At 35.7% G+C, this 71,106-nt stretch overlaps 6 protein-coding genes across 9 annotated transcripts in view; 4 read left to right on the top strand and 2 right to left on the bottom strand.

Moving 5' to 3' along the window:
- Positions 1–1,498, top strand: part of LOC120069360 (Metallopeptidase M24 family protein) — a 6,604-nt gene extending 5,106 nt beyond the window's left edge. For both annotated transcript variants that reach the window (XM_039021106.2, XM_090314653.1), the window contains exons 10-13: positions 1–15; positions 250–342; positions 906–986; positions 1,267–1,498. The exon at positions 1–15 is cut by the window's left edge and continues 140 nt beyond it. In XM_039021106.2, the coding sequence (XP_038877034.1) occupies positions 1–15; positions 250–342; positions 906–986; positions 1,267–1,338 (261 nt within the window). In that variant the 3' untranslated portion in view covers positions 1,339–1,498. The remainder of the gene's footprint in view (positions 16–249; positions 343–905; positions 987–1,266) is intronic.
- Positions 1,499–24,632: 23,134 nt separating this feature from the next.
- On the top strand, positions 24,633–30,643 carry LOC120069355 (Tetratricopeptide repeat (TPR)-like superfamily protein). The gene is made up of 9 exons (XM_039021100.2): positions 24,633–26,749; positions 26,990–26,991; positions 28,130–28,337; positions 28,543–28,623; positions 29,324–29,361; positions 29,691–29,770; positions 29,866–29,949; positions 30,062–30,170; positions 30,332–30,643. The coding sequence occupies exons 1-9, from the start codon at positions 24,776–24,778 to the stop codon at positions 30,471–30,473; spliced, it is 2,718 nt and encodes a 905-aa protein (XP_038877028.1). The 5' UTR covers positions 24,633–24,775; the 3' UTR covers positions 30,474–30,643.
- A 677-nt stretch (positions 30,644–31,320) lies between these two features.
- On the bottom strand, positions 31,321–36,593 carry LOC120069353 (DUF1995 domain protein, putative (DUF1995)). The gene is made up of 9 exons (XM_039021099.2): positions 36,120–36,593; positions 34,486–34,573; positions 33,896–34,009; positions 33,550–33,632; positions 33,109–33,223; positions 32,718–32,809; positions 32,346–32,411; positions 31,802–31,895; positions 31,321–31,572 (listed from the first exon to the last, which is right to left on the bottom strand). Exons 1-9 carry the CDS (start codon positions 36,386–36,388, stop codon positions 31,465–31,467), a joined length of 1,029 nt encoding a protein of 342 aa, XP_038877027.1. The 5' UTR covers positions 36,389–36,593; the 3' UTR covers positions 31,321–31,464.
- A 2,561-nt stretch (positions 36,594–39,154) lies between these two features.
- Positions 39,155–43,923, top strand: LOC120069350 (P-loop containing nucleoside triphosphate hydrolases superfamily protein). The gene is made up of 12 exons (XM_039021096.2): positions 39,155–39,295; positions 39,409–39,492; positions 39,898–40,037; positions 40,217–40,313; positions 40,406–40,669; positions 40,754–41,033; positions 41,336–41,497; positions 41,705–41,920; positions 42,005–42,042; positions 42,178–42,341; positions 42,436–42,549; positions 42,742–43,923. Exons 1-12 carry the CDS (start codon positions 39,289–39,291, stop codon positions 43,552–43,554), a joined length of 2,379 nt encoding a protein of 792 aa, XP_038877024.1. The 5' UTR covers positions 39,155–39,288; the 3' UTR covers positions 43,555–43,923.
- A 1,900-nt stretch (positions 43,924–45,823) lies between these two features.
- On the top strand, positions 45,824–49,064 carry ATN (cyclin family). The gene is made up of 4 exons (XM_039021094.2): positions 45,824–46,150; positions 46,851–46,993; positions 47,104–47,162; positions 47,996–49,064. The coding sequence occupies exons 1-4, from the start codon at positions 46,055–46,057 to the stop codon at positions 48,904–48,906; spliced, it is 1,209 nt and encodes a 402-aa protein (XP_038877022.1). The 5' UTR covers positions 45,824–46,054; the 3' UTR covers positions 48,907–49,064.
- Positions 49,065–49,159: 95 nt separating this feature from the next.
- NP2 (NPK1-related protein kinase 2) lies at positions 49,160–54,758 on the bottom strand. Of its 3 annotated transcripts, none has more exons than XM_039021092.2 (18): positions 54,231–54,758; positions 54,066–54,107; positions 53,104–53,169; positions 52,914–53,024; positions 52,752–52,832; positions 52,583–52,660; positions 52,427–52,509; positions 51,994–52,075; positions 51,811–51,911; positions 51,613–51,652; positions 51,371–51,430; positions 51,205–51,254; positions 50,912–51,113; positions 50,531–50,755; positions 50,109–50,410; positions 49,943–50,010; positions 49,736–49,835; positions 49,160–49,648 (listed from the first exon to the last, which is right to left on the bottom strand). In XM_039021092.2, the coding sequence occupies exons 1-18, from the start codon at positions 54,528–54,530 to the stop codon at positions 49,591–49,593; spliced, it is 2,049 nt and encodes a 682-aa protein (XP_038877020.1). In that variant the 5' UTR covers positions 54,531–54,758; the 3' UTR covers positions 49,160–49,590. The 3 variants fall into 3 exon arrangements, with proteins under 3 accessions (XP_038877020.1, XP_038877018.1, XP_090170642.1); XM_039021090.2 differs by having other exon boundaries at positions 49,244–49,648; positions 49,943–50,013; positions 54,231–54,696; XM_090314516.1 differs by lacking the exon at positions 49,160–49,648 and having other exon boundaries at positions 49,732–49,835; positions 54,231–54,696.
- Between the last annotated feature and the right edge of the window lie 16,348 nt (positions 54,759–71,106).

Below are 71,106 nucleotides of genomic sequence, written 5' to 3'. Positions count from 1 at the left end.
GGTATTAGGATTGAGGTAAAACCAATCAAGCGATAATGTTTAGGTGTGTAGACTTGACTAGTTAATAGGAATTAATGCCTAGACTAAATAAAAGAGTATGCATCTACATGTAGTGAAATAATTTTTTTAAGGGTTTGGCACAAAACTTATCGTTCCTTCTACATATTTTGAATGTGAAAGAGCTTAAACTTTTCTGGTTACGTTTTTATTCATTGTTTTACCAGTAATTTTGATGGTCTTCTCATGCAGAATCTCCTTATTGTGAGGGACGCTGACACTCCAAACCATTTTGGAGGCATTGGATATTTAGGATTTGAAAAACTCACATTTGTGCCCATTCAGGTAAACAATATGAAAGTTATACAGATGAGTAATAGAAAAGAAAAATCATTAGAGAATATGACAATGTTGTTTAAGTTTCTTTTTGGAATATATTATCGGAAAAGAAAGTCAATGTTTTAGAGATCATAATACTAGCATAGCATCTACATTGGCGTGCAAGGTATAAAGCATTTAAGAGGATATAACAAAAACTCAAGGACATGGACTGCCTGAGCTATCCCATATGGATTTATGGTCTTATTTTGCCTCGAACTAGATTGTTAAAATTATCATGCATTATGATCGCCCATATCCACTTAAGGTTGCTCGAGGGCCATGAAAAGAAGCTTCATTGTTCTCTTATTATTTTTAGTCATACGATTTATCAACTTGTTTGTTGGGGAAAAAAACTCTTGCATCATTGTTGTCTATAATGATTGAAGCCTTTTATGTGGCCTACCTCGTGTCTACTGTTTAAAATTTTTTTACTTCAAAATACTGTTCAGATAAAAGTCCACATCCTGCGACTATTTTTCTATCAGGCTCTTTTTTTAACACTTTTTTCTGCCGGTTTTCTTATGCAGACCAAACTGGTTGATATCACTTTGCTCTCTGTTGCGGAGGTCAATTGGCTAAATGATTACCATTCACAAGTCTGGGAAAAGGTTTGACATTCATACTCCGATTCTTATCCAGGTTCTAATTTGGCATCATTGTTATATTTGGAGCTTACCAAAACAGTCATCTGTTATTCTAAATTAAGGGCATGCTTTTAAGAATTAGAATTGAAGTAGTTTATATGAAGGGACCAGAAATTTGCAACTAATGACAGTATTTTTAATGGTATGAAGTAGTTTGTGCATGCTACTAGAGAATGAGAAGGAGAAAGAGGGAGTGTTTGTGATTGCCTTGTTTTCTCTTGTTTATTGACACATAGTTGTACAGGTTTCTCCATTGCTTGAAGGTTCGGCTCGCCAATGGCTGTGGAACAACACTCGACCACTTGCGAAAACCTGATTTGATTTTTCATTTACATTCTCTAGGTTATTTGGCATGTTGTGATTTGTGACCATTGAATCAAATGTAGATGAATAGCGAAATGATATGAATGGGTTTGAAACTGAACTTGGAAATTTACTGCGATAAGAAATGGGTTGTTCCATGTTTACTTTTAAAACTAATGTCTGCTTGTTTTTTAAGCTCGTTGATTAAGTCCAAACCTTACCATAATCAGTTAAGACATTACTCTTTTCCTTTGAATTAGAAGTTTAAATATCCACTTCACATTTGTTACACTAAAAAAACAGCGGACACGTCTGTTGCAAGTTGCAATCATTTCATTTATAATTTGCACACTTGTTTAAAAAAAATGTCTTAGGGTTGTATTTTATGTTTAATAGAGCTTCAATTGATTAATTTTGTATATGTTATGTTGTAGATTCTGAAAAATGTCTAGTAAGTCTGATTTAAATAGATATAAAATTAAAAGTTTAAATTCTGTTAGGCACAAAAGCAAAAGAACTTTTAAGCTTTATGAGCCAAAATTATAATATTACCTTAATTTTATTTAGAAAATCATATGAGACACTATAAGAAGTTTGGTTAAATGACATATATATATATATATATATATATATATATATATATAATATTCTTGAAGTTTGGTTTATTTTAATTCTTAAATTTTAAATTTGCTTTAAATCAACCTCTGACCAACTTTTCTGTTGACATAAAGACGGATAACTGGTAAATTAGTGACACATGTGGCAAATGTACTAAGTTTCAATCATGTTTTTGAACTTTAGAGAATGTTTCCATTATGCCATTGTCATTTTAGAAGTTTTACTTTAACCCTCAGCTTTTGACATTGTTTCAAGAAAAAAAAATCATTAGCTTTTAAAGGTTTATAGTTGGAAGAAGAAGAATAGGAAAGGATAAGGTTATCTCGTGGATGAGATGATACTTTCGCTTTATGTGTTGGCCCCTATGACTCCTGGGCTATTTGGACTTTGCCACAGTACCACTATTGTCACAATAGAAGGTGATGGGCTTAGACATATCTGAAACAACTTCCAGCTCTGTCAAGAACTTCCTGAGCTAGATGACCTCCTTAGCAGCTTCACATACCGCTACGTACTCAACCTCCATCGTGGAGTGGGCAATACACCCCTGCTTAGTGCTCCGCCACATTACAGCTCCTTCGTAGACTTCTGAGAGTCCTTATCAGTCTGAAAGTCAGAATCCGTGTATCCAGTAAGGATTAAATCCCTAGACCCATACACAAGCATGTAATCCCTCGTTCAACGAAGATACTTGAGGATGTTCTTAACTGCGGTCCAATGACCTTGGCCTGGGTTAGACTGATACCTACTGATTATTCCCATAGCATAGTAGATGTCTGGCCTAGTATAGAGCATCAAATACATCAAACTGCCAACGACAGATGCATATAAGACCCGTTTCATCTCCTCAACCTCTTGAAGCGTCTTAGGACACATGTCCTTAGACAAAGTGACTCCATGCCTGAATGACAATATTCCCCTTTTGGAGTCCTGCATCGAGTACTTGAGCAATATCTTATCAATATACGATGCCTAAGCAGCACTAGCACTTTATTCTTATGATCCCAAAAGATCTGTATACCCAGAAGAAATTGAGCCTCTTCCAAATCTTTCATTTGGAATTGTGTCGCTAGCCAGTTCTTAACTGCAGTCAGTAGACCTACATCATTCCAATGAGTAGTATATCGTCTACATACAACACTAAGAAAACTACTGAACTGTTGACAATCTTCTTGTAAACACAAGGTTCATCAACATTTTGGTCAAATTCATACGATTTGATCGTAGTATCAAATCGAATATTCCAAGATCGAGACGCCTGTTTCAGCCTATAAATGGACCGATTCAGCTTGCAAACTTTTTGCTCTTGACCCTGGGCAATGAATCCTTCGGGTTGCACCATGTAAATGGTATCCTCAAGATTGCCATCCAGAAAAGCTGTCTTGACGTCCATTTGCCAGATCTCATAATTATAATAATTGGCAATGGACAGGAGGATGCGGATTGACTTTAACATGGCAATAGGTGAGAAAGCCTCCTCATAGTCGACTCCCTCCACTAAGGTATAACTTTTTTCCACAAGTCAAGCCTTGAACGTTTGCACATTCCCATCAGCACCCAGTTTGTGCTTGTAGATCCATTTACAACCTATAGGTCTTACCTCATCAGGCTAACCTACAAGATCCCATACTGAGTTGAAGTACATTGACTCCATCTTGAGATTCATGGCTTTGACCCATTCATCCCGGTCAATATCCTCCATTGCCTTTTGATAAGACAACGGATTCTCAACGTCGCCATCTGTCACCATAGCTAGGATTTCCGTGAAACCTAGATAGCGATCAGGCGGGTTCGTAACCCTCCCACTGTGTCGAGGTTCCCTCAACTCTTGAGGTGGAACCGACCTACCAGATGAACTATCATCATTAACTCTTGCTGATGAAGTAGGCCTTCAAAACTCTTGTTGAAGTTTCAGTAGTTTCGTTGGAAAGCTCATGTAACACGACTTTACTACGTGGACTGTGCTCCCTGATATGATCCTCCTCCAAGAAAGTAGCGTTCGTGGAAACAAACACCCTGTTTTTGGACAGATCATAAAAGTAACCCCCTCGTGTACCTTTGGGGTAGCCTACAAAGAAGCACAACCTCAACCGTAATTCCAACTTCTTGGGATTTGCCTCAAACACATGTGCTGCGCAACCTCATATGCGAAAGTGACGTAAACTAGCTTTACACCCGTTCCACAACTCCAGAGGTGTTTTGGCAACACTCTTGGAAGGAACACAGTTGAGTATGTATACTGCAGTCTCCACTACGAAACCCCAAAAGGAGTCCGGTGAGGAAGCATAACTCAGCATCGAACGAACCATGCCCAACAAGGTTCTATTTCTCCTCTTCACTACACCATTCTGCTAAGGTGTACCCGACACTGAGAGTTGGGAAACAATTCCATGTGCTAATAAATAGTCCTGGAACCCTAAATCTAAAAACTCTCCACCTCGATCTGAAGATGTGTTTCAAAGCCTTGTGTTTGAGCTGTCCAAACAGTTGTCCGAATATTCCCCGCAGGGGCTCTATGATCTCACGTGCTGAGACCATGGACTCATGTTTCTTGGTCAACACGTCACTAAGACTGGCCAAGATATAGGCTCGGGCCTTCTCGTTTTCTCGTGTTTATCGCTCGTACACCCTCCGAACATTTCGAGTAACGTCTTGAGCTAGAATAGAAGGGCAGTCCTTCGTAAGGACAAACTTCAAATCCCCGATGATGAGTATCATCGTGATCATATGTTTCCAACTTGAATAGTTGTGGCCATTCAGTTTTTCCTTGCTAAGTAAAACTGTTGCTAAAAAATGAATAAACTTTTATAAGACTTTGCAAAACCACGTTTTAACCAATTAGTTTTAGCAAAAAAGTTTCCATGTGCCCTAAGTGATAAGACTTTTATTTTACAATGATGCCCCAGCGAGGCAGGACAAACGTCATCGGTGGGGTGATCAGATGTCCCTTCACTGGGATGAGATATTCTCAACCATTAGGCACAACCAACTCTTGGAACTAAACCTAACAGCTACCATTTGTTTAGTCCAGAACTGTTAACGCTTAACAATTCCACGTAAGTGTAATCCCTTATTTTCGAACCCAAAGTCCCGCCCTAATGCGCTCACTGTAGGGAAAAAGCAGATTAGGACAAGAGACTAAGTAACCTTATCCTCTTACAGGAGATCAAATAAAGAAACGCGCAAAACAACCATCCTATAGGGGGACACTCCTAGGGTGCCACGAGGCCGAGGGTAGATCTCAAAGTGTGGTCTATGAGGGAGAAACGTGAAAGGTTTAAATGAAGCATCATATGCCCCAAATGTTGGGGTTGATGCCTTAAAGTCTCGTGTCCTGTAGTTTGTAAAAAGTACATACGAACACCTGTGATTGTTAATATATGATATTTACTTCACATCATGCATTTTTCTCGGTTATTTGTTTTTATTTGCTTTACCACAAACCAATAAACATAAAATCCCTAGTTATCTGTATGTGACTCAAGTATGTGTGTGATGAGTGGATCATATCTTGAGTGATAGCCCAAATGGTCTATAGTATATGGATATAGAAGGGAAACCTTAACCTGGTAACGCTACGAACGCGGCCCGCTTTATGGAATGGTCACAAGTGTTGTGACTTACCATAGATGATCTAATCCTGATCATTCATGTTGGGAACATGCGAGCGGGGGCGTCCTATATAAAGAGTTTGTATAAAACCTGACCACGAAGTGTTAATGTCTCGTTATATAACACCGTTCATGACAAAGACTTCACTTCACTAGGATGACCATAGGTAACATGACCTCAATCTTGAGTGAGTTAAGAACTCCTGCCATTGAGGACGATCCTTTGATTTGCATGGGTGCGAGTGGCCAACTCGCCGATTCAAACCTACCATTTTGGGGATACGTCTGATTTGGGAGCTGGGAACTCAACTACACAAGAAGGAATTCACTCCTTTCCCGACGTAAGGGTAAGTAGATAGATGGCTCCCTTAAGGGATGATTCCAAGGCTTGAACGATGTGGCGCCACACACCTTCTCTTGGCTCGAGAGGTGTTCACACATAGTTGGACTATGTTGTATTGTTCATTAGAGGAATCAGTGGTACTTAAGGAGTGAGATGTAACTACGGGGGCAAAACGGTAAATTGGCCCAATTGTACTTACGAGCATCTGTGAAGGGTCATCGTCTCATGATTGGTTATATCCAATGGACACAGAAATATATCTGTGGTAAGAAGAGTTCAACTATTGGTCTTTAGTGGAATCACTGACAGTTAACAGATGGTTAATCTCGTGGACAAAGAGTTTAGTCAGCTATTCACGTACCGTTAGAGCTTCGAGCCACAGGTCCATTAGGTCACCCAGGTAGCTTGGATCAAGTCGAAAACCAGTGTTTGGGTTAATTTGAAATGTTCAAATTGACAAGAGAAAGTACAATTATATATGATATAATTGGCTAAATGTATGAGATACATTATTTTGGAAGAAATTAGATATAAATATGATTTATATCAAATATAGGAAAAATACTATAGTAGATATATGACATCAAACTATAGGATATAAATATAATATGATTATATTTATTAAATAAATTAATGCTTAATTATTTTTAATTAACCAATTTTTCACGTTTAGGAAATGGGATCGTGGGCATCGAAGGTTATGTAACCGATGGGATACAAGTTGAAAATGGTTTTCAATTTGTGAGGGGGATTGAGTTGTGCAAAAAGAATCTCGTGCCCAAAAGAAAACGTGAAAAACTGATCGTCAAGAGCCTATACGATAGCTTCTCAATTGTCTAAACGTTCGTCTAACTCACGCGTCCCTTAGACAATCATACATCAGTTTCCTAAATGATCGTCCAGTTTTTCCTAAACGATCGTGTAGTTTTACTATGTGATAAGCATCCCTGCTATACGATAGCGAAGTTCTTCTCGTGCACGCTTGTCGTCTACACGATTTCTTTTCCTTCGTCTTCTACCAAACTCACCAGAGCCCACTCTCTGGGTTTTTCACACCGAGGATACCCAGATCTCTCTATTGGTGGTGTTGTCCCCGTCTTCTATATCGTGTACATTCGGATCGTGCAGTTTCAGACGAGAGATTTGCCAGGGTGCTGGTAGATTGGTGGAATTCTTCCGCTGCCGTGGGTTCATACATTCGAAGATTGTCTTCCTCTGGTAATGAACCTCTTCTCTATGCTTTATTGTATACGGAGCATGCTGTTGTTAAATTGTATTATGCATAACTGTTATTTATAATGTATATCGTTTATATTCCGATCACTATGAAAAACGGAGCGATCTGAACCCGTTCATGGAATTCTCGGTTTTGAGTTCCTTCAAATGGTATCAGAGCCAGGTTTTCTGATACTCCGATTTCATGTGTTGCAACCAAATAACCTATACATTCGTGATGAGTGCATTTCTACGCTGTTTAAATGTTAATTATGATGTGGATGTACTGGATTAATAGATGTTTTTGGGATGAAATGCCTCGGTTTTTTAAATTCGTTTTACATTTGCGGTTGTATGTAAAGGCCCCTGCGTTTTTGGGCATATATAATCGTCATCGAGTATGTATTCAAAGTGTTTAAGTCTTGAGTCGTTCGTCGAAGTTCTAGGCAAAGGTTGCGGCCCTTCGAGGAAGGAAACGATCAAGGGTTGATCGCATCGTGTAGAAGCAGTTATACGTGATCGTTGTCCATCGCATCGTGAAGATGATGGTATAAGCAATCGTGGTTGAACGCATCGGTTGAATGATGGTGTATACGATCAAACGTTGGTCGTATCAGGAAGACGATCGGGTACGCGATCGCTGAGCATCATTTAGAGCGCGCGCAAGCTAGACAATCGTTTAGGTCAGCAAGCTTCATCGCTTAGTAACTGACTAAACGATCGCTTAGCAACGCAAGGTAAATCGTTCACCAAGTTGCACGCTAAGTTAAACGATCAGGCGCTCGCATATCGTTTAAGCGCGCTAAACGATCGTTTAGGTCAGCAAGCTTCATCGCTTAGTAACTAAAGGTAAATCGTTTACCTATCGTCACGCTATACGGTCGCATGGACGATCAGGCTTCGCAGCCTCGTCGTCGTCTACGCGATCGTATGCTAAAGTTCCTATCATCTAGTGTGTGTTGAACGATCGTCTACCTAATAAAGATTGCTACACGATGGAGAGTTCGCCTGTGAACCGATTTGCTCGATGGTAAATATAATAGATAGGTTTATTCATTCTGGTTCATTTCGGTTTAAAGGCTTATCCTAGTCCATTAATCTATTTGTTTAATACATGCGATGTATGTCTTATATGTCATGTGATATGTATATATAGTAAATCCCACCTTAGGTTATGCATTGATCATGCATCATCTCTTTATTGTAATTATTATAATTTAGAGAAGCATGTTTAATTTTATTAGAGCATGCTCATGCATCATATAATATAAGAGTTATATTTATGCATGCATAAAAAACATAGACATGCATCATCTTTATATTATAATTGTTATAGTATAAGGGTGAATGATAGCATGTTTCCTTGGTTATTACAAGTTATATAAAATTTATATAGTAATGACTGGAAATTGCATGAAACATGACGCATAGGTCATTTTATAAATGTTATAAACGCCTAGTTGTACGTAATTTTTTTTTAGTTGTTTCTTTTTAAAAACGTTAAAGAGAAATTAGAACTAAAGAAATAAGATAGACATGCATGCTAACTTAGGTTTAATTCATGTTTTAAAAATGTTTAAAACTTGGATCACATAAACCTAAGATCACGGTTCTATGATTAGCAACTCTAAGACTTTAATCTTTTAATCAGTTTAATAGGATTAAATTGGCTAATAAAAGGTTAAAGTGTAGCAAATCTATCTATAAGGACTTTTTGTCTAAGGCGGGTTCTGTCTAGGCTGGGGTATTTAAGTTGACGGAAACGTAACACCCCTACCTGGGAACTTACCTGGAAAGGTGAATTAGATAGATTTGATGCATGCATGCAAGTTAAGGACAGTCCATTAAAGTGTTTAAATGTGACTACTTGAACTTGTTTATATTTCATAAACAAACGCTGTTTATGAGCGGACTTTAAAAAGACCACTTAAACTAAAATCAGTAGCCGGATTGTCTAGGTTAATGAATCCCTAGGTACAACATTCAGTGGGAGGTACTTGGGGCATGAGATGCTTCACTTAAACCTTTCACTTTTCTCCTTAAGTCTACACCGTAAGATCTATCATCGGCCTCGTGGCACCTTTGGCATGTCCCCCCAACGGATGGTGTTTGGGTAGGTCAATATTAAGGTGGATGGAGAGAATGTTCATAGTAAGTGGGAGCGGAAAGTGCGACAGCATATCCCTCGGTCTCCCTTGTTAGGTTGAATAAAGTTTCTGCCCAACGCCTCGAGGCACCCTGGGAGTGTCCCCTTAAAAGATGGCAGTTTTGTGCGTTTCTTTATTTAACCTCCTGTAAGAGGATAAGGTAACTTAGTCTCTTGTCCTAATCTGTCTTTTTCCTACGGTAAGCGCATTAGAGCGGGACTCTGGCACCGAAAACGAGGGGTTACACTTACATGGAATAGTTAAATGTTAACGATTCTGTACCAAAAAATGGTGGCTATTAGGTTCAGTTCCAAGAATTGGTTCTGCCTAATGGTTGAGAATGTCTTATCCCAGTGAAGGGGCAATTGATCACCCCACCGGTGGCGTTTGTCCTGACTTATTGGGGCATCATTGCAAAAAAAGAAGTCTATTACTTAGGGTACTTGAAACTGTTTTGTAAAAACAAATTGGTTTAAAAGTGGTTTAGCAAAAATAATCAAGATTCGTTCGTATTTTTAGCAATTTTTTCCAAATGGAAACAACTATATTATCGTTGTTAAGCGCCGAAAAATTGACTGGCGATAATTTTTCAACATGGAAACATATGATCACGATGATCCTAATCATCGAGGATCTCATGTTCGCTTTCACGGAGGCTTGTCCTCCTATTCCAACACCAAATGCCGCTCGAAATGTTCGGGAGGCATACCAGCGATGGACAAGGGCGAATGAGAAGGCCTGAGCCTATATCTTGGCAAGTCTTTCTGACGTCTTGGCCAAGAAGCATGAGCCTATGGTCTCAACTCGTGAGATCATGAGTCTCTGCAAGGAATGTTTGGACAATCGTCTGAATAGCTTATGCATGAGGCTAAAAAATATATATTCAACTCTAAAATGCAAGAAGACACCTCTGTTCGTGAACATGTGCTAAACATGATGGTCCAATTCAATGTGGCGGAGCTGAATGGGTCTACCATCGATGAGGGCAGCCAGTTTAGCATAATCTTGCATTCTTTACCGGAAAGCTTCCTACACTTTGTTAGTAATGTGATTCTTAACAAAGATAAATATAACCTTACAACTCTCCTCAACGAGTTGCAGAGATACCAATCTTTACTGAAAAGTAAGGAGAGGCAGAAGGGTGAGGCAAATGTTTCTTCATCTTCCAGGAAGTTCCATAGAGGTTCGACCTCAGGAACAAAGTCTGCACCTTCCTCTTCTAACTCTGCAAAGGGGAAGAAGAAGAAGGGTGGTAAGGGAAAAGGGTAGGAACCTGCTAACCCACCGCCTGTCACCCCGAAGAGGCATCCACTAGTTGCTAAAGAAAAGTGTTTCCATTGCAATCAAAATGGACATTAGAAGAGGAACTGTCCTCGGTATCTAAAGGAGAAGAAAGCAGCCAAGGCTAAGGTCAAGGCAAATAAAGGTAAATATGATTTACTTGTACTCGAAACTTGCTTAGTGGAGAATGATGATTCTGCCTGGATAATTGATTCAGGCACCACTAACCATGTTTGTTCTTCTTTTCAGGGGATTAGATCCTGGCGACAGTTGGAGGCTGGTGAGATGACGATACGAGTATGCACCAAGCACGTCGTCTCAGCTGTGGCAGTGGGAGGAATCCAGTTAACTTTATAGAATAGGTTTCTAAATTTGACTGATGTATATATTGTTCTTGAATTAAAAAGGAACCTTATTTCTGTAAAGTGTTTATTGCAATGTAAATACACTATTTCTTTTAAATTAAGTAAAGCATTTATTCATAAAGATGGTGTCTTTATTTGTACTGCTAATCTGGAATCAAATTTATATGTGTTAAGGTCGTTAGCCATTAATTCCCTTCATAATACTGAAATGTTCAGAACTGTCGTAACTCAACCAAAATGTCAATGAATTTCTCCAAAAAAAAAGGCCCAACTTTGGCATCTACGTTTAGGGCACATCAATCTTAATAGAATTGAGATATTGGTGAAGAATGGACTTCTAAGTGAGTTAGAAGAAAATTCTTTACCTGTGTGCGAATCTTGCCTTGAAGGTAAGATGACTAAACAACCTTTTATTGGAAAAGGTTTTAAAGCCAAAGAGCCTCTTGAGTTAGTACATTCTGACCTTTATGGTCCTATGAATGTGCGAGCCCGGGGTGGCTATGAGTATTTTATCAGTTTTACTGATGATTACTTCAGGTATGGGTATGTTTATCTTTTGCAACGAAAGTCTGAATCTTTTGAAAAGTTCAAAGAGTTCAAGGCTGAAGTTGAAAACGCATTGGATAGACGAATTAAAACACTTTGATTAGATCGAGGTGGAGAGTTTTTGGACTCCACATTTCAGGACTATTTGATAGAATATGGAATCGTTTCCCAACCCTCAGTGTCGGGTACACCTCAACAGAATGGTGTAGTGGAGAGGAGAAATAGGACCTTGTTAGACATGGTTTGTTCGATGATGAGTTACGCTTCCTTACCGGACTCGTTTTGGGGTTTCATAGTGGAGACTGCAGTGTATATACTCAACTATGTTCCCTCCAAGAGTGTTGTAAGAACACCTCTGGAGTTGTGGAATGGGCATAAAGCTAGGTTATGTCATTTCCGCATTTGGGGTTGCCCTGCACATGTGCTTAAGGCTAATCCTAAGAAGTTGGAACCACAATCGAGGTTATGCCTCTTTGTAGGCTACCCCAAAGGTACACGAGGGGGTTATTTTTATGATCCAACAGAAAATTGGGTGTTTGTTTCAACAAACGCTACTTTCCTGGAGGAGAATCATATAAGGGAGCACAGTCCACGAAGCAAAGTCGTGTTACGTGAGCTTTCTAATGAAACTACTGAAACTTCAACAAGATTTGTTGAAGAGCCTGCTACATCAACAAGAGTTGTTGATGGGAGTTTATCCAGTAGGTCAGTTCCACCTCAAGAGCTGAGGGAACCTCGATGTAGTGGGAGGGTTGCGAACCCATCCATTCGCTATCTGGATTTCACAGAAATCCTTGCTATGGTAGCAGATGGCGATGTTGAGGTCCCATTGTCCTATAAGAAGGAAATGGATGATGTTAACCAGGATGAATGGGTCAAGGCCATGAATCTCGAGATGAAGTCGATGTACTTCAACTCAGTATGGGATCTTGTAGATCAGCCTGATGAGGTTCGCCCTATAGGTTGTAAATGGATCTACAAGCGTAAATGAGATGCTGATGGGAAGGTACAGACTTTCAAGGCTCGACTTGTGGCAAAGAGTTATACCCAGGTAGAGGGAGTAGACTATAAGGAGACTTTCTCACCTGTTGCCATGTTAAAGTCGATTCGCATACTCCTGTCCATTGTAGCTTATTATAATTATGAGATATGGAAAATGGACGTCAAGACGGCCTTTCTGAATGGCAATCTTGAGGAGACCATTTATATGGTGCAACCCGAGGGATTCATAGCCCAAGGTCAAGAGCAAAGGGTTTGCAAACTGAATCGGTCCATTTATAGACTGAAACAGGCGTCTCGATCTTGGAACATACGATTTGATGTTGCGATCAAGTCGTATGGCTTTGACCAAAATGTTGATGAACTTTGTGTGTACAAAAAGATCATCAACGCTTCAGTAGTCTTCTTAGTGTTGTATGTAGACGATATCCTACTCATTGGGAATGATGTAGGTCTACTGACTGCAGTTAAGAACTGGCTAGAGACCCAATTCCAAATGAAAGATTTGAGAGAGGCTCAGTTTGTTCTAGGGATCCAGATTTTTCGGGATCGTAAGAACAAAGTCCTAGCACTGTCTCAGGTATCGTACATTGATAAGATGTTGCTCAAGTACTCGATGCAGGACTTCAAGAGGGGCCTACTGTCGTTCAGGCATGGAGTCACTTTGTCTAAGGAAATGTGTCCTAAGACGCCTCAAGAAGTTGAGGAAATGAGACGGGTCCCATATGCGTCTGCCGTTGGAAGTTTGATGTATGTGATGCTTTGTACTCGTCCAGACATCTGCTACGCTATGGGTATAGTCAGTAAGTATCAGTCTAACCTAGGGCAGGGTCATTGGACCGCAGTGAAGAACATCCTCAAGTATCTTCAGAGAACGAGGGACTACATGCTCGTGTATGGTACTAGGGTTTTGATCCTTATAGGATACACGGATTATGACTTTTAGACTGATAAGGACTCTCACAAGTCCACATCAGGGTCAGTCTTCACTCTTAACGGAGGAGCTGTAGTGTGGCGAAGCACTAAGCAAGGGTGCATCGTCGCCTCCACTATGGAGATTGGGTACGTAGCGGCTTGCGAAGCTGCTAAGAAGGTCGTTTGGCTCAGGAAGTTCTTGACAGACCTGGAAGTTGTTCTAGATATGTCTAGACCCATTACCCTCTATTGTGATAATAGTGGGGCAGTGGCGAACTACAAGGAGCCAAGGAGTCACCGGTGCGGTAAACACATAGAGCGGAAGTATCATCTGATCCGCGAGATAGTGCATCGAGGGGACGTGATTATCATGCAGATCGCTTCAGAGCACAATGTTGCTGACCTGGTTATAAAGGCTCTCACGGCTACAGTGTTTAAGGGTCATCTATGGAGCATGGGTCTATAGGATCACCCGCGGCTGGACTAGGGCAAGTGGGATATTTTCTTGTACTGGGCTTTTAATGCCCTAGTATATTGTTTTGTACTATTTCTTTTGTACACCTCTCTTCGCTTTAGGACAAGTGGGAGATTGCTGGGGTTGATGCCCTAAAGTCTCATGCCCTGTAGTTTGTAAACAGTACATGCGAACACCTGTGATTGTTAATATATGATATTTACTTAACATCTTGTTGTTTTGTTCATTTACTTATTTTAGTTGCTTTACCACAAACCAATAAACATAAAATCCCTAGTTATCTGTATGTGACTCAAGCCTGTATGTGATGACATACAAGTGGAGTATGTCTTGAGTGATAACCAAAATTGTCTGTAGTATATGGATATAGGAGGGAAACCTTATCCTGGCAACGCTACGGATGTGGCCCACTTTGTGGAATGGTCACAAGCGTTATGACTTACCACAGATGATCTGATCCTGATCATTCATGTTGGGGACATGCGAGCGGAGGCGTCCTATATAAAGAGTTTGTATAAGACCTGACCACGAAGTGTTAATGTTTCGTTATATAACATCGTTCATGACAATGACTTCACTTCACTAGGATGACCATAGGTAACATGACCTCAATCCTGAGTGAGTTGGGAACTCTTGCCATTGAGGGCGGTTCTTTGATTTGTATGGGTACGAGTGGCCAAGTCGCCGATTCAAACCTACCATTTTGGGGATACGTCTGATTTGGGAGCTGGAAACTCAGATACATAAGAAAGAATTCACTCATTTCCTGACGCAGGGGTAAGTAGATAGATGGCTCCCTTAAGGGCTGATTCCAGGGCTTGAACGATGTGGCGCCACACACCTTCTCTTGGCCCGAAAGGTGATCACACATAGTTGGACTATGTTGTATTGTTCATTAGAGGAATCAGTGGTACTTAAGGAGTGAGATATAACTATAGGGGCAAAATGGTAAATTGGCTCAACTGTAATTACGAGCATCTGTAAAGGGTCATCGTACTCATGATTGGTTATATCCAATGGACACAGAAATATATCTGTGGTAAGAAGAGTTCAACTGTTGGTCTTTAGTGGAATCACTGACAGTTAACGGATGGTAAATCTCGTGGCTAAAGAGTTTAGTCAGCTATTCACGTACTGTTGGAGCTTCGAGCCACAGGTCCATTAGGTCACCCAAGTAGCTCGGATAAAGTCGAGAACTAGTGTTTGGGTTAATTTGAAATGCTCAAATTGACAAGAGGAAGTACAATTATATATGATATAATTGGAATGGCTAATTATATATGATATAATTGGCTAAATGTATGAGATACATTATTTTGGAGGAAATTAGATATAAATATGACTTATATCAAATATAGGAAAAATACTATAGTAGATATATGATATCAAACTATAGGATATAAATGTAATATGATTATATTTATTAAATAAATTAATTGATTAATTATTTTTAATTAACCAATTTTTCACGTTTAGGAAATGGGATCGTGGGCACCAAAGGTTATGTAACTGGCGGGATATAAGTTGAAAATGATTTTCAATTTGTGAGGGGGATTGAGTCATGCAAAAAGAATCCTGCGCCCAATAGAAAACGTGAAAGACTGATCATTGAGAGCCTATACGATAGCTTCTCAGTCGTCTAATAGAAAACATGCAAAAAGAATCTCGCGCCCAATAGAAAACGTGTAGTTTCAGACGAGAGATTCGTCGGGGTGCTAGTAGATCGGTCGAATTCTTCCGCTGTCGTGGGTTCATACATTTGAAGATCGTCTTCCTCTGGTAATGAACCTCTTCTCTATGCTTTATTGTATACGGAGCATGCTATTGTTAAATTGTATTATGCATAACTATTATTTATAATGTATATCGTTTATATTCCGATCACTATGAAAAACGGAGCGATCTAAACCCGCTCATAGAATTCTCGGTTTTGAGTTCCTTCACCAAGTACCTCCCACTGAATGTTCTACCTAGGGGTTCATTAACCTAGACAATCTGGCTACTGATTATAATCTAAGTCATTTATTAAGTCTGCTAAAAAACAACTTTTGTCTTTGTAATAAAAAAAGTTCAAGTAGTCATAGTTAAACTCTTTAATGGATTGTCCTTAACTTGCAAGCGTGCATCAAATCTATCTAATTCACCTTTCCAGGTAGGTTCCCAGGTAGGGTGTTTCATTGCCATCAATTTAAATACCCCAGTCTAGACAAAACCCGCCTTAGACAAAAGGTCTCTTATAGATAGATTTGCTACACTTTAACCTTTTTATTATTGATTTTAGTTCTAATTTCATTTTATAACCTTTATAAAAGAAACAACTAAAACATACACTGTCACATAACGAGGTATTTATACGCTTATAAATATAACGCTTAATAAATAATGCATGTATAAATATAACTCTTATATTATATGATGCAGGAGCATGCACTTACGTAATTTAAATCATGTTTCTCTAAATCATAACACTTATAATAAAGAGATGATGCATGATCAATGCATAACCTAAGGTGGGATTTTTCTATATTTGCATACCATATGACATAAAAAAAAACATACATCGCATGTATAAAACCATAGATTAATGGACCGGGATGAACCTTAACAGCAACACTATTGAAAAGCACGCAATTTTTCTGTCAAAACCCATAGTGTTACAACGCTGCGTGCATGAGGCGCTCGCGTTTTTCATTTTTTCATCAAAATACGTAGCGTTACAATGCTACTTTTTAGCATTGCAATGCTACCCTGTATATTCTACAATTCTTGGCATTTTTACAATGTCAAGAATCCATTAATTGAACTTGATATTTCTAAAATGTCAAGTACTGTATTTTTCAGGAAAAATGCACAACTTCCGCTTTTTAAAATTAATTCTTGACTTTTTTTTAAAAAAAAAAAAATCACCTATTTCTTGACATTTTTTCATAAAAACGTCAAGTATTTAAAATTGCAAATATCAAGAAAAGGTGATTGTTCTTGTAGTGAACCCTTAAGAAAATAAAATGTTTGTATCGACAAACACTATATTTTTAAAGGAAGACCACATGAGAGATCATAAACCACATATCAAAGTAGTATTAAGTGAAGCTACTGAAGAATCAATAAGGGTTGTTAATCAAGTTGGTCCTTCGTCAAGAGTTAATGAAGGAGCTAGCACTTCAGGTCAGTCTTGTCTTTTTCAATCGTTGAGAGTGCCTCGACGCAGTGGGGGAGTTGTAATATAACCTGACCATGGGTTTAACTAAAAATCTGGTTGTCATACCAGATAATGGTGTTGAGGATCCATTGTCCAATAAACAGGCGATGAGTGACATAGACAAAGACCAATGGGTCAAAGCCATGGACCTTGAAATAGAGTCTATGTACTTCAATTCAGTATGAGAGCTTATACATTTACCTGAAGGGATCAAACCCATAGGATGTAAGTGGATCTACAAAAGAAAGAGAGATGTAGCTGGAAAGGTACAGACCTTCAAAGTTCGACTTGTAGCAAAGGGTTATACCCAAAAGGAAGAGGTTGACTATGTAACTTTTTCCCCTGTTGCTATGCTTAAGTCTATAGGAATTCTCTTGTCCATAGCCACATATTATGACTATGAGATATGGAAAATTGATGTCAAGACTACTTTTCTGAATAGCAATCTTGAGAAGAATATCTGTATGTCTCAGCCTGTAGGGTTCATATCTCAAGTTTAGGAGCAAAAGGTTTAAAAGCTAAATCGATCCATTTATGGGTCGAAATAGGCATCCAGATCTTGGAACATTAGATATGATATAACAATCAAATCTTTTGGTTTTGATCAAAATGTTGATGAACCTTGTATCTACAAGAAAATCATCAACGATAAAGTAGCTTTTCTAATACTTTATAAGTGCAATATCCTACTCATTGGGAATGATGTAGAGTACCTTATTGACATTAAGGAATGGTTGGCAGCCCAATTCCAAATGAAAAATTTGGGAGCGGCACAGAATGTACTTGGGATCCAAATCATCAAGGATCGCAAGAACAGAACGCTAGTGATGACATGCAGAAATGCATGCCATCTTAGTCCTTTTACTTAGAATTATGAAGGTTGTTAGGCAGAATATGCGGCAATCATGTTAAGAATTCATGAGAAAAAAGAGTTTGTGTCGATCAGCATGATGAATCTCAGTTAACCCATTACTTTGCATTAATTATACATTCAACGTTCTATTTTTGTAGCTAACGCAGGAAATGAACGCAAACGCGGAAACCAGACCACCGCATAGACGACCGCATGCGGAGAAACTCTCCATCGCAAGGCAAATGCATCGATCAACACATGAATGTTGCGGTAATCAGCCGTATGCATCCATCACATGGGAGTTGCGCTCGTCAAGCGATTGTGGTCATCATGTAGAGTTGTGATATTAAGTGAATGCGGCCATTGAATGATTGCGGCTACGCGACAACGCAAACTAATGGGATCAACACAAGGTAGGTGGAATGAACGCATCAACGCATCTACCTCGAGAAAATCCAAAGTTGATGCTGACATTTCACCTACCACGCCGTTGGTGGCAGAGGTTCAGAAAGGACTAACGCGTCGAAGGTCAGACTCAGAGCAGTCCAATTAATGTTGTCGGCGATCCAAGCTCTATAAATAGAAGCCGATGAGTAGAAATTCAAGTTATCCAAGGTTTTCGCCTAAGGCAGATCCTTGTGATCCAGACAAAATGCATGAAAAGACGCTGAGAGTTATTCACCTCCTTCATCCATTTCGAGTGACGACCGAAGCCTTCGACTGGAGCTAGATCTCGAGAGAGTCAGCTCCTCCGCCCATCCATGGCACCACCGGCAGCCTTGACGCACATCCGCTGGGAGCAAATCTTTGCTTCCAGCCGGTCATTTCCTTTTCCTTTCTTTTCTCATATTGTATTGTATGACATTTTGGAATTAAGAAATTAATACAACTTGTTTTCAATACATTTCTCTGTTTCCTTCAACTCCATGTCCATCTTCTTTGCTTAGCATCTTTACTTTCATTGCAATACTTAGTGGGAGTGCTTGGGTATTGCATACTTAGTCACGTGGATTAGGAATATGAAGCATGTAGCAACCCACCGAGAGGTGTGCGTTGCGCGAGTGTGTGAGTAACCTTATTTGCTTAGTGTGAAGCTGCTGCAACGCCTGTCTATAGGCTAACGCATTGCTTGTCTATAAGTAAAGTCAACAACAATCAATTGCCCGGGAGGATAAATGGTTGGACGCATTAACCAATGTATGCGTTGTTCACTAGGGATAGTAACAACCTTGTGTCAACCAAGTTCATGTGATTGTCTTGTAGTATGTATACTTCATTCGCCCATTAGGGATACTCGGGAGGGTAGTTTAAGGGCAGGATCTAGGCTTGGGAAGGTCAGGTCAGAATTTAGGCTCGGGAGAGTCAGATTAGAACGCATAATACAAGAGATAGGAGCTTAGGAATAAGCACTGTTTTCTATTAACCCGTCGCATGCATCCTAGAGATAGGATATGATTGAGTGCGGTCACCTTGCTTTTATGCATTTTGCATCATCGCATAGGACAAGAGTAAAGACTTAGGAATAAGCTCTATGGACATTTTGTATTCAACACATGCGTCCAAGACTTAGGAGCACTGCATTTGCATTGGAAAATGATTTGTTGACCATGAGTGTAGCATGATTGCATTGGCTTACATTGACTAGGGTTGCCCTCACAGTCACTCTTAAGGGTTGCAATGAAATCATCTCCGCATTTTTATCTATTTTCCCACACATTTATTTCATGTCAAGGTTTGTCACATCTCTACCTTTTATGCATATTCTCATTGCATTGTCTGTTAGATAGGAGTAGAAGTAGGATTAACTTAGCAACATCCCCTCCATTCTTTTATTTATACCGCCACATGCACATCACCGCAAACATATAGTTACAATTCCCTGTGTTCGACCTCGGATTACCCGAGAAATTTGCATTCGCATTATACTTGGCATGAGCGCAATAAAACTTGTGGCAGGATGCATGGTCATCGCATACATTCATTAACGCAATATCATTTAAACGCATGACTATTAATGCATATCTTAGGAACATGCATCGCATAACGCGTCCATGGGATTTTGGTTGTCGAGTAAAATTGACTTCTAATTTCCCGCCATCAAGCTCTATCTCAACTTATATCAACAAAATGTTGACTCGATATTCGATGCAAAAATCTAAGAAGTATTTATTACCTTTCAGGCACGAGGTTCACTTGTCTAAGGAACAGTGTCCTAAGACACCTCAAGAAGTTGAGGATATGAGACATATTCCCTATGCCTCAGTTGTGGGCAGTTTAATGTATGTTATACTCTTCACTAGACCAGACATTTGTTATACAGTGGGAATTATCAGTAGGTATATCAATCGGATTGAGGCAAAAAAATCTCTTCAAAGAAAATATTTTATCCATTTGACCTACTCCCTACTTCTCTACTTCGTGGGGCTAACCAAAGAGAACAATCAAATCTAGGGTTAGACCACTAGACAACGGTTAAGAACATCCTCTTGTATCTTAGGAGAACGAGAGACTACAAACTGATGTATGGAGCTAAGGATTTGATCCTTACAGGATACACCAATTCTGATTTCCAAACTAACAAGGATTTTAGGTAATCCACGTCAAGATCAATATTTACTCTAAACGGAGGAGCTGTAGTATGGCATAGTATCAAGCAAGGATGCATTGCAGATTCCATTATGGAAGCTGAGTATGTAGCTACTTGTGAAGTAGCAAAGGAAGCAATTTAGCTATGGAAGTTCCTAAGTGATTTGGAAATGGTTCCAAATATGGACTTGCCCATCACCTTATACTGTGACAACAGTGGGGCAATAGCCAACTCTAAAAAAATCTCGCAATCACAAACGAGGAAAGCATATTGAGAGGAAGTATCACCTAATATGAAAAATTGTGCAAAGGGAAGATGTGATTGTCACAAAGATTGCCTTAGAGCACAACATTGTTGATCCATATACGAAGGCTCTCAGCTAAAGTTTTTTAGGGTCATCTAGAGAATCTAGGTCTACGAGACATGTACATTGCAGAATCTAGGGTAAGTAGGAGATGTGTAATGTGTATACGGATGCCCTAGTTTATTGTATTTAGCATTATCCCACCTTTTAGATTGTCTATAACCCCACTGACTAAAGTTTTAGTTCAAGTGAAATTTGTGGAGTTTTATGCCCTAAAACTCGTAGATAGTAAATGTTATTAATTGACCTTCATCAATAAAGAGTTATAGATGTTAAATTAATAAATGTTATTGTTTGTATTGTTGTTTATTTTGTCTTAATAACCCTAAATCTAATAAATTAACATCCAAGGTTGTCTTATGAGTCTTGAACTTATGTGAAGACATACAGGGATCAATGTTCAAGATACAGCCTAAAGGGTCTATAGAATAGGGATAAGGTTGGGTACCTTATCCTAGTAATACTATGGTTACGACCCTCTTTGTATTTGATACAAATATAATGAACTAACGTGTTCGTGTAGGTGATACGTGAATGGGGGTATCCTATGCAATGAATTTGCATAAGACTAGATCGCGAAATAGTAACCACTAGATGTAACACCGTTGACTAGTCAGGTTTCTATTTCAATAGGATGACTTAGGCGACTTAGCCGTAATCTTGAGTATATCATGAACTCTTGTTTATGAGAGATTATCCTTTGATTTATATGGGTAAGGGTGGCCAGTTCGTCGACCAAATATGCCTACCAATTTGGGGACAAGACCGAGTGGGAGCTAGGAATATAATAATACAAGATGAAATTCACTCCTTCCCGCCTTAAGGATAAGTATATGGATATTCCCTTAAGTGGTGTCTTCGGAACTTAAACAAAGGGCCCTACCCTCTCATTGGCCTGAGAGAGATTTCTGTTTATTGGTTTGACCATAAACAGGTTGTTTATTAGAGAAGCACTGGTATTTAAGGAGTCAGAGGTAACCTAAGGGTAAAATAGTAATTTGACCCAGTTGAAGTTACAAACACTCGTGAATGACTAACTTGCTAGTGTTGGTCATATTCATGGACACAGAAATATATCTATAGTGAGAAGAGTGCAGTTCTGGGTTTTTAGTGGAGTGTACCCACAATTAACAAATATTGATTATTTGATTAATGAGTTTAGCCAATTAATTTCATATCGTTGGCACTTCTAATCTACAGGTTCACCAGGTCTCCTCGTTAGCTCACTAGAGGATACTTAAGAGGGATAATTTGAATTATTCAAATTAATTTGAGGAACATTAATATATAGTTAATTATGGATATGATCTATAATTAAATTGGAAAGTAATATTTGAATAAGATTCAAATTAATTAATTCAAGTGAATTATATTCATAAAGAATTAATTAATAGAGAAGTTTTGCACATATGCATGCAATGTTTATGATAATTAAATATATACATTAAATTGGATTTAATGTACAACTTGTTATTTAATGTGCAAATTAAAATTAAATAAGTGTTATTTAATTAGGTTAATTAATTAAATAAATGTTATTTAATTAAATGGATTAATTAATTAAACAAGTGTTATTTGATTAATTATAGAAAAAGAAAATATTAGGAAAAGGGCTTAACCCTTTCTCTATATAAAAACCTCCCTATGGCCCTTTAGGAATACACACAACACAATACATAATAGCATGGTGTTATTGTGCATAATTTTTTCCCTAAGCCATATATAAAATCTTCTCTATTCTACAAAACTCTTTTCTCCCCTCTTTCTCCCAATAGTTGGATACCATCTATCCCTCTATTAGAATCCCAGATGAAAACCTAGAGAATAGCGAGGTTACTCTTGTGGTAGTGTTCGAGATTGCTCAAGAAATTGTTCGTGATCAAGATCGTTGGAGATCTGTTCATTGGAACTAGGAGAGGATTGTTCGTGGCACTTGGGAATCTACAAAGGTAAGAATCGTTCTAATATTTTCCCTAAAGCATCCTAATTTATATGTTTATATTATGTTTTAATTCAATGATTACGTTTATGTAAAAATTGAATTACGGGATGCAATGCATTCTAACCAAACGCTTCCATTGCGGGATTCAATCCCTTCATTTTCTTTCCTCCCGGCTATTCAAGCATGAAGATTGTCGTATGTATAATGTAAACAAATATCAAAATAAATTGGATTTCATGTCATATCAGAACCATATGAAAACTAAATTAACCAACACAAACCTAAACAAAATCAAAATAAAAAACCCAAACAATTTCAAGCAACAAAAAAAAATTACAGACGACTTGGGCAATTTAAGGGTTTTGGTGCGAGGAACTTTGACAGGTTGGAATTTTGGTAGCTAAAAGTCTAGGAGTGACAGTAAATATCATAACAGGGTTTTTTGTATGGATAGCCCTTTTTGGGGCCAAATGAAAAATGGGTACTTTTTTAAATTGAAAGAAAAGTGGTCTTCTGTTTGCGCCAAGTGAATTTACCCATTCGGTCCTAAAAACCATTCGCGTGTTGCAATTCATAAGTGTTCTTGATAGTTGATACTCGATCATAGATGTTTGATGCTCTACGTTCTATGGTCTATGTGTATATGCTCTATGCTATATACTCGCTACTCGATCCTCGATACTCGGTACTCAATGCTCGATGCTCTATATTTTATGCTTCATTTAGAAGCTCGCTCTATGTTGTATGCTCTATGTTTAATTCAAAAGTTCACTCAATGCTCGATGCTCTAATTTTCTATACTCTATATTTGATACTCGATGCTCTATGCTCGATGCAAAGAAACACAAGAAAAAAACAACAACAACAAGAAATGCAAAAAAAAAACATAGGAAAAAAAGGAAGAAGAAGAAACTCGATAGGAAAAAACGACGAAAAAAAGGAAAGATACGAAAAATGCATTCAAGATTAAAGTAGTAATTTCACACAATAATGCCATACAAAAGGCTAAAATTCATTGATTTAAAAAACATACCCATTTTCATTTGGCCCTAGGTCATCTATGCCATTTTTTCCGTCATAACATAGGGGAGAGAGAGAGTTTGAGGAAGAAGACCCAAGGTGAAATTGAGAGAGATTGAGAGAGTGAGAACTTAGGATGAAAGAGATTGTGGGCATTCAACATTAATTTTAAAAGTTAGGTCAATTTTTGGGTTAGGAAAAGGGTTATTTGTGCAGTTAACCCCATTAAGATTTTTTGTACAAATGACTCTTTTTTGGGGGCCAAATGAAAAATGGCCTTTTGGTTATGTTAGCATCCTGTGAATTTACTCATTCAACCCTAAAACTCATCTGCGTGCTGTGATTTATAAGTTTTCTCGATCCTCAATCCTCGATCCTCAATCCTCGATCCTTGATGCTTAATCCTCAATACTTGATGCACAATGCTTTGTTATATACTAGTTACATGTTACTCTATCCTCGATACTCGATACTTAATGCTTCATGCTTGATGAATTACACTCTATGCTCTATGTTATACACTAGCTACATGCTACTCGATCCTCGATACTTTAGGTCCTATGTTGTATGCTCGATGCTCGATTCAGAAGTTTACTTGATACTTTAATGTTATAACCTCTATGTTTGATGCTCGGGAAAAGGGAAGAAGAAATGCAAAAAGAAAAACATAAAAAATAGGAAACGCAGAGAAAAAAAGGAAAAAGAAAGAAGAAGAAATTCAAAAGAAGGAAAAAGAAAAAAACACTGCAAAATGAAGAAAATAGTTAATAGTGAATTTAGGGTTGTGGGAATTTTAAAGAAGTAATAACATAAGCCGAAGATCAATTTTCAAAATGATGGACGATAGTCATTCTTCATTTGTGCCTATTATTTTGGCCATCTATCCCTCTTCATCCAACCGGAGCCAGTTCGTCGGCTGTCGCTCTATCTCAGACAAAAACAGTAGCCGTCTCCGACTCCCATTTCATGGATGAAACTCAAATGGGTATTTCAAAAACTGAGCTCCCAGCTTCCTTCTTGGGCCTCTTTTCTAATCTCCCCTTTCAGAAACCAATTCCATCAAAACCCATTTGCAGAAACCTCCTCAACATTCGTCCTTAACCATGTAGACCCAAGCTTCCTTCTATCCATTTGTGGAAGAGAAGGGAATCTCCATTTGGGCTCTTCTATCCATGCCTCCATCATCAAGAGCTTCGAGCTCTCCAACCATGATAATGGGGTCGTCATAATGAATTCTCTCATCTCCATGTACGAGAGGTGTGGTAAGTTGCCCGATGCAGTCAAGGTGTTTGATGAAATTCCCAGAAGAGATACTATTTCGTGGAACGCGTTGATTGGTGGGTTTATGAGAAATGGGGAGTTTTGTGTTGGTTTGAGCTATTTTAAGGCTATGTGTTTAGTTGATGATTGTAAATTTGACAAAGCTACTTTGACGACGATTTTATCTGCTTGTGATGGCTTGGAGTTGTGTTGCATTATTAAAATGATGCATGGTTTAGCGTTTTTTAGTGGGTATGAGCAAGGAATTACTGTGGGAAATGCTCTGATTAGTTCGTATTTTAAATGTGGATGTCTTGATTTGGGGATGCAAGTTTTTTATGAGATGGGGGAGAGAAATGTGATTACGTGGACGGCTGTGATCTCTGGTTTGGCTCAAAATGGGCGTCACGAGCACAGCCTGAAGTTGTTTAGGGAGATGATGAGTTGTGGCTCTGTGGAGCCGAATTCTTTAACTTATCTGAGTTTACTCACTGCTTGTTCTGGTCTGGAGGCATTAGAGGAAGGATGTCAAATTCATGGTCTTATTTTGAAGTTGGGGATTCAGTCAGATTTGTGCATCGGAAGTGCTCTGATGGATATGTACTCAAAATCTGGAAGAATTGGAGATGCTTGGAAGATTTTCGAGTCTGCCAAGGCACTTGATATGGTTTCATTGACTATTATGCTTGCAGGGTTCACACAGAATGGATGTGAGGAAGAAGCCATTCAGATCTTTCTGAAAATGTTGAAGATGGGGATCGAGATTGACGAAAACGTCGTTTCCACTGTTCTCGGGGTGTTTGGTGCTGATACATCTTTGAGACTGGGTCAACAAGTTCACTCGTTTATTGTCAAGAAAAACTTTAGTTTGAACCCATTTGTGAGCAATGGGCTTATAAATATGTACTCCAAGTGTGGAGCACTGGATGAATCAGTAAAGATCTTTGATAGGATGCGAGAGAGGAACTCGGTGACATGGAACTCCATGATTGCAGCGTTTGCCCGACATGGAGATGGCTCGAAAGCTCTACAACTATATGAGAATATGCAACTGGAAGGTGCAAAGCCGACCGGCATCACATTTTTATCATTACTCCATGCTTGTAGCCATGTCGGGTTAGTAAAGAAAGGAATGGAATTCCTCGAGTCGATGACAAAAGATCATGGGATGAATCCAAGGAGCGAACACTATGCTTGTGTAGTTGACATGTTGGGTAGGGCAGGACTGCTGTCTGAAGCTAGAAACTTCATTGAGAAACTGCCTGAACAGCCAGGTTTACTCGTGTGGCAGGCATTGCTCGGCGCCTGCAGCCTCTATGGTGATTCTGAAATGGGGAAATATGCAGCCGAACATCTGTTTTTGGAAACTCCGCACAGTCCAGTCCCATATGTTTTGTTAGCCAACATATATTCTGCTGAAGGGAATTGGAAGGAAAGAGCAAGGACAATTAAGAAGATGAAGGAGGTGGGAATGGCCAAGGAAACTGGTATAAGTTGGATTGAGATTGACAAGAAAGTCCATAGTTTTACTGTTGGAGACAAAATGCATCCACGAGCTGAGATCATTTATGGAGTTTTGATGGAGCTGTTTGTACTCATGGTAGATGAAGGGTATGTGCCAGATAAGAAGTTCATCCTCTTCTACTTGGATGATAACAGGAGGGATCCAATCGACAACGGCCATGTTGACCGTCGAAATGTCATAGAAACCGAAGTTGTTTTGAAAATAGTTGGATGTAAATTTTAACCTCTGTGCATGCCAATTACCATTTGACTATGCTCACTTTAGCGAGGTTTGTTTTTTTAGAATATAGCATATTTGTGTTCCTACTTTATAAAAGTTTTGTAGTTTTAGAATAAAAGTTTGGTTAAAAGAAAAAAAAAAATTGGGTTAAAAAATACTTTTTGTCTTAAACTTTCATAGAAGTAACAATTCAGTTTTTAAACTTTAATTGGTACCGACTTAGTCTATATACTCTAAAATTCGTAACAATTTAGTCTATTTACTTTGAAATATGTAACAATTTAGTCCATATCATGAAAATTCTCTTCAAAATTAGGTGACAACTTTTATTACATAATGACAGTTTTTATAGTTAATAAAAAATTAATTCCAAATCAATTTATTGATCTATATGTGAAAATTTTCATTAAATTTTAATAATATTTTTCACAATAAATATTCAATCATTACAAATGGTAAAGTATAAGGACTAAGTTGTTATTTATTAAAGTACGTAGACGAAATTATTACACATATAAAAGTACAAGGACTATATTATAGCTTTGGTTTTAGAGTGAGATGATATATGTTTGGGTCGTCTCTAATAGTATACTTACACTTAAACATTACTTCTAACTAAGACTTATTTAATGGATCAAAACTCTAATAATAAATGTTAAACTACAAATCAAGCTCTGAAACTATGAGTAAGGATGAAAATATTAGTGGGTATGTTGATATATCCATAAATTGAAGGGTTCGAAATCAAATTAAATATTCATGCTCGTAAAACCTAAAAATGTCTTCTATTTTATTCAATATGAATATGATTACTATGAATAATATTCATAACTTAATTATTAATCTAAATAAATTTTGTAATTTTTGTGACTTATCGAAGCATTCGTTGATATATCCATAAAATTAAAATCTCAATATCGATATCGGCATCGACATTTTAATCCTCAACTATGAGGTATGTGTCGATCTGGTTCATAAACTTCTAGATTTACAAATTCCACCCTTGAAATTAGAATGGAAAAAAAAAAATCACTAATCTAGAAGAGATAGGATTGAAAGCTTCGTTCCACTATACATAAAATTTGAATATTTATATTTAATTCATCAATTGTTTTTAAAAAAATTTATGGTATATTAGATTCAAAATTCAGGACCTTGGAATGGAATCACTTTTTGTAAATATTAAAAAGAAATTGAAGGGTATGAAAATTCTTATATATATAATTTAGGCATTGAGGAACAATCAACCATCGGTGGAAGGCCAATAATGGAGGCCCTGTGTTTCTCTACTACCATTCTTCCATTTCGAAAAACCATTAGCTCTTTCAATGACACTTCCAATTTTCCCTCCAATTCAAAATCTTCCATTCTCTTCCCTTCCTCATCAAGCTCTCGATTCATAGCGATTTGCAGGCAAAGAATTGAAGGAGAAGACGCGCCTCTCTCCGGTGTTATGGCTGCTTATAGATTGCTCGGCGTCGACCCAACCTGCTCTGAATCCGAGCTCAAAGCCGCTTTTCGAGCCAAAGTACTGTTTCTCCCTTCCCTTCGCCGCCTTGATTTCTCTCGTTGCTAAGCGAATTGAATTGTACTGTCTAGATTTCTGGTTGGAGATACATTTGAGTTTTCGGATTATGATTGGGGAATGGAGTGATTGGCTATTTACGTTAATTTTTAGAATTTTTGTTTTCTGTATTGATTTTCATTTCGGCTTCTGATTTGTGACCGTATAGGTGAAGCAATTCCATCCGGACGTGAATAGAAATGGGAATGATTCGGATTCTATGATTCGTCGAGTAATTCAGGCGTACGAGGTAGCTAAATAGCTATGCTAAGGAGAAAGTTGTGTTGTGTTGTTATCTCAATGCTTAATGTTATTTCTTTAGTAGGATGAACATTATGGTAATCATCATTTATGAAGATCTTAATTTGATTGTTATCTCCTCGTGCTAAACATTGTAGAATTCAGAACTATTTTCTGTTGTTTCTGTGCTGGTAGGCGAAGCAGTTTAACCTGCTTACTGACTTATAAGGAGATTGTCGATCAACTTTCTTTATATCCTCAAATAACTTCTAGGTTTTTGTTGATTTGCTTTGAGTGATTTGTCTTGCAGTCCGTAATCAGTGAGAAAATGTGTCTAGAAGTTTTAGAATGATAAGTTTTGGAGAGAGAAATTAGTGAGAAAGTGTCATTAAATATTATTTTGGCTTGTAATTTAGACTTTAGTTCACTTTAACTCATATAAGATTCATTTTAATCTCTATACTTTCAATTTTTGTTCATCATTTTGAAAGTATAGGACCAAAATGAACAAAAGCCAAAAGTATAGGACCACAAAAGTACTTGTTTGATTTTTAGTCATTCTCTTTCTTATAACTTTTAGACTTCCAGTTCCACCATAAGAGATGTTGGAACTATTTGTGATTTGAGGGCCAACTTGTTTAATTGTTTTGTCAGCTATGTTGTTGTCAATAATGAAACTCAACAATGACTATGCTCTGTAAAATATGCAGATGTTATCCAGTTACAGCCGAACAGAGTTCATTGAGAGGTATCGTAATGCTTTTGGTTTTGATTTCAGGGTGTATAGAACTTCTTAGCTTCTTGCAATATACATCATAGAATGAATTGTGTAAACGTCCATATGCTTGGAAGGTTCAGGGGAATTTTTTTTTGCAAATGAAGGATGCTATGTAATATCTAACAATTTAGTACTTTTTACTCAAATTCTTCCATATATTAGGGGTTAAAATTCCATTGTTGATAATTTGAGCCTTTGACGTGGTTTTATGATTTCAAGTTCATTTTTATCATTCTATTTGGTAATATATCTATTATTCATCGTTTATGAAATCTTCACTATTGAACATATGTACTCAGGGAATGTTTAGATCCTTTTGAGAACCCAGAATGTGAAGCATTTGATGTCTTTGTTAATGAGTTCCTTTGTGTTGGAGAAGGTACGATCTTTGCTCCAACTTATGAATGTTCCAGTGTTATAGCGATGTCCTTCCCACTTATTCCCCCTCACATGTGTTGTCATAATAATATGCAGGCTGCCCATATTCTTGTGTAGATAGAGCTCCCCATGTCTTCACTTTTGCTTCTTCCACCGGGACAGCCCGGGCCACGTCTCAAGGTTTGTTCCGAGTGATAACGCAACTATAATTTCAAATTTGGGTGCAAACCAAAAGGCTTATGAGATGTGTATCAACCTAACGATGATATCTCAATTTATTACCTGTAATTAGGACATGGTGAGGATTATCAGGTTCAGATTGCAGTTGGCCAATGCCCCAGAAGCTGTATACATTATGTAACACCTTTGCAAAGGATCATTCTGGAAGAGCTAATTGACAGGTAGAACAATTTTCCAACTTAGATGTTTGGAGTATAGAAAATATTAGTTGATTCATGTTTGAAGACAGCCACTTATTATTTATACGAAGAAAGATCATAGTTTGTGCCCCCTTTTTCTCCTTTAACTTTTTGGTAACTGTAGTTTATCCTTGTTCGTGTAGTGCCTTGGATGTGCCTTATGATAATTCCGCAGAGGCAGATTTACTATATTCTCTTATAGTGAAATCAAAATTCGAGAATAATCGATACAAAAAGCCAAAGAGGGAGCCGAAGGCTTCATCAGAACAAGTAGATTGGTATTGAAACTTGACTTACAGTCGAGTGCTGGCATGAAGCAAGCGCAGTTGACGAAATACATCAACAACGTGGTTTGCCTCTACAAGTGTAGAAATCAGAAATATCCTCAATATTTGTGTCGTACACCATCTTGAGCATCAAAGTTAATGAGAGAATGCCACATTATAGGTGACAAAGGTGATTTCTATACGTTCATCTATTAAAGTACAGCCTCTGGATTTTCACTTATTAGTTTAGGGTAAAATCAATTTATATTCTTTCAACTTTAGAGGTTGGATCAATGAAAACCCTAAACTGACAATTATATCCATTTAAATTCCAATAAGTGAATGAATTTAGACCATTCCTTAGAATTTCATTTTAAAATCATTACTTTTTGTGGATGTATAAGACTTCTTTAAACGGATTAGTATAAACTACAGAAAAATGCTAGAATCAAATGAGTAGTATAAGTTTTTCATCTATTTACATTAATTTTTCTCTATTTATTTAGAAGAAATTACATAATAACTTTTCTTGCTACTTGAGTGATATTTTTTATTTTGGAGAATAATAATTTTAATTAAATGATTTTGAGCCGTCAAGTGAAAATGGCGATATATGACTATCAAAATTTTAAGGATATAAATTGATATTTGCTTTAATTTTTAATACAAAGTTAAAGATACTTCTCTTCAAATTTGGATTTGTTATTCTAGTATTCTAGTCTGCATATGATTCACTTATCAATGTATGAAAATTTGTTGAGAACATCCGTAGCAGTAAACTGGTAGCCTATGCTTGTAGCTTGATTATCTAGTTAACCTCAACTATTTTTATCTATTATTTTTTACTTTTTGGTAAAGAACTCATCTATCAAGGAACTAGCCTCTTCTTTGGTTTCTGGAACTAGTGATTAGAGTTAAGGTAACTCATTAAAGACAGAATAGATCGCATTTGGAGTTCATAATATACAAGGACCCATGAATTGTAAACATATCGAGGAAACTTGCTCTGCTTATTTTGAAATTGCCTTCATGAATCGGGTTAATGAAGAGAGAACTCCAGCTGCTTTGTCCAAAAATGACGGGTCCTGGTCTGACTCTGCTACATTTCCAAATATTATCTGCACAAGATTCTTGTACTTACATTAGTGACCAAACTAATCTCTTCTCGATTTGAGAATCACTATAAGATTGAAATTGTGAAAGCTCCACAATTAAGTTACCTAAACAATCTATATATTTACTTCTGATCATATAATGTGAGGTAAAGTGGAAGCAGATTAGTAATATCATTAGTAGACAATGTGAAAGCTCCACAATTAACATATGCTAATTTCTCAGGTAACTGACCTCGAGGTCTCCAGCATCTGGACGGCTTATTAATTCTTTGGCTAGCAAATATCTGCCAGGCCTATCTTTGTCATCATAGAACACTTTCCATAACCTGGTCACAGATTGCAAAGAGGTCAATCACATCTTGGAGGAAAAAAAAAAAAAAAGAAAGAAAGAAAGAAAGAAAAAACCCCAAAAAAGGTAGAAGAAGAAGAAGAAAGTGGCTGGAGAAAATTCAACCATAGGTATTTGCAGTAGGATGCTACATTTAGTGGCCTGGTCTTTGAGTTTGATAATTATTTCACATTGATGGTTCCCTTACTTGCATTGCATGTAAGATAGAGCATAGTATTTGATTATATTCTTAAATTCCTTCAGGTCATACAACTAAAAAGTAGTCTGGACCACCTGGGTTGTTCCTATATAACTGGAACAGGTTTTTCTTCATTCTCTAGAGCCTTGAGAAGGCCAGTGAGCGCACCAGTCAAATAAAGGAAACAATCAACTTAGCACAGTGAGTAGATGATTTAAAGAATCTTGTAAGATGTTTTAATCTCCTTACCCAGGATAAGCTCTAAATACAGCACCAGATGGCAAAGGCCTCATGGAGTAGACTGTTGTAAACGTGCTGCACGAAAAAGAACAAAATAGAGGGTTGAGTTGCACAATTCCTTACCTGAATTTAAATGACCAGTTACAAAGTTTAGAGGCTCTTATAAACGAGACTTCATCTCTCCTTGACAACTACTATGTATGAGGTTAGGCATTTACTTCATATTAGAACACTTTACTGAGCTATGACGGTCGTTTTTTTGTAAGCAACTGTTTCCCAAGTAAAATAACCTGGACTTGTATTTTTCATATTGTTGATGTCTACTCAGACCTAGGCGTAGATGAAATGTATTCTAGATATAGTGAGAGTTTTGAAATTTACCTTAAAAAGTATCTTCTCAATTTTCGAACATTAAATCCAACCCCTACATCTTCGCTGATGAGACGAGGATTCCACATAATAAGAGGCCTTGGCTGTCATCAATAGGAAGAAGGAACCAGTCCATTTGATTCAGTATACAAGTGAAAACTGTCAAGGTCCAGATATATGTAAATGATCTGATTGATCTACAACACTTTCGGAAATAATAGACTTCCTTTTCTTGTTATGTTAGTGTGTGTTAACTCAATAAAGATAACCTAACGCATATTAATTTGAAGTTATGTGGTTTCATCATGATTGCAGATCTCCAATTTTGGGCATTGAGTATCAATGATGAGAAAATTTTGGAAGAGACTATTTCAACAGCAAATAGAACAATTCAGATTTTTACCGGATCATCCGAGAGGGCAGCCGCAATTTTCTCCACATTTTCCAACATCTGGTAATCAGGAACAACCATAACAACTATCTCATCCACACTATCTACAGGTTTTCGGTCGCTTAAGCTGAGAATGACAACCAGATGTCATTACGTTATAATTGTATTCAGGCCGAAAAAGAAAATATAGAATCTGATTGTGCAAGCCCACTTTAGCTCAACTTCTTAGAGTACACAATTTATGTGGAACATATTGTAAACAAGTTCACTTAAATGGTGGCTAGAACAAAACTATGATAGATAAAGATTCTATCCAATGTGTGACAGATATATTTTGCGTTAGTCTCAAGTTCTCCTTCAACCGATATCAACGGTGTTGGTGATGGTATTTTCAAGGTTTTTCTGATAAAAACTTATAAAAATTACTGGAATCGTATGTCATATGGAACTTACCTGGAAATTTTGAAGGAAGCATCTTTCCATCGATATTCTAGAAGCGCAGCGGCTCCAGCATCTGGAAACACAGCTTTAACTTTCTAGCAATTAAATTTGGATTACTTAGATATTTATAATAAATTAACTCGTAACAAACATCCTAAGAACTTCAAAACTCCACTGTTTTCTTTGGTTACTTCTGTTGTGCGGTCTCACATCATATTTAATTTTATTGTCACGAAATAAGATTAATAGTAATCTAATACAGTCCATGGTATAATATATTCCAACTGTTCTTCAAATTCAATCCTTGATTAGTAAACTGTAAACAGAGCCTGGAGTGATATTTCCATATCCTACTTACCTCACATTTTGTTTCCTCAATGAGCGACTCCAAGAAAACTCTTGACAGTTCCCAAAGTTCAGCCTGAGCACCTTCATCATCCAGAAACTGTAGCTGAGGGATAAGGAGCTCAACCTGAAAAGAATATGCAAGAATAAAGAGAGAGAGAGAGAAACAAATGAATTTGGTTTCAAACTTAGTCGTTGGGGATCAAGGGAGTCAGGAAATCTCTCCAGATCGGCCTTACAATGGGTAGGCCTTTTCGGAGAATAGTGGCAACTGGACCTCGATACCCCGGTTAAAGAAAAGGGAAAAGAAGAAAATAAATTCGGAAATGGTGAGCAAGAAAAAGGCTTTTCAAAGTCCAACCAGCTTTTAGCCAGACAGATTTTGTACTACTTGGTATAGAGGTGAATATGGGTACAAGAAGAAACATGGAAATTAAATCATAACCATTTCTTTCTCTCTGTTTCACATAGGAAGAATCTAAATTTACACCAAAATGCTACAATGGAGATTTCGCTGCAATTTGGATGTGTCGAGCATTTCAAGTTCTTTCATAATGTTTGTGGCATAAGGTTTCTCAAGGATTAGCATAAAGAGTTTCATACTATTGCTCTTGATCCTCCTGAAGACACAAACAAACCAGCAGCTTCACCAGATTGCCTGACTGCTCCCTCCAAGTCTGAAGGCAAACAGCTGAAAATGAGAGTGAAAACATTGAGAAAGCCTTGCATTCACCAACAAAATGGATATCTTAGCTGCACAAAAGATAAAACAAGCAAAAAGATGTCCAACACTGTTCCTCTTTTCGCTTCGTACGATTCAGAAAGTATTTCTCTTGCAAACAAATATTAGGTCTCTGGCTGATTTGAACAATTACAACTCCTACATGTTTTCCCTTCCCTTTTGTAAAAACACGCGAGCTTTGAATTCAACCAACCAAACAGAGATGGTAATGAAGAGAGAAAAAAATTGGGAACAACATCGTGTAGATAGCCTATTAAAAGAATTGATGACATGTTCCTTGGAAATAGCCATATAGCCATATCTCTTTTTCTTTTTCCTTCTTATACATGTTAGTGTTCGGTTTAGCTGAATAAAACTCATAGAATATTAAATTTTAGGTAGGTGACCACCATGACTTGAACATATTTCCTCTAAGACCTTTATTTAAATGATACTCATTGACACTAAGTAAACTCATGGTGATTGGCAGTGAAACAATGAAACAAACAATTAGTTGAAGCCTTATTTTGATTTCTAAGCTTAAAGTTAGTTCTTTCTTCTAATCAGAGAATCATAAAGTCAACTTCTTCTATCATGCTTATGGTCTTATTCCCACTTTGGGAGACCACAAAGATTTTAATTTATTAAAATTCCCTATCTAGGAAATTGAAGTGAACATAAGAAAATTACTACAAGAATCACCTTACCGTCCAAAACATCTCAGTCCTCTACTTCAGGATCACTCCTTTAACTGAATTCCCACTCCAAGACATCCACCATGGTCAACCCATGGGGTTAACTGAACTTAGCTATTCATGATTCAATCATAATCCAAAAGCATTTTGAGACTATCACCCTAGAGACTTATAGGTCACAAATCCTCCATTAGCATAAAAAATAAAAAATAAAAATTGTGGCAAAATATTAAAAGAGTAGTTGCCAAATATTAGAAAGGTTCAAGAAAATGATAGAATCTAACCTTCAAGCACTATAAAAGGAGTCTAATACTTTGTCCTAGTTAGAAGCACTTTAAGCTCTAACTCTAGTTACATTTTCTCTTATATTCTTTAGTTTGAGAGTGGAATTGAAGAGTGCAAGTAGTACAAAAGCCTCAACCTATCACATAGTAGATTTCTTTTCGGTTGGCCGTGATTTTTCTCCAAGATTTAGAGTTCTCCACATAAATTCTTGTGTTTCCTAATTTTATTATTTTGTTTTAATTTCTCATTCATTTTTTGTTTATTCATGTAGTAGGAGGAGGAGGTTTTTCCTAACAAAAACCACATTTCCATTGGCTGGGTATCAATCATTTAATCTTCCATAGCTCTTCATTATATTAAAATAACCATCTAAGTGCTCAAAATAAGTGTTTGAAATTTGGATGCGGAATGAACTTCTTCATGTTGAGCCTAAAAGCAACTTATGATTCAACAAGTTAAAACCACAAGAGAATCTTTCCATGATTAACTATAAGAGATTCAGTAAACAAATATTGAGGAGGAAGAGAAGAAGAAACCTGTCATCTTCTTCAACCTCTTGACTCAGCTGCTGTTGCAACGGCGATGATGGATTGGCTTCTAATACATCATCCTGGGGAATCTCACCTTGAAATTTCTCGAACTTAGCACGAATTTTTGAAACAGACCCATTTTTGGTGGATGAAATTTGGGGGAAGACAGTGAGGGAAGTTCGAGGAAAAGATAAGGGAAAGTGTGTGGATGAGGTTGAATTGGATATTAGGAAGGAGCAATGGCGGAATGAAGGATTTGGGAATGAGGAAGCCATGAACGAGGTAAGCTATTTCTGCTCCAAATTGTCAGCCATAGAATGAATTCACTCGAAGTTCTGGATTTTTTGTGGTGATGCTAACTGGTAACCTTCAAATTTAATCATCGTTTTTTGTGGGTTACTCTCAAGTCTTATGCTCCAAATTAGATAATATTTATTATAAATCATGCATTATTTTAGATTCTGTTTAATTTTGGGTTGTTTTTCTATTTTAAAGTAATATATATATATATATATATATATATAGGAAAAATTATTTTTAGACACCAATTTGGAAGAATAGACACGTTTGGTCTTCGAGTTTCGAGAATCTCAATATTTTAAAACTGAGTGTGTTTTTATGTTTTATGTTTTTAAAAGGTTGAATTTGTAATAATAGGTTTAAAAGGTTTCTAAATCAATTTTTTTTTTAATTATTTCAAACAATTATAATACATTTTGAATTAGAAAGGTAATTTCAAAACATTATCTTTTCTTTCCAAATTACTTTTAATATAAAATATCATATAATTATTTCAAAGGCTAAATTATATAAAATATTCCTAAATTTTGTATTTTGTGTAAAAAAAAATATCCTTTAACTTTTAAGAGTTTCAAATATATCGTTAATCTTTCAAATGAGTTCAAAAATACATTTACGGTTAGTTTTGGATACCATTTTACTTCTCTATTTTCCATCTTTTTTCTCACTTCCCTTCTTCAATATCCTCTTATTCTCCTTTTCGTTAACTACTTAACACTTATTTATCTAAAATAAATAAATAATAAATCTATACACTTTAGTTAAGGTATGTAGACTATAATAAAAAGAAAGATAATAAAAATGAAGTACTAAAGTCTCGTTTGGCAACCATTTTGTTTTTAAAAATTAAACCAAAAGATACTACTTTCACCTCCAAATTGTTTCCTTTGTTATCTACTTTTCATCATGGTTTAGAAACCAAACAAAATTTTGAGACATAAAAAAGTAGTTTTCAAAAAGTAGTTTTTGTTTTTTGAATTTGGCTCAGAATTTAGAACTTAAGAATGATACAAATCATTATAAGAACTGTCGATGATATGGGCTTAATTTTCAAAACAAAAACCAAAAACCAAATAGTTATCAAACGGGACCTAGGAGATCTTATCTTAAATGTTTTAACAAAGTTGTACATTAGTAGTTGAGTATGTATTAATAATCAAATACTTTATTTTATTTGACTATTTTATCGTTTTGGTATGTTTTAGAGGGAGTTTTTTATTTTGAAATTTTGTGAGATTTTTTAGATTGTATATTTTAACTTCAAATTTTGGTTTTATTTTGGTAGTTGAGAAAATTGGTGTAAGCTAAGTATTGAAAATTTTAAAGAAAAAAAAAAGTATATATATATATAAATTGGGGATATTTATATGATTTGTTTTAAAATTTGTTCTTTTTGACTTAAGAAAAATTCAAAAATATCGATCATCGTATTAATAATAGGGTGCATTTTAAAATTTTTTTTTCTTAATTTTAAATTTATTTTTGCAACAATGATTTCTGTTCAAATACTAACTTGGTGATTTCTATTCAAATATTAACGGTAGAGGTATTTTTTTTTTTTACTTTTCTAAGTTAAGAGTATTTTTAAATTTTTAAGAGTCCATGGGTATTTTGAAATAAAACTTTAACATATTCCATCTAAAATTAATGACAATAAATTTTTTGAACTTTTTTTTTTAAAGTTTAATGGTATTTTTTAAGCTTTTGAAAGTTTATAGATATTTTTTACAAAAAGTATGAAGTTCAGGGACATTTTTTTATAATTTAACCTATTTTAAATAATAATAAAAAATGACTTTATGAACCTTTTAAACTTATTCTAAAAAACTCTAGAACTCAAATTGTATGTTTTAAAAAAGAACCAAAACATACATATTCTTAAAAACTCAAGACATGACTAAAATATACCTATTCTTCAAAATTCAAGAACTAATAAGATAATTAAATTACACTCTCTTCATGATTCTTTTCATATAATATATATGGGATATGGATTTAAACATTCGATTAATCGAATGAGTATGTATCCATTATCTTTGAATTAGGCCTATGTTGGCCATTCTCTATATGGATTATAGTTTCCAGTTTATAGGGTTTAAATTTTCTCCCCTAATTTGCATAGTAATTGTTAAGATGACGACAACGATTATTATTATTATTATTAAGGTTATTTTCAAATAAAGAAAAATGAATCAATTTATTTACAAATATAGTAAAATATCACTATCTATCTATGATAGACCTCGATAGATATCTTTCCATATATGGTAGATGTCTATCGCAATCTATCATTGATAGACAGTGACACTTTGCTATACTTGAAAATATTTTCAATAGTTTTATCATTTAAAATAATTAACCTTATTATTATTATTATTATTTATTAGAAAAATTTTCAAAAATAAAAAAATAAGGAAGACTATTTATACACAATAACAAAATTTAATCTTATTTGATAGAGGTTGATAAAAGTCTATCAATGTCTATTAATGATAGAAATTGATCGAAGTCTATCAGTAATTTTTTTGCTATTTTTATAAATAGTTTGATATTTTTTTCTATCTATAAAAATTTTCCTTATTATTTTCATTATTATTAAGATTAAAAAAAATAATAATAAAAAAAAGGAGTCGGTCGGGTTCCACTGGACCGGATTAGAAAATTTTGACATTTCGAATTTATAGCCGTTTGAAAGAGGCTCAATTTCTATAGCCCGCTCGCCATTTCAAATCTTCGAATTCAATCTCAAACCCTACGTGACCGTTGCTCTCTCTAGCTCTTTCTCTCTTTCCACTAAGCTCTCTCACTTCTTCTTCACCACCAAAATTCTTGGAATTTCTCTCGAAATTCACGTCCTCCATCTCTCTTTCAAGCCATGGAAGGTACTCTCTCTCCCTCTCTCTCTCGGGCTGGATTTTGTAGGGAAAGTAGTGGATCCAGATCGTTTGTTGATTTGCTTGATTTCTTAATTGGGGAAATGTTGTTTCAATTTCAGATGCAATGGCAGTCGTCTCAGAATTATGCTCTCCGGTTGTTCCTTGTTGTGATTCAAAGTCTCTGCCTTCAATTTCCGGTTCAGGTTCGTTAATTCTTTCTTTTCTTTTTTTTTTTCTCCCCTAACGATTCTTTCTTGGCTTCGATGTGCAAAGAATGTTTGCTTTCATGGATCTGTTCCGACCCAGAAGATATTGTTCTGGCTTTGTTCTTTTTTATGGTTGTAATGGGAAAGACTATAGAGCAATCAAGCTAGAGCCCTAGGATTTTCTGTTGTTTACTTGTTTTTGTTCTCCTTTGTATGTTTCTTTCTGTTATTTTTCTACTTGCACTTCTTCTTTCAATTTTTTCTTGATTTCTGTTCGGCAACTGAAAATTCATGGATTTACTTTCTTCATGACCAATTCTTATGTGCTTAGGGTTATCCTTTCCATTAACTTGTTTCCTTCTTTTCTCTGGTTCTATTTCACTAAATTTCTGAGTGGTTCAGACGTTGATTTGGGAGAGTCTTTTGAATGCGCTGATAAGATGGAGAATGAAGTGTCCAGTGAAGCCGAATTAGCATCCCCACATGGAGAGCATACTCTTCCAATCCTGCAAAAAGTCATTGACTTGGGCAACAAAATTAAGGTATGAAATACTTGAGATCTGGTTTTTTTTTAATTGGCTGCTTAGAAATTCTTAATATGGTGTAATTACTTTTCATCATTCGTGCTCTATTGAGTATATTTGACAATGTTAAATTCTTTTTTATTCTTTTTTCCAATTGAAAACTTGGCAGTTAATACCTTGTTAATTTCTGGTTTCAGAATTTGAAGAATGAACATATGCTCCTAACTGAACGGTTCAAACTAGACACTGACGCTTTTCCAGGTTCTGATGTTGTAAAAACTCTTCACCTTCTAGGTATTCCTCTACTAACCAACCATTTTCCATCATTTCCTTTTTAAAATAATTACTCCTTAGAAACTAATCCTTGCTGCTTTTTTTTCTTTTAGGTACACAGCATGAACGTTTGAAGAAGAAATACCTTGAAGAGTCCATTGAGCGAAAGAGACTTTACAATGAAGTGATTGAACTGAAAGGGAATATTAGAGTTTTCTGCCGATGTAGACCATTGAATCAAAGCGAATTAGAAAATGGATCTACCTCTGTGATTGAATTCGATTCGTCTCAGGAAAATGAGATTCAAATTCTTTCTTCTGATTCTTCAAAAAAACTGTTTAAATTTGATCATGTGTTCAAGACTGAGGACAGCCAAGGTGATTGTGGGAAATAGTGCCTAATTTAAGTTACAGTGAATAATTATTAATCCACGTCTTGATGATGGGTTTCCTAATTTGCAGGAACTGTTTTCAGTCAAGCTAAACCTGTTGTAGCTTCAGTGATGGATGGCTATAATGTCTGCATATTTGCTTATGGACAAACTGGAACAGGGAAAACATTTACTATGGAGGGAACGCCTGAAAACAGAGGAGTCAACTATCGGACTCTGAAAGAGCTGTTTAAGATTTCAGAAGATAGAGATGGCGTTATGAAATATGAATTGTACGTCAGTATGTTGGAGGTTTACAATGAGAAGATAAGGGATCTCTTGGCAGATAACTCCAACCCAAATCTAAAGAAGTGAGTTTTTTTTCTCTCTGATAACTTTTCATGGATGGTTCCGTATGTCTATATTACATGGCATATTTGGGGATGGTGATGTATGTAATGCTGTAGGGTAGAATGCTTTTGGTTCAAGAAATTTAATAATCATATGAAGCTGCTTGTATTACTGCTCTAAGATGTCTGTTACTAAATACTAATTTTTTGCAAGATGTCCTCCCCTAGACTTGAAAGTTCGACTAATGAACACTTGAAACACTTAAACGATTAGTTATGTTGAAAATATTGGAAGAAATTGTTAACATGAGATTTGTTTTAAGGTTGGAGATTAAGCAAGCAGCAGAAGGAACACAGGAAGTTCCTGGACTGGTTGAAGCTCAAGTGTATGGAACTGAAGAAGTGTGGGAACTACTTAAATCTGGAAGCCGGGCAAGATCTGTTGGGTCCACCAGTGCTAATGAGCTAAGCAGCCGCTCCCATTGGTAAAGTTTTTGTCTGATCACCATGTGCTGAATCATCATGAAGAATATGTTAAGAGATATCCTCTACTAACATCTTTTACAACAAAATTGATACACTTTTCCTTATGGCAACTACTTAAAACGACACATGTTAAGTAAATTTTGTTTTTTACAAGATGATATGACAAATAGAAATTCTTAGGCATACCAATCACAATTTGTTTGCAGCTTGTTGCGAGTCACTGTCAAAGGAGAGAATCTTATAAACGGACAGAGGACAAAGAGTCATCTTTGGCTGGTGGACTTGGCTGGTAGCGAGCGTGTGGGGAGGATTGATGTTGATGGTGAAAGATTAAAGGAATCTCAATTCATTAATAAATCACTTTCCGCTCTTGGTGATGTCATCTCTGCCTTGGCTTCTAAAACAGCTCACATTCCTTACAGGCATTTCTCCATCCAACTCTCCTTTTTGTCCTGGAAATTTTCTTGGTATAATGGACTGACTTTTGTTTATTTGTCTTGTAACAGAAACTCAAAGCTCACTCATTTGCTGCAAAGCTCTCTAGGTGTGGGGACTTTACCTTAATAATTTGCTCCTTAATCTTTACTATGAAGTCTCAGTCTGAGCTTCAATTTCGAGGTCTCTCTGTTACTGGTTATATTTTTATTAGCGTGGACACTAATTGAAATTCTACATGCAGGAGGAGATTGCAAAACCCTGATGTTTGTACAGATTAGTCCTAGTGCAGCCGATGTTGGAGAGACACTCTGCTCACTAAATTTTGCAAGCCGTGTTAGGGGGATCGAGAATGCCCCTGCTCGCAAACAGACCGATCTCACAGACCTGTTCAAGTTCAAGCAAATGGTATACGAACCCCGGAAAGTTCAGATTGTACTTTTTAAAGATTCTTCTTTCTGTGTTTTGGCCTTGTTTTAAACAATCGTTGTTGAACATATAGGCAGAAAAGTCCAAGCATGACGAGAAGGAAATGAAGAAGTTACAAGACACTGTACAATATTTGCAGTTAAGACTCACGGCTAAGGAACATACTTACAGGAATCTTCAAGAGAAGGTAAGTTGATATAAAGTCTGTAACCAAGTTCTTGTAGTAAGCTACGGCCTCCGATCCTCAAAAATTTGAAGTTCTTCATTTTTGCTGGACCTTACATCATTGCACAATTTGCTTACATGATCTAAGTGAACAATAGATTATTGTTTGTGTACTAACAGGTTCGACAAAAAATTATTGTTTGTGTACTAACAGGTTCGAGATCTCGAGAGCCAACTAGTGGATGAGAGGAAAGCCAGACTAAAACAAGAAAATAGAGCTCTTGCTACTGTTGCTGGTGCCTCTCAGCCTTCGGCAATGCAATCTCTTCCAAAGCTGGCAGCTCCTAAAACCATTACAGAGAAGAAACCACCATTGGGTCCTTCAAAGCTAAGGCTTCCCCTGAGAAAGATAACAAATTTTGTGCCGCCAACGTCCCCCGTACCATCCAAAAAAAGGCGTGTCTCTTCATTCATAAGCATTGCTCCTCCAACAGAAGGCAAAGAAAATGTCCCCAAAATGAACACAATTGCAGCAAACACAAGAAATCTTCGTATACCAAGACGAAGTTCGCTAGCTGTTAGGCCAACTTCAACAATGACTACGACAACGACAACAACGACAACACAGGTTTTTCAACCCAAGAGACGGGTCTCGATTGCTACACTTCGTCCAGAGTTGCACTCTCACATGTCAACCCCACTCCAGACATCTGCCTCAAAATTCAATAATGGAAATGCTGCACTGGGGCCACAATTATTTGCAGCAAGGAAAGCAAGGTACTCAAAGCTGTTCTCTCCATTACCAGAGTTCCAAACAACAGTAGAGGCAACACCTATTGCTGCCATGAGGAGCAGTAGTAAATTCATGGGAAGCCCTCCAACACATGGTGGTGGTTCAAGAAATGGTAAAGTTATAGCATTACAAAGAAAACCAATTGTGTGGAGTCCTCTCAAGTTGAGAGGACTGAAAAATTTCAGGAGGCCATCTTTAATACCATCTCGAACTTCCTCGACCGAGTTTCAATGACAACATCGTCTTCAACTTTTCTGTTCAATGCTATTTTCTTCTCTAACATCTCCTCTCTTCCCATCAAAGAGAAAGCTCATCAATGTGGAGTCCTCTCAAGTTGTTTGCTGAAATCTTGCAGGATGCCATCTTTAAGTACTGTATCGATTGATCTTCCCACCGAGTTTCTTCAATGACGACACATCATCGTTTTAACCTTTGTACAACAGTGTTTCTCCTTTAACCTCTCTTCACTCTCTCTACAATAGTTATCCGTGTATTTGTTTTTTTTTTTTCTTTTATTCATACAATATTTCTTTTCTTGGATGTTATTGCTTTATTGTTTGCTTCTGGCTTACCAAATGAAGTATCAGAAGACAAGTTAGTCCAGATTTTACTCTTTTTACTTTGAGAGTTTGCATTCCTTTAGAGATAGGAATGTTAGTTTCGTATTCTTTGGTCATCAACGTGAACTATTGAAAAACTCCTGAAATAGTCAAAATCCATACAATGAGGAAAATTTATATAAAACTATAAAAAGCCCTCCAATTATCTCAATTAACCAACTAATTGTTTCGTTTTTTCTTTTCTTTTCTTTTCTTTTATATTCTTATTGGGGTAAGAACATGAAATATATTATGTAGACATTTTAATAAACCCAACAGGTGAGTGGATGACTAGATAATGATTATAATATTAGTATGTTCTTAATCTTTTACAACGTTTGAGGCAAGGAATTGGCTATTATAGTTCTAAGTTATTATAAGTTATAATAATTTGTGTTTGAAGTATAAATTATTTTAGTTTAGGTTATAATAGTATGTATTTGAGGTGTAAACTATTTTAGTTTGAGAAAGAAATAGTAAACACGATAGTAATAAATAAGAAAATGATGAATATAAAATAGTAAAAAGGTAGAAAATGAGGGTTTTTGAAATAGTGTTGATTGTAGCTAATTGAGGAATACGAAATAGTATTTATCATAGCAAGAGATTGTTATTGGGTATAGATTAATTTGGTTTAGGTTATAATAATATGTGTTTGAGGTGTAAATTATTTTAGCTTGAGAATGAAATAATAAACACTGTACCAATGAATAAAAAAAATGATGAATGTAAAATAATAGAAACTGTAGCAAATAGTAAATATAAATGAGAGTTTTGAAATAAAAATAGTATTTACTGTAGTAAGAGGTGATTATTATAGTTTCAGGATTATTTTCGCCCCAAACACACCATGAGTAGTTACTGAAATTATGAACTTAACATGAGATGCATTTGGTTTTTTAACTAAAAAAGATCTATTATTATGTCACTTAAGGTTTTAATTAAGCTTCCATCTATTTTCTATAATTGATCCAATAGATAATCTATAGGGTCAAATAATAGAAATTGGTTGTAGGATTCTCAAGTTGCATATTACATCATGCGAACTCAACCAAAATTTATCTAATAAATATGTCACATTAGCATGTTAATAATAATAAAGACGTGAATTTGATAATGAAATACACCACCACATATGATATCCTTTAAATTCAATATTCGATCTCTCATCCTCACATTTGTTGAACTTTAAAAAACAAAAAAAAATAGAAACTAAATAGAAATACAATTCAAAGTTCAAATACATAAAGACAAGTTTTTAAAGCTCATAGACTTAAATAAACACAATAATCAAACTACAATGACTAAATCATTTTTTTTAAAATACAACTAGGATAGAAGGATTTGAATCACAGACCACATAGTTACCAAAACACTCGAATATTAATTGAGTTATGCTCGGTTTAGCGACTAAATCTAATTTAACCCTTATGGCTATCATTCATTTACATGATTAATAATCCACCTTAGAACAGAAGTGAGATCATCGTTATAGTTTTTCATTAACTAATTAACATTCTCCATGCTAACTTGAATAAAGATAATTATTACTTTCTCTAAATTTGAAGGGTCAACCCTCTACCATTGAACCAAAAAAATAAAGAAATGTTTCTCAAAAGAAAAAAAAAAAAAAAAAAAGCATTATTAGACCTTTTATAGACAACTTAAATAAAAAGGAGCAAACCCTAGTTCTAAAATTTTGTCATTTCTAGCTTTTTATTTCAATGATGATGGAGAAGAGACCCACATAGAGAACTAAGAACCAAAACGCAGCTTAGTGGGCCGAGTTGGGACTGCATGGAAGGCCCATCAAATATTTTTTAAAATAATAATAATAATAAAAGTAGCCGTTGGCCATTTCGCTTTCGGATTGAATAGAAATCGACCGTTGGAACAACAAAGATACGTTACCAATTATCTAAAAGCCCTCTCCTTTGACTTCTCCACTTGGAGAGACAAAAAGGGAATTTATTAACCAACAACAATTTCAAATCACACTCTGTTTTTTTAGGGAGAGAAATTGTACCCCCAAATCATTCTTGACCCCTCAATTTTTCATGGGTATTTAGAGAGAGAGATACAGAATAAAAGAGAGAAAGAGAGAGAGATTTTTTTTATTCTTCAATTCAATCAAAATGGTTGCTAAAACCCCACCAAAACAAAAGAGAATGGTAGCATCAGCAGCAGCAGCCACTCTCAACCCAATTCAAGTGAGAGAAACACTAAAGAAGGTAAAAGGAAAGTTGATGGTTTGGTTTCCCATTTGGGGAATTTTTTGTAAAAATTTCAAATTAGTCCTGTTTTGAGTGTGATTTTCATTAGAACTCTTTTTGCTGTGATTTAAGTTTTTGGAGAAAATTTGAAGATCTCATCTGGGTCTTTCTTCACTTCTAGAGTTTTAGAAAGCCATGATGAGAACAAGGTTTCAATCTTTCATTTCATTATCTGTGTTTCATTTCTCTAATCTGGATTCTTCATTTTCAGTATATTTTCTCATCTCAAAGGTTGAAATTTTAAATTCTTCACTTTTTTGGGAAATAAACACTCTGGTCTTTGGTTTCCCCTGCTCAAGTTCAGCTTCAATATTTGAAAACCCACAAATGGAGGATTATTAAACTCAGTTCCCAATAACAAATACAAGATTGAACAAACTTCTTAACCTTGTTTTTCATACATAAATTGCAGATCCCATTTGGGATCTTCATCCTCAGTCTACTTTTTCAGCTCAAATGATGTAAAATATATATACACATATATACACATTCTTGTTCTTGTTCATTTTCTCAGGAAACAAACAGTCCCCACTCAACTTCAGCTGGAACTTGCAATCCAATACGTTTTCATTCTAGGAATCCATAAATGGATGGAAAAAAATCCATCTTGTTCTTACATATTTTAAACTAATTTCTCTCGTCTTGTATGTCTTTGAAGGTGGAAATGTGCATGAATAGGCTACAAGAATTGCAATTCACAGTAACAGGAGGGAACAAAGTGATTTCTGGGGTGAGCCTTAGCCCACGTAGTACAAGAACCTATCTTAAGACAAGCCTCAGATGTAAACAGGAATCTGTAAGGTATAATTTCTTCTTCCTACCAATTTTTATTGGTTTTGTGTAAAGTTGAGTTTTTCTTTTTCTTTTTCTTAATTACTGAAATGGGTTCTTCTCTGTTTTCAACTTTGAAGGATAAAAAATGGAGGAGGCAGGAAATCTCCAGTGGGGAAGTTCCCAGCAAATGCAGGAGGTCTCTTTCTAAACTTATTAATGGATTGAATTTTTCTTGTCTTCTGAAATTTCTTGCCTTTTCTTTTTGGGTCAGTTGCATGTTTCAATTTTTTTCCTTTTTTTTTTCAAATAAAGTTGCATGTCACAATTAATAAAGAATGGCCGTTTTATATACTGAAAAGATTTTAATCCTTCATTAATATGTATAATAAAGGTATTTAAGAAAGAATGAAGTATTCATACCCAAGTATTTTTTTTTTTTAAACATCCAATATCTTGATTTTGGCACATGATTTCTTTACATTTCTTTCTTTTTTTTTCTTCTTTTTTTTTTTGTTTCTTTTCAATTCACTATTCAGAAATTTGTAGTTTTAGAAAGAATTGAGTAATATAAACAAGAGGACAATGATTAAGTGCAGCCTAATTGCACTTAATCCCATTTTTCTTGTCTGGTATTAAAAAAAATCCAATATTAACAAATATTTACTAGTACATAGTCTGGGTTGCACAAAAATGGGTGCAGTGTAGGCTAGACCAATTTTTTTCTAAACAAAAATAGTCAATTTGTGAGAACACATGAAAATATATTTGTAGTTTTAGAAAGAATAGGGTAATATGAACAAAAATAAGTAAATTATGGGAACACGTGAAAAGAAATTAAATCTTTAAAAATAGGTAATTTGTGAGAAGACATGAAAAAAATTAAATCTTTAAAAATAGTTTTCCACATATATATTTTTACACTCTTAAGAAAGGAAGGGAAAAAAAAAAAAAAAGAAGAGAATTTGTATTAAAAAGTGAACAAATAAGTTGAGGAATGGAGTTGAGTTTTTCCCCCCTCATTTTGTACAGGGGAGTGGAAGAGGATGTCTTTACCAGCAATGCTTGTAGGTGAAACCATTGGGGAAATACTGACTGCAAGCAAGTTTGCAAGAGAGATGGTTGAAGCAGTTACCAACAACACCAACAAAAACACATCAATGGATGACCCGAAAACTCCATTGACGACACGACAAAGAAACCGCAAACCAAACATAGAAGATTCAGAATTAAGAGCAAGAAGGAAAAGAGAGAAGCAAGAGAAGTTTCAATCAAAACGAACTGAATCACATTCTCCATCACTTCAACGAGTTCGGTCCCGAATCAACTTCAAGGTTGTTTCACCTCCAACGAAAAGAGATGTTGTTGATAAAGAGAATGCACGGTATATGGCTAATCGAGTGTCACCTAGGAACAGGCCATGGACGAAAAAGACCATACTTTTTCCAAATCCTTTATTCCTATCAACAGATAACTCCTCACAACAACCAAAGTTTTGCAGAACGAAGTCTCCAGTGATCACAAAAACTAGACAACAAACTCCACATAAGTTCTTGATCAAGTCTCCAGTATCAGCTTCAAAGTTTCAGGTGAAGATCAAAAGCCCACCGGTAGTGATCACACGATCACCAACAAGACCGGTGGTGATCACACTATCGCCAACGAGACAGGTAAGCTTGAATAAGCAGTCTCCAAAGAGATCCGCTGCCTCCAAGCTGCGTCGGTCGTTTTCACCATCAAGGCTGGTAGCTTCCAAGCTGAGGCAACCATTCTCACCTGCAAGACTTACAGCTTCCAAGCTGAGACAATCATTTTCACCTTCAAGATTGGCTGCTAGGTTGGTGTCTCCCCTGAAAAGCAGAAAAAGTGTACAAAAGTATGATGGGAACATTAATCTGAGTGGATTGAAACAGAGACCAATCAACATACAGATGAGAATTTGAAGGGGGGAGGGACAGTTGCTCTAAATATGATTCTTTTGTTTGATATTTTCTCAATGTCTATAGTGTTTATTCTCGTGTGTGCGATTGGTTACTCCATTCCATCACATTGCATCAGCTTGTGAAAATCAATAAAGGAAGCTTCCGGTTCACTTCAAAAACAGATACTACTAAGTAGTAAAAGTAAAATCAAACAAAATGTTGTTTCTCAATGTATATTATTTATTCTCTTTGCATAAAAGGAAAGTCTGGTCAATTAAAAACAGCTGGACCCCACTTACAAAATGTGCAAATCAATCAACATTATGTGTTGTTTGTTGATGTTACATGAGGAAAAATGTTGACTTGGAAAGAAAAACCTGTGCCATTTTATATCATCAAACCAGAATATATTGTACACTAATGATACACTTTCTATTCACCACTGGATACAAATTTGAAAAACATGTATCCCTAAAAACCTCCCCACCCCAACAAAATCAATAAGAAAAAAGAACAAAAACAGATTAGCATAGCTCAATGTGTCCCTCTTTTTTCCCTTTTCCCATTTAGAATCTCATCATGCTTGTAAACCAGCAAGGGATCTCTTCACTTCATACACTCAACAAGGACGGCAGAGGGGAAAGGACAAATGAGCAGATAAACCCAGCTGAAGTAGTTTGAAGATGCTAATCTTTCACAACTTCCTCAGGAGATGAAGTTTTCCCTGTTCTCCCTCCCAGCACCAGCACCCGTCGCATCATCCCTGTCAACAGTTCTTCACAATCATGGAGATTGCCATAATAGATTTTATACTTACTGTGTAAAGGCAAAAAGAAATTTAGACATCTACCGGAATGGAGATGCAAATCTTGTCCGCTCTCTTGGCCTGCCCATGGCTTTATCCTTTGGAGATGAAGTTTTACCTCCCGCACCAGCTTGACGCATCATCTCTGTGAACAATTAAGAAAAATGCAAAATAGAATAGTAAGAATAGTCTATGGTGTGCTAACGTCTTACAACAGACTTCTGGATAGACATTGGTCATAATATTATCTACCTCGTTTTCTCTCAAGCTCTTGATCAAGCTCTTCCTTCCACTTCCTCTGTATTTCAGAATAATGCTTGCTGCTAGATAATAACACACGACGTCACCAACCCAAACATCATGAATACAACAGATGTAAATGATACTATGCCTAATAAAAAACATTCAAAAGTCGAACCTTGGGCTACCAGATTCCGACTGACCATCAACTAGAAGTCCTTTCCAATCGTTGAGTTGTGACCTTTGATCATTTGCATTACCCCTGCTCCCACTCCCTGGGCTATCGGTGCCAAATGCATCAAGTGCTGGGGATGGATTACCAGGACTTCGACTTGGCGACCGGCTTTTTGGGGGCAATTTCAAGTATTTAGGAGTACTTTCATTTTGTTTACTCTCGATAAAAACTGGAGAGCAGGATTCATTCAAACTATTGTAGAACTCCTCATAAAGCGGTGACTGCAGTTTCTTCAATTCAAGAGCCTAAGCCAAAAATATCAAACATAACAATTTAGAACAAACAAGTTCCTTTAATAAAACACCAAAAGAAAGGGAAAATTAGAAAGAAAAAAATAATGGCCATCTCAAACAGAAAATCGGAACCTTTTCATCCAAGAAAGCTTTAATTTTCGATTCAGTAAGCTCATCCTCATCTTCAGAAAATGATCGCCCGCTAGGAAATGAGAAGTTTTGGTCCTCATCAAGAACTCCAGAACAGCTTCCAGGAGCAAGAGTTTCCTCATGTAAATTGCTTCCTTGGTCTAATACTGGACTTCTATCAAATTTGCAATCCTCATCATCAGAAGGCTCGCAAATTGGGTTATAACTCTATTGCCATAAGATTAAGAAAAAATAAATAAATAAAGAAGATGTTAATTTCCAGAGCTTTGTAAACGAACAAAAGTGGCATCCAGACATTGAAAAAAGAAAAATAATAATAATAAAGGAGGAGAAGGAGAAGAAGAAACAAACTGTTTTCCTCACCTTCATGTTCTCATGTATAATAGAAGAGCCGATTTTTACTTCATCTAACATAAAATCATCCTTGTCATCAATCTGACACATTTCGTCATCACTGTTTCCTCTCCATATATCACTTTCTAGTTTGTTTGCAGTGTATACCTTTGAGCAGCTCAGACTATCCAAATTACAAATATCACTTGATCCAGGATGTGTTGCAGTTTTACTGTTAAAAGGAAAAGAAAAGGTGTCAAAAACCTGAATAATTGAAAGCAGGTAAATGCAGTCTTTTATAGTCACTGAACTCGTGGATTCACCTCATTTCATGTTCTGAAGTATATAAAGGAGAACGGATTTCCAGGGGCTCCTGGTGATGGAAACTTTACCGTTATAAACATGAAAACAAATAATCATGAATAATTATTCTGGTTTTTGTCTTGAGATTATAAAGTCTATTAAAAACTATTAGGAAGATTGTCTAACCGTGCATGCATCACTCGACGCAAGTTGAGATTCTGCCTCCTCCCCGGTAACAAAAGGATGCTGCACGCAACAAAATAGAAAGGTTAGATGATAGTTAAAACAATCACTCCTTTGGCACCGTTTCTGTCAGTGTATTATACGTCATTGCTAGAATAAAAGAGGAAAGATGCTACTAGAGCCTCTGCAGCTCACTGTTTGTTTATATTAAGTACAGAAAAAATATCAATCAAGTTAAGAATCACCTTCAAAAGTTCAGAGGCAGTTGGTCGTAAGTTTGGTTCCCTGCAATTTGACCCACATTGAATTGACTTTCCATGAGAAATAGTGACAGATAGAAGCAAAAGAAAAATATTTCAAATGAATCTCGAAGTTCAAACATTGTAAAGCTATGATTAGCATTCTGAAGATCAGGGTTAGAAATGCAAAGTAATGAAACATACTTCTGCAAACATTTCAACAGAAAATCTTTAGCTTCAACCGAAAGCTGCTCAGGGATTGGTGGATGAGACTTCGTTGTGCCAATATGAAAAAGAGCAGCAACCTAAAACAAGTGAATTGTTAGTGCACTTTACAATAATAATTTAATCAACCCACCACTAAAACATCTTCAAGTTATAAGATACCTCTTGATACTGTTGGCTCCAAGGAGGCTTTCCTGTAGCCATCTCAATAAAAGTGCATCCAACACTCCATATGTCAGCAGAGCTGGGAGCAATTATCACATACTTATGATCATCCATCACACCAAATTAATATTTTGACGAAGGCAAAGCTACATAAGACCACTTATTTTGGGTTTCTAAAAGAAGAATAACCTATCAAAAGCAAAATTTGACACATGCATCTTAATCAAAATCCTTAGTAATAAAAGTACCACTTATTCATAATTCCGTCCTAATGGAGCTCGAATCTGGTTTATCAACTAAATAAATATTTGGTTTGAATTTAACTTTGTCAACAGGATTTGAAATCAACATTTTACAGTTGATAATTGGTATCCATTGTTCAGAAAAGATTGTAGATTCTAAGTAGAGTTCGACATCAGTGAGTTCTTACAAACTATGCCCAGTCTGCAGAATTACTTCAGGAGCCATCCAATATGGAGTACCCTTCATAGACTTTGCTCCTGAAATTGTAGCCTAAAACAAAGAAATTTTGATCAGAATGCAATAACAGTCAAACTAAATAAAAGCCAAGGATCACCGATTTTACCAGCTCGACAACCTGTTTTGATGCCCCAAAATCAGCAAGCTTAATGCATCCCTTGTTATCTACAAGGATATTCGCCCCCTGCAATAGAATACAAGAAATGTTACCTATTTATAACTGACACAGGGAATAAGAAAATTATCTACAAATAATAAAGATCCTAAATACCGACCTTAATGTCTCTGTGCATGATACCATTCTTGTGTAAATATTCCAATCCCAATAATAACTGTTTTGTATATGTTCTTAAAACCTACATACATTTGGTATTAAGGATTAGACACTCGGTGCATCTGACACTAGCATGTAGAAAGTAGTAAAGAGAATAACTTACTGCTTCGGGAAAGGCTCCAAATTTCCCCAGAAGTGATGATATCGATCCACCAGGGACAAATTCCAATAATATATTTAAAGAATCATCCTCTCTGACTGTGCCCAAGTATCTCTAACAAACAACACAATGTATTCAGTGGGAAAAGTAATGGGCTTCTTTATATGAATGAGAAGCAGAAGGCCATACTCACAACAATATTTGGATGAGAAAGATCCTTCAGAAGCTTCACTTCTTCCTCAAGCTCCTGAACATGAGCCTGGTTGTAACAAAAAAAATACTCAAAATTGATAATAAAGGATATATATGTGTGTGTGTGAAATATACACCAATTTGTTCAAAATTTCTTATTGTTGCTCCTTGTCCAATTATATTTGATAACTTCAGTAGTATCTCATAAACCATATTAAAAAATATTAATTAGGCAGACAACAAAGTTTGAAGATTTGTAATAGATTAGAAATTTCTCATTTAATAAATGCAGTCTAATTTAACATAGTGAAACAAATTTATTTTTTTTCTACATCGAGTAATGCCGTTGATACATTGAAGAAAGGTTAAAGATAAAGATTACAAAACACCATAAAAGAGGTAGGAATGTCTTTTAAAGCGTGGAGAGAGCATTGAGGTGCAATAGCCAATTAAAGCTTAAGGGATTTAGTGAGGTGAGCCATAAAATATGCAAAAACAAATATAAATAATTATGAAGCACGAGCTTAGAAAATAAAAAAACAAAAGCAATGAAGCCTTGTTTAAGAAACCATTTCTAGCATTTGCTTTAAAAATAAAGCAAAACAAAACTGAAGAATATAACTTTCATCAAGTATCTAACTTGAATCAATTAAAATACATAATTAACAAAAACTCGAACTAACTAATCGAAATATGTCCAGAAAATTTTGGTAACAAATACATCAGGAATGTGGTTGGTGGCAAATGGAACGTATAGTCAGTCATCGATGATCCGGGATTATCAATTATGTAAACTCATCTATATATAGAAAACAATTAATCAATTCGACCAAGTAGAAAAATCATATTAGATAGCTTCAAAGACGAGAATCAATATTCTAAAATTAAGAAAACGGTAAAAGGAGAGTAACAACAAAATCATATTATGAGAATCAGCTGCGGAAATGGAAATTAGAAGCAAACCTGCGCTTTCTCCTTCGAAGCGCCATTTGCAGCAATCAGAACCTGAAAGAGAAGGGGGAAAAAAGGATAAAAAAGGAGATCCAACACCATACAGTACACAGGAATCCAAAACCAATCTCCAAAGGCAGAATTGAGCAATAAAACCGAACTGAAAAGGCAGCAAACCTGTTTGACAGCAAGAAGCTCTCCAGAGCCAAGATTCATGCCCATATAAACGCGACCAAAGGCGCCGCAACCAATCAACTCGCCTTTGCGCCATCGAATCGGGGGGTCAGTGTCCTTAGGGATGGGAGGGAGAGCAGAGGAAGGGGAATAATGCCTAGAAAAAACTCGGGATTTTCGAATGCTGGAGTTAATCTTATCAACTAGGGCTCCAACTCCAATTGCAGGGGAATGGGAATCATCATTATCAAGTGGAGGGCGAAAGACCAATGATCGGCGAACAGAAGCGAAGATATCTTGCATTTGAGGGATTGGGAAAGAGTGAGAGTGAGGGAAGGGCAAGACTCAGCGAAGAACAGGGAAGAAGGAGAGTGAATTGTAAGAGAAATTTGAGAGTTTCGATTAATGGCGGTCGCCAAGAAAATCAGAATCTAGAGAGAGAGAGAGGAGGGAAAAGAAAGTGGAGACTAATTTTCAAAAAAAGAAAATTAATTATTAAAAAAAAGGAAAAAAAGAAAAGCCGACAGTGCAGTTTTTTTAATTTCGAAGGAATCGCCCTCTGGTGGGGGAGAAGTGTAAAATAAAATAAAATAAAATATAATTTTTTTAAAAAAATTATTTTCTCAAGATTCCTTCCATCGTTTAAATTGGTTTTAATAAGCTGGTCAAAGTAGGCTCAAACTAGGCCTAGTTCCATAATTGACTTCTTTTACCTCTTCTAAGGTCGGAGTTACAAATATTTATATCTTTATGAAATTGTCTTGAATTCGGAAGTCTATAATTCATATATCATTGAAATTAATATATTCATGGAATTAGAATTTGTGTTTAAAGTGTAGAGTTGTTTAATCTAGAATTAGAAAATTTGTGTTAGAGTGTAGAGTTGAATTATTAAGTTGAAATATACGCAATGTTTTTGTAATCTAAAAAGGTATTGTTTTTTTGTGTTTATTTTGTTGCTTAAATTTTTGTTTAACCCCTCACTTGCACACGTATTATCTCAAATTTTTAACAGGAATGTCAACTCAAAATTTTAACATATATTTTACAACTTTTTACATTTACCCATTGTAATTGAGGTAGACAAAATATTCTCGATTCATTCAATCAACAAAATTACAATATAATTATAGATTAGTAGAATATATGATTATAATATGTAAAAATAAAAAATAAAAAAAAAAAAAGAAGAAGAAGAAGAAGAAGAATAAGAAAAAAAAAAGTGGGTCATCAAGGGATTTAAGACTTTTTATGGCATCTAATGCTAACTTGTAGGTCAGAGTTTATTTGGCATGTATGTCGATGTTGGAACTGCAATCCAAGCCATATATTGGGATGAGGGAATGACCATGGGTATATAAGAGAAAAGTGTGAGGACAACTATCTCCAATAGAAAGAGGTATTTTGGATGAAACCAAAAGTAAAGTCATGAGGGTTTATGCTTGAACTAGACAATATCATACCATCGTAGAAATAATCTGGAGATTTGTTGTCCTTAACAAGTGATATTAGAGTAGACTCTAACTTCGCCATTGAGGTAGAATATCTATGGTTGAGCATTCAGATATGTAGTGAAATATTTTTCAAAAAGACATTTGCAGTTAAAACAATTTTTATAAAAAATTGTTTAAAATAAAAATACAAATGTGTTTAGTTACGTTTTCTCAAAAGTGTTGTTATACACAAGTTTGTTTTATTTGTTTATATACTCAAGATGTTTCTATTAACGTTAAATTACTATAAATGCTATGAACTAAAAATTTCAATTTTGTATGTATAAACATATTTACACGACAAGTTTTTTGTTTTTGTTTCTCTCTCTCTCTCGAGAATATGATATGTTGAGTTGGTCGTTAGAGTTAAGTCGATGAAGGTGATTGCTAGAGTTGGTGATCGGAGTTGATCACTAGATGTGATTGCCAAAGTTGGCTACAGGGAGGTGGTAGTCGTGCGGAGTTGGACGTTGGATGTGATTTTGTTAAAGGTAGTTTGCTGAAGGTGGTTGTAGAAGTTTGACAATCGGAGCATGTCAAAGTGAAACGGTAGTTGTTATCAAAGTTGAGCGTCGAAGGTGGTCCCCAAAGTTGATCATCAGAGCATGTTGTCGGAGTTGATCATCAACAGTGGCAAGCAGGTGGAGTCATTAGAAACATTAGAGGGATGGAGAAAGAAAAAGAGGGATGAAGTTCCTTGAAAAATGTGCAAACTTCAATATTGAACATTGTTGAAGTTGGTAAAATTGAGTTATTTGTTACAGTTGATGCCTTAAATCTCGTGGGTCTTATAGTTTGTAATTGTAATATACAAACAATTTATTTATTTAATAAAATCTAAGATATTTTATTTGACATTTAGTAGCATTAACCCACAAAACCAATAAACTAACATCCGAAGTTATCTTCTGTAGATTAAACATGTATGTAGAGACATACAGGTGGATCATGTTTAAGTGATAACCTAAATGGTTTGTAGTAGATAGATAAAGTTGGATATCTTATCCTAGTGACACTACGAACACAACCTACTTTCTAGATGTTACAATTGTTGTAAAGTGCTACAAATGATTTTGTTCTTGATCGTTCATGTAGAGACCTGTGAGCGAGGGTATTTTATACAAAGGGGTTTGTATAAGACCGAACCATGAAATGATTAGTCTCATTATATAACGTTGTTAATAGTAGAGACTTACATTCCAACAGGATGAACATAGGTGACATAATCTGAATTCTGAGTGAGTTGTGAACTCCTGCCTATAAAGGTAGTTCTTTGATTTGTATAGGTGAGAGTGGCCAAATCATTGACTCAATAAGCCTACCATTTTGGGGATTCGTCTGAATAGGGAGTTGGGAACACAACTACACAAGACAGAATTCACTCATTCTCTAATGTCGGGGTAAGTAGATAAATTGCTCCTTTAAGGGCTGATTCTAGAGCTTGAACAATGTGGCGTCACACCCTCTCTTGGCCGATGGGGGTTTTGGTCATAGTTGGACTATGACTTATTATTCATCAGAGGGATCAGTCGTACTTAAAGAGTTAAATGTAACTACAAGGCAAAACGATAATTTTAGCCCAGTTGTACGTATGAGCAATTTGTGAAGGGTCTCGCACTGTTGACTAGTTATATCCAATGAACACATAAATATATATGTGGTGCAAAGAGTATAGTTGTCAGTCTTTAGTAGAGTGACCAGCAGTCAATGGATGTTAGATAATTTAATTAAAGGACTTTAATTATTTATCCAAGTACAAATGAAGCTTCAATCTACAAGTATATAAGGCCCCTCTATAGCTCAACAGGGATTATTAAGAATTAATTTTGGATTAATTTGAACTGTTCAAATTAATTGAGGGAATTAATTATATGCGATATAATTAATATAATGTATTTGATATTATAATATAAAGTTTATTTTGACATGAATTAAATATTTGAATATGATTCAAATATTATTTATGTGAATTGATTTCATATAATTAAATTTAATATAAATTTGATTTATATTAAATACCACGTATTATTTAGAGAAATTTAAACTATAGGTTATATTGTATTTGATACAATATAAAACTATAAGTTATGTGTTATATTTGATATAACATATAGTTTAATATATATTATATGATAAGTTGGTTATTATATATATAGAGAGAGAGTAAACTTTTATTAAATTATTTTTTTTAATTTAATTTAGAAGGGAGTTATCCCCCTGTTTTATCTCCTCACTAAAAAAGGTGGAGGTGGGAGTTGTACGATTTGAAATTTATTCATCTTCTTCACATAAGATTTTAGAGTGTCCTTTCCAGATGCAATTTTCTTCTATAAAATTCCTTTCCACTCAAAATTTCCCTCTCTCTCAAAAGATAGCAGAGCTCACACTTCTGCTTATTCTTATCCCCTAAGGAGAATACATGAGGTTCTCTTGTGGTGGTGGCCATTTGAGTTGCTACAGGTTTTTGAAAATTGAAGTGTTCGTGATCGGATCGAGAAGGGTTTTTTTGTGAATATTAATTTTTTCTTCAAGGGTAAGCATAAATCTAAACTCTTCTTCTTCCTTTCAAAAGCATGCTGTAAAAACATGTGATTATGCATAATTTATGTTTTCTATATTTTAATTATGTGAAATTGAAAATTTGGAAATGATCCTTGCTTCCGTTGTGGACCTTACGGTTTCTTCAATTGGTTTCAGAGCCAGGATTTTTGTTTCCAATTTTATTTTTCCAGAATTGAATCACAGTTTAATGGTGGGTTGCATTCTGTAATTTTGTTCATGGTTGTTGTAGTATAATAGTACGTATTCCCGCCTGTCACGCGGATGACCCGGGTTCAATCCCTGGCAATGGCGCCAAAAACTTGTTGGGAAAAAATAATTTGTTTGTGTTAATCGATATGCGTTGATGGTCATGCGATGATCATGCGTTGGTCTGATGAATATGTAGAATGTGTTAATCGTGTATGTGATGATCATGTGTTCTTGTCACAAGTTTTCTTACTCGGGATGATCAAAGTTTCTCGAGATGATCCAAGATCGAACACAGGGACTTACAACTAAAAGATGATTGTAAAGTAATGTGTTTGAGGTGGAGAATAAAAATAAAAAGAAAGAAGCTGATTAACTATGCGCTACTCCTACTCTTGTCTAAACAGACTGAACAACTGAAGTTTGACTATGAGAATCGGTAGAGATGCGGCAACTATTAATGCGTAATAAGATGCATGGAGAAGTAGAGTTGTGGAGGAGATGTCACCAAGTCCTTAAGTTTAGTTGCAAGGGTAATCTTGCCACACTAACGTATCGCACACTTTTCGGTGGTCAACCACATACTTTATATCTCTATAATGCATGGTTGCGTTGAACATAAGGTTACTTCTATCTCTAGAAACACTGATTACTTTGCTTAGTGAGTTTCACTACTTACCCTCTCGGACAGTTGGTTATACCTACTCCGCTCATAGACAAGCATTGCGATAGTTTCACACTAAGCAAACAAGATTGACTCACTATACTCGTACAATGCACACCTCTCGATGGTTTGCTACATGCGTCATATCTCTATGCCGCATGATTGAGTATGCAATAACTCTTGTAATCTACACTTAACTCATTGTGGTGAAAGAAAAAGATAATGAAGTAGAAGAAGATGATAAAAATGATGTTGAAGGAATTAAAAAGATGCATTGATTACAAAATGTATTAATGTCTTAAGCCAAAATGTAATACAATACAGAGATGAGAAAAGAGATGGAAGGCTAGATGTAGGCAATCTCTTGCTTTCATTAGATTTCTGTCGAGGCTGCCGGTGGTGCAATGGATGGGCAGTGGAGTAGTCTCTCTTTAGATCTATCTCCGACGAAGCTCCGATCATCAATCGGAGAGGGTTGTGGAAGTGAAGAACTCTCAAAGACTTTCTTGTTCATGCTTTCATCTGTGATCACAGGAATCTGCCCAAGGCAGAAGTCCCGGATGCTTGAATTTGGATTCCAAAGTTCTATTTATAGAGCTCAAATGTCGAAAACTTTGATAATCCCACTCTGAATCACTGCCATGACTGACGTGATAGGTGGGAATGTCATCATGATCTTATCTCTTTGATACTCCCGAGATATGCGTTCATACTCGCTTCATCTGAAGGATCAACACATCTCACCTATTCTTTACGATCATACCTTCTATCATGGTTATCACTCTGTAGTTACGACATTTTATGCAATCAACTTTTCTTCATTAAGATCAACGCACGTGATCAACTCCTGCGACAACTACAATATAGACATTTTGATGCAAGATAATGCATGATATAGGGTTAGCGAGAATTTTTAGTGCTGATCAACGGAAGTTCATTATTCCACATGAATTCTTAGCAATATTAATGCATGTTCTGCTCATCAACCCTCATAATTCTAAGTAAAAGGCTGTAATAGCTTGTATTTCTACAAGCTATCAATGATGAATGATTGAATGGTTTGCAATTATGGATGTTTTCGAGATTGGGCTTTAGATTTATTGCTTTAAATTTACAAATTTAGTTTGTAAAGGCCCTTTATTTTTTGGTATAATTAAGCAATCAAGTTTGTAATTCGTAGTTCTGTGTCTTCATGATGATTCTTGTGTTTTTCTGGAGAAAACGAGACCCAAATCAAAGCAAAAACGAAGGAGTTCGCGTCTGTAAAGTAGGCGATTTTGCAGTTGCGTCGCGATGCTGCGATGCGGCTGGCGAACTTGTTCTTCTGTAGTGTCACAACGCTAGGACACGACGTCCCGACGCTCTAAGACGAAAAGAAGGCACGGTTTAGCGATCAATTTGTGGGTGGTTTGAGTGCTGGACGGTCCAGTTCGTGCGGTTCAAAACCCGATTCACCTATTTTGAATCGATTCAGGTATTATTTGATGTAATAGTTAGTTTTTCCATTAATTAAATTAATATGAAGGTTATAATAATTTAATTAATGGTTTAGAAGTCCAATCCCAGTCTATAAATTGTTCTTTCAGTTATGTGTTTGAACGTATGATTTAATTTTATTGTTTTATATGTCATAATGTATGTCATATAGTAAAATCTCACCGTAGGTTATGAATTTTTCATGCATCATGTATATTATAAATGTGTTGGGAATGTCCTAAAAACTCACAGTTTGTAAACATTAAACATATTCTATTCACAAAGATTTGATTGAGATTTCTTTCAATAAAGATGTCATTGAATTGCATTCATTCATAAATCCAATAAATTAACCCATGGCTATAATATGAATACTTAAACTTTATGTAGAGACATAAATTAAGGATCGACTTTTAGTATATAGCCACAAAGGTCTATAAATATATGGATAAGGTTAGGTACCTTATCTTGGGAACACTATAGATGCAGCTTACTTTATATACTGATATATGTGATCCCAAAATCGCTCATGTGGAGACATGCAAGTGGGGGTATCCTATGCAAAAGACATTTGCATAAACTGAATCACGAAATAGTCATTTTTCTTTATAACGATCGTTTATTGTTAAAACTGACTATTTTAATTCGATAACCTAAGGTAACTTGATCTTAATCCTGAGCTAACTATGAACTCCTATTTATTCAGAATTATCCTTTAATCTGCATAGATGAGAGTGATTCAACATCACCGCTCAATACGCCTCTCATTTTAGGGGTAAGACCGGATAGATAGCTGGGGATATAGTCCTGCAAGATGGAACTCACTCCCACCCTTCTTAAGGTCAGTAGATAGGCTATTCTCTTAAGTATTGACTCCTAGTCTTGTACAAAGGGGTCCCGCCCTCTCATGGTAGAAAAGAACTCAGTTCATTTGTTGGATCATTAACCAATTTTTCAATAGAGGATCGGTGGGGACTTAAGGAGCAAGATGTATTATAGAGGTAAAACGGTAATTTTAACCTAACTGTAGATACAAACGACCTGTGAAGGATCAACTTACTAATTATGGTTAAATCAAGTGGAAACTATAGTGAAGGGAGTGCAAATATTGAGCTATAGTGATATGGCTCGGAAGTTAATCAATAGTGATTAATTTTATTTAAAGAGTTTAGCCAATTTATCTCAAATTGTTGGAGCTCATGATCTGTAGGTCCATTAGGTCCCTCTACTAGCTTGTAAAATGATTAAATCTTAGAATAACGTGTTGGGAGAATTTGAGATGTTTCAAACTCGGTTTGGGGTTTGAAAAATTATATTTGATATAATTGATGTTTAATTGATGAATTAAACATTGTGTTTTTTAGAGAGTTAATAACATTTAAATATGATTTAAATATTTGATGAGGTGTTTTATTAATTTAATATATGATATTAAATTTAATTAATTTAATTAATTTTTCATATTTATTATTTTGAATTTATGAAATTCAAAATTTATTAATTCAATTTAATTAATTTTTTTATTTATGAAATTGAAAATTTATTTAATTAAAATTGATTTTGAAAATCAGTTTTGATTTTAAAATTAAAAATCATTTTATGATTTAAAAGAAAAAAATGGAAAATTAGTTGAAAGTGAGAAAATCCAACTTTTCTCACTTTCAATTACACCTCATGCCACTTTAATTCAAATGGAAAATGAAGTGACAATCACATTTGCAAACTGATTTGCATATATTAGTGTTATATAATAAGAGCTTGAGATTAGATTAAGCATTCACGCAAATCGAAAATCTGAAGTGAAAAAAAATCTACGGTTTTTCCTTCTAATCAATTCCTAAAATCACACCAAATTCATCTCATTTGAGTTCCACAACTCAATTTAAGATCTGAGGATGGTAAAAAAAAACTTTGGTGCTGGTCTACTGTAGAGATGGAAGAAGATTTACATGGAAATTTCAAGCAATTCGGTGATTCATCAAAGGTATGATTCTGAAATTCTAATAGTTAGAAAACTATGAACATGCATGCTAATTATCTAAAATTGATGTAGTTAGAGCGCTTGGATCCTTAATTGCTTCCGTATGTTGAATGTCAACTCCATCAAAATGATATAATATAGTTGCATGATTTATTTTATAGCATGCTCATGCATCATATAATATAAGTTTGCATGCATAATAACATTATCATGCATCATTTATATTTTAAGAGTTGTGATATATAGTTGGATGTATGTATGAATGTTATTATTTGAATTTCATTACTTTAGTATATAAGTATTATGTATGTTGAGTAATGAAATGGAAATAACATGAAGCATGTCATTACTTTAGGTAATATTATAATAGTTATAATTTTTTCCTAAGTATAATATAGAATCCAATGCATGGTTTTAATTTGTTTCATTTATTTTATAATCGTGATAATTAAATGAAATTAGAAATTAAAATCAATAATTCAGAATTGCATGCAAACTTAGGTTCAAATTATTTTTTAAATAGTTTAAAATATGATTCACATAGACCTAAGTTCACAACATTTCTAATAAGATTATAAATTAATTTAATATTTTAATCAGTTTAATAAGATTAAATTGGTTTTAATAAAAGATTAAAATTGTAGCAAAAGTCCTTGAAGGTGAATTAGATAGATTTGTTACATGTATGCAATTGTTGATTAAAGTTTATTAAAATGTTTAATTAACATTAATCAAAATTGTTTAACTATCCAAAGTAACTGTTACTTTTGGGAAAATTTGAACAATCACTTAGTAAAAATAATTAGCCATATTTTTCTAAGTTAAATTACCCCTAGGTAAAACACCCAGTGAGAGAAAAATTGGGTATATGATACTTCATTTTTTCTTTTCATATTTCTCCCCATAGTTCACACCGTGAGACGTATACTCGGCCTCGAGGTACCTTTGCTTGTGTCCCCCTATGGATGGTGTTTGTATAGGTCAATACCATGGTGAATGGAAAGAGTATTTATAGTAAGTGAGAATGGGACATGTGTCAACACATCCCACGGTCTCTCTCATTAGTTTGTAGTAAGTTTTCATGCTTAGCCTCGAGGCACCTTTACTTGTGTCCCCCTACCGATGGAATTTGTATAACTCTTTACTCAAACTCTAGAAATGGATAGGGTTACTTTAGTTTTTTCCCAAATCGGTTTTTTCCCTACAGTTGACTCATTGGGACGAAACTCTGGTTACGCTTACAAGAAAATGTTAAGCTAGTTAACAATTTATGGACCGAATGGTGATCGATATTTACAGGAAGAATGAGTTGTTCTATATATTAGTTGAGATAGCCTCATTTTAGTGAAATGGTACTTGATCACCCTACAGTGGGTTTTACCCTACCTCACTAGAACATCATTGCAAAATAGATGTCACATGAGGTGCATTAAATTATTTTGCTAAATTTGATTGGTTTTTCCAATTGAATAATGCTTGAATACTAATATAAATAAATTGTATATTTCAGCAAATTTTCTAAAATAAATTCCACAACATTAAATATGCTCACCACTGATAAATTAACTGGCGATAATTACATCACCTGGAAAAACACTATTAATACAGTTCTAATCATCGATGATCTAAGATTGTCCTGGTGGAGGAATGTCCTCTAGTTCCAGCTCAAAATTTCGCTTGAAATGTTTGGGAGGCATACGAGCAAATGAATAGACCCAAGCGTATATCTTGGCAAACCTTTTTGAAGTCTTGGCCAAGAAGCATGAGTCCATGCTCACTGCCCGTGAGATCATTGAGTCCCTTCGAGGAATGTTCAAACAACCATCCGCTCAGCTCAGACAATAATGGTCTTAAATTCATCTTCAATGCCCGTATGCAAGAGGGGGCATATGTTCGAGAACATGTTCTCAACATGATGGTCCACTATAACATGGTTGAGATGAATAAGTCTGTCATTGATGAGGCCAGTCAAGTTAGCTTCATCTTGGATACTTTACGTGAATGTTTCCTATAGTTCCATAGCAATGTTGTTATGAACAGGATTGACTACAACCTGACCACCTTGCTCAACAAGTTCCAGACTTTTCAATCTTTGATGAAAGTCAAGGAACAAAAGGGTGAGACAAATGTTGCCTCGTCTTCTAAAAGGTTCTTCAGAAGTTCGACCTCTGGAACTAAGTCCGTGTCTTTCTCTTCTGGCACCAAAAGGTGGGAGAAGAAGAAATGTGGAAAAGAGGAAGCTAACCCACCAGTTGTTGTCCAGAAGTACAAGAAAGTCAAGGCTTCAAAGGGAATTTGTTTCCATTACAACTAGAAAGGACATTGAAAGAGAAATTGTCCCAAATACTTGGTAGAAAAGAATAAGGTCAAGCAAGGTAAATATGATTTACTTGTTTTGGAGACTTGGTTATTGGAGAATGATGATTCGACCTGGATAATAGATTCAGGCGCCATTAACCATGTTTGTTCTTCATTTTAGAGAATTAGTTCCTGGCGGCAACTGGAGGCTGGGGAGATGATCAGCTACGACAGTGGGAAGACTTCGACTTTGTTTACATAAATCATATATTTTATTAGATAATGTATATATGGTTCCAGGCTTGAAAGGAACCTTATTTCTGTAAAATGCTTGCTTGAACAGAACTACTATTTATCTTTTATTGTAAATAAAGTGTTCGTTTACAAAAATAGAGTATATATTTGTTCTACAAATCTCGAAGATAATATTTATGTGTTAAGATAGTTAGCAACTAAAGCTCTCCTTAATACTAAACTATCTAAAACTGTGTTAACTCAGAATAAAAGATGGAAAATTTCTCATAAAGAAAAAAATGTCCATCTTTGACACCTAAGATTAAGACACATAAATTTAAATAGGATTGAGAGACTGGTCAAGAATGGACTTCTAAGTGAGTTAACAGAAAATTCTTTACCTATATGTGAGTTATGCCTTGAAGGCAAAATGACTAAAAGATCTTTTTACTGTAAAAGATCATAGTGCCAAATAACCCTTAGAACTTGTACATTCAGATCTCTGTGGTCCGATGAATGTTGAGATTGAATGAACTCTTATCAAAGAGAACTTACGAGCGGAAGCAAGATCATTCCAAATTTATTGTGATAGAAATACAACATTCACAAACATACATACAAGTTATGTGTTTCATAACAAATTGCAGCATGCTATCAACAAATTAAATACAAGGAACAAGAGACTCACCTTTGAAGAAATTTTCTTCTATTTATCTCTCACTCTTGCTTAGATCAGTACCTTTCGTTGTCGCTGCAACGCCAAACCAATTTGCTACCCAAATCTCTCGCTCTCGTTCAGTAAACGAACAGTCTTCTACACGAACAAGTAGCAACTGGACACCATCACTCGGTGACCTTGGTATTCTCGGGATAAGAATCCAAGAGGTGTGGGCTCTGTTGGATTTGGTAGAAGGAAGGAGGGAAGAACGATTATATTCAACGACCAAGCAAGTGGGAGAGTTTAGAGTCTATCGTATAGACTGGTGCTTGATTGTTTAGTAAAGGTACAGGATCATTTAAGTAATCAGTTCTAATCATTTAGATGATCATTTAGTGAATCTCGCTCAGGTGCACAATCGCTTAGTAAAAGCTACATGATCGTTTAGGAAACACTTAAGCTATTGTGTAGGCTCTCGTTAGCTAAACGATAGGCAGTGTACAATTTTGTGAAGCGATTATCCGACATCTTAGCAAAATGAAAACTATTTTCATTTTATCCTTCAGTTATGAAAAACTGAATGCAATCTCCCACTTTCACGCACGGTTATGGAGAAAACCACTAACAATTATCTCATAATTATTTTAAATATAATAACTAACTTATCGTATTATATTTATAACTTATAGTTTTAATATCACATCATATGAAATATTTAAACTATAGTTCTTTTCTCTTTTACTTGATATAAATCATATTTATATCTATTTTCCTCTAATTAATCTATTGTTGGGATTGATGTCCTAATTCTCCCAGAGTCTCGTAGTTTGTAAACTGTACACATTGTTATGAATAAAATAAGACTTAATTTATTTGACATTTGCTCATATCCAATAAACAAAGCTCCATGGTTATTGTATGTAAACTTAAGCATGTATATGAGATATACAAAAGGATCATGCCTTAAGTGGTAACCTCAATAGGTCTGTAGTATAAGGATTAAGGAGGGATATTTGATCCTTGTGACACTACAGACATGACCCACTTTGTAGAGAGATGCAAGTGTTGTGAACTACTACAGATGGTAGATCCTGACCATTCATGTGGAGACATGCGAGCCAGGGTGTCCTATACAAAGAGTTTGTATAAGACCGGATCACGAGATAATTAGTTTCTTTATATAACGTCGTTGATACTTGAGACTTACATCTCACCTAAACGACCATAGGTGACATGACCCCAATCCTGAGTGTTTTGGGAACTTCTATCTTTGAGGGCGGTTCTTTGATTAGTATGGGTGAGAGCGGCCAGATTGCCAACTCAACATGCCTACCTTTTTGGGGATTTGTCTAATTTGGGAGCTGAAAACTCAGTTACACAGGATGAAACTCACTCCTTCCTCGAAGCAGGGGTAAATAGATAGGTTGCTCCCTTAAGGGCTGATTTCGGGTCTTGAATATAGTGGTCACAACTTCTCTTTAGAAGAGAGGACTTAGTTATAATGGGACTATGACTTACGTCCATCAGAGCGATCAGTGGTACTTAAGGAGTTAGATGTAATTATAGGGGCATAATGGTTATTGGCCTAGCTGTACTTACGAGCGATCTGTGAAGAGTTATCGCACTATTGACTGATTGATATGGACACATAATATATCTGTAGTAATGAGAGTTCAGCTGTCGGTCTTTAGTGGAGTGCCTGGCAGTTAACGGATGGTGGATCCCGTGACTAAAGAGTTTAGTCAGTTATTCACGTACCGTTAGAGCTTCAAGCTACAGGTCTATAAGGTCCCCTTGGTAGCTCAATGGATTCAAGTGGAGAATCAGTTCTTGGTGTTGATTTGAAATGTTCAAATTGACAAGAAGAAATTCGATTATATATGATATGATCAGTGTGATATATGAGATACATCAAATGGAGGATTAATGTAAATGAGATTTACATTAAGTACCATGAAATAGAAAAAGAACTATGGTTTATATGTTTCATGAGATGAAATATTAAAACTATAGGTTATAAATATTATATGATAAGTTGGTTATCATATATATTTATAATAATATTAATTATTGGATAATTATATCTTTTTCTCTAATAACCAATTGAGTGGGAGGTTGGTGGTTTCATGGTAACCGTGAGATAAAAGGAAAAATGTTTTCCTAAATTTAGAAGATTTGAGAAAGTTGCTATTCTCGGCAAGTTCTCACGGAATCGTTATCAAGTGAATAGGATTCACTAAACGATAGTTGAAGAGAGACTAAATGATCATGGAGTGATACTACATGATAGTTCACTCAGTTGGTCGTAGCTAAATGATCGCAGAGCATTTGCTAAACGACCGTGGTGCATTTTCTAAACAATTGGGCATCGTCTATACGATAGGCTCTTTCATCTCCCACTTGCTCAATCGTTTACACGATTATTACTCCTCTGGTCTCTTCCTCTAACCAAGTCCACATAGAGCTCACACTTATGGATTCTCACACCGAGAATACCAAGGTAGCCATTATGGTGGTGTATTACTCAACTCGACTGAGGTCGAGGTTTTGAAGGCCATTTGTGGAGTTCGTGTTTACTGTTTGATTGTGCTGAGTTGTAGTCGATGTGTTCGAGCGTTCGTGTGTTACTGTCTTGGAGACTTTTCGAGCGTTCGATCTCGAGGGAATTTGAAGATGAGTCTTCAAAGGTATGTTTATTCTTTCCCTTGATTATCTGGTAAAGCATGCTGCAATTTCGTGTTGTGCATGACCTGTAAGTTTCCGTTTCTTGATTGTAATTGTGTATGTTCAAATACGAATGAAATTTAGAACGATCATTCTGCTGCTCATGGAAATCCTCATGTCTGATTTCCTTCATGTATCTCATACAGCATGTCAACTATATCATATATAATTGAACCAGTTTAATCATATCATATATAATCAAAATCCCTCTTGTCAATTTGAACACTTCAAACTGACCCAAAAACTGATTCTCAACTTGAATCCATTGAGCTACCAAGGGGACCTTATGGACCTGTAGCTTGAAGCTCCAATGGTACGTGAATAGCTGACCAAACTCTTTAGCCACGAGATCCACCATCCGTTAACTGTTGGGGCACTCCACTAAAGACCGACAGCTGCACTCTTTTCACCACAAATATATTTCTGTGTCCATCGGATATAACTAATTAACAGTATGGTAACCCTTCACAAACGCTCATAAGTACAACTGGGCCAATTTACCGTTTTTCCCCTGTAGTTATATCTAATTCTTTAAATACCACTGATCCCTCTCATGAACAATATCTCATAGTCCTACTATGAGTGGACATCTCTTGGGCCATGAGAAGGTGTGTGGTGCCACATCATTCAAGCCTCGAAATCAACCCTTAAGGGAGCAATCTATCTACTTACCTTTTCTTCAGGGAAGGAGTGAATTCCATCTTGTGTAGCTGAGTTCCTAGCTCCCAAATCAGATGAATCCTCAAAGTGATAGGTTTGAGTCGGCAATCTGGCTACTCGCACCCATGCAAATCAAAGGACCATCCTCAAAGGTAGGAATTCCCAACTCACTCAGGATTAAGGTCATGTTACCTATGGTCATCCCAGTGAAGTGAAGTCTCTGTCATGAACAACGTTATATAAAGAGATTAAACACTTCGTGGTCCGATCTTATACAAACTCCTTTGTATAGGACACCCCCGCTCGCATGTTTCCACATGAATGATCAAGATTAGATCATCTATAGCACGTCACAACACTTATAACTATCTACAAAGCGGGTTGCATCCGTAGTGTCACAAGAATAAGGTTTCCCTTCTATATCCATATACTACAGACCATTTTGGTTATCACTTAAGGCACGATCCACTTATATGTCTCCATATACATGCTTAAATTACAACGACAACCAGAGATCTTAGCTTATTGGTTTGTGGTAAAGCAAATAAAACATCTCATGTTTCATAGAAAACATTGAAGAAAATATCTCATATTATTACATCACAAACGTTTGTTCAATACAGTGTTTACAAACTACAGGACCCAACGAAAGTTTAGGGCATCAACCCCAACAAAGGCAAAAGGAGGGTTTGAATTATTTCATTACTTTTACTGATGATTCTTCCAAATATGGGTATGTTTATTTAATGCAACATAAGTCGGAAGCCCTTGAAAAGCTCAAAGAGTACAAGGCTTAAGTTAAAAATGCATTAAATAAAACAACTAAAACATTTCGATATGATCGAGGTAGAGAGTATATGGATCTAAAATTCTAAAACCATTTGATAGAACCTGAAATTCTATCCCAACTCTCAGCACCTGATACACCTCAATAGTGCTAGGGTCGATGCCTTAAATCTCATGGGTCCTATTATTTAATAAAATCCCGAGGCATTTTATTCGACATTTAGTAGTATTAACCCACAAAACCAATAAACTAACATCCAAGGTTATCATCTGTAGCTTAAACATGTATGTAGAGACATACAAGTGGATCATGTTTAAGTGATAACCTAAGTGGTCCCTTTTGTAGCTCAACATGGATTATTGAGAATTAATTTTAGATTAATTTGAATTGTTAAAATTAATTGAGGGAATTGATTATATGTGATATAATTAATCTAACTTAATTATATATGATATAATTAATATAATGTATTTGATACATTATAATATAAAGTTTATTTGAGAGGAATTAAATATTTGAATATGATTTAAATATTAAGTATATGGATGAGATTCATATATTAAATTCAGTATAAATGTGATTTATATTAAATGTCATGTATTATTGAGAGAGAAACAAACTATAGATTATATTGTATTTGATACAATATAAAAACTTTAGATTATGTGTTATATTGATATAACAAATAGTTTAATACAATATACAATATAGATATGATTTATATTAAATACCATAAATAGTTTAGAGGAATTAAATATTTGAATATGATTCAAATATTAATTATATGGATGAGATTCATATATTGAATTCAATATAAATATGATTTATATTAAATGTCATGCATTATTAAGAGAAAATAAAACTTTAGGTTATAATGTATTTGATACAATATAAAACTATAGGTTGTGTGTTATATTTGATATAACATATAGTGTATATATATATATATATATTTAAATTAAATTAAATTATAATTTAATTTAATTAAAGGGAGGGAGTTGTAACTCCCTCCCCCTAATCTTCTATGAACATTTACGTGCAGTGGATAAGAGTTTTTTTATACTCTCCATCTTCCTCCTGTGGATAACAGAAAAAATTTCTTTAGGAAAATCCTCCTCCTTTCTCTTTTCCATCTTCCAAGAATTCAAGCAAAGCC

The sequence above is a fragment of the Benincasa hispida genome, chromosome 6 (assembly GCF_027475165.1).
Source record: "Benincasa hispida cultivar pf3 chromosome 6, pf3_genome.v1.1, whole genome shotgun sequence".
Classification (NCBI taxonomy): Eukaryota; Viridiplantae; Streptophyta; class Magnoliopsida; order Cucurbitales; family Cucurbitaceae; genus Benincasa; species Benincasa hispida.
This window is presented reverse-complemented; position numbering and strand designations above follow the sequence as displayed.

Excerpts from the sequence above, each read along its gene's own strand:
- ATN (XM_039021094.2), top strand. The coding sequence starts at position 46,055 with ATGGTTGCTAAAACCCCACCAAAACAAAAGAGAATGGTAGCATCAGCA. Across the intron at positions 46,151-46,850 it reads TGAGAGAAACACTAAAGAAG|GTGGAAATGTGCATGAATAG; the intron begins GTAAAAGGAAAG and ends ATGTCTTTGAAG. Across the intron at positions 46,994-47,103 it reads TGTAAACAGGAATCTGTAAG|GATAAAAAATGGAGGAGGCA; the intron begins GTATAATTTCTT and ends TCAACTTTGAAG.
- LOC120069353 (XM_039021099.2), bottom strand. The coding sequence starts at position 36,388 with ATGGCTTCCTCATTCCCAAATCCTTCATTCCGCCATTGCTCCTTCCTA. Across the intron at positions 33,224-33,549 it reads GCTTCCTTCAAAATTTCCAG|CTTAAGCGACCGAAAACCTG; the intron begins GTAAGTTCCATA and ends TGTCATTCTCAG. Across the intron at positions 32,810-33,108 it reads CTGCCCTCTCGGATGATCCG|CCAAGGCCTCTTATTATGTG; the intron begins GTAAAAATCTGA and ends TATTGATGACAG.
- NP2 (XM_039021090.2), bottom strand. The coding sequence starts at position 54,530 with ATGCAAGATATCTTCGCTTCTGTTCGCCGATCATTGGTCTTTCGCCCT. Across the intron at positions 52,833-52,913 it reads TTGGAGCCTTTCCCGAAGCA|GTTTTAAGAACATATACAAA; the intron begins GTAAGTTATTCT and ends AAATGTATGTAG. Across the intron at positions 52,510-52,582 it reads CAAAACAGGTTGTCGAGCTG|GCTACAATTTCAGGAGCAAA; the intron begins GTAAAATCGGTG and ends TCTTTGTTTTAG.
- LOC120069355 (XM_039021100.2), top strand. The coding sequence starts at position 24,776 with ATGAAACTCAAATGGGTATTTCAAAAACTGAGCTCCCAGCTTCCTTCT. Across the intron at positions 29,771-29,865 it reads GTTCCTTTGTGTTGGAGAAG|GCTGCCCATATTCTTGTGTA; the intron begins GTACGATCTTTG and ends AATAATATGCAG. Across the intron at positions 29,950-30,061 it reads AGCCCGGGCCACGTCTCAAG|GACATGGTGAGGATTATCAG; the intron begins GTTTGTTCCGAG and ends ACCTGTAATTAG.
- LOC120069350 (XM_039021096.2), top strand. Across the intron at positions 39,493-39,897 it reads GCCTTCAATTTCCGGTTCAG|ACGTTGATTTGGGAGAGTCT; the intron begins GTTCGTTAATTC and ends TGAGTGGTTCAG. Across the intron at positions 40,314-40,405 it reads AAAAACTCTTCACCTTCTAG|GTACACAGCATGAACGTTTG; the intron begins GTATTCCTCTAC and ends TTTTTCTTTTAG.